Source organism: Felis catus, chromosome B1, assembly GCF_018350175.1.
Source record: "Felis catus isolate Fca126 chromosome B1, F.catus_Fca126_mat1.0, whole genome shotgun sequence".
NCBI lineage: Eukaryota > Metazoa > Chordata > Mammalia > Carnivora > Felidae > Felis > Felis catus.
Window position 1 is genome coordinate 117,865,255 of NC_058371.1, and position 72,089 is coordinate 117,937,343.

Here is a 72,089-nt window from a genome sequence, read left to right on the forward strand (position 1 = left end):
TCATAAATTCTTCCTGTTAGTCATTAGAAAGACAAGGCCAGAGAGTGTAGATAGCTTAAGACAAATTTATTATTGCTGGAAAACAGCTCAAAGCACATGACCTACTGTTGGCAGGTTAAGAGTACCAGCTTTGAATATGAAGGTCAGCATTGTGATAATGATGTATCGATATTTAATTAAAAGTGAAAGAAAATAACAGGTGTGCAGAATATTGATTTTTAAGAACTAATTTGATCAAATTCCACTTCTTGAGTCACCAAGAAAATCTCTAAAAATTTTCTAAAATATGTTCACTTAAGGGATTTAAAAATATTATTTCATTATAATAGAATAATTTGCCACAAGCAAAAAAGTCTCTTTTATATAAATAGCAGTACTTCCTCTTAGTTTATGATTCTGTAAGTAAAGGGTTTTGTTGTTGTTGTTGTTGTTGTTTTCGTCTTTGTTTTTTTATAAGGTCATGGTAAAGTGAGGAATGTTGTCTGGAAGAAACGGATGTGCTGGGGTAGAGAGTTCTTGTAAGGTATAATAAGAGATGAGATTCAAAAGATGGGGCCAATCAGAGAAGAGCTTTGAATGCCATCTTATGAATTTTGCATTTTTATCCTACAGGCAACGGAGAGCTTATTTCCATGTTTTGTGTGTGCTACTTTCCTTCAACGTGCATGGCACAGAAGGTTAGGATCTTACCATGTGCCAAGCTTCTATGAGCTGGGACACAAAACTGAGTAAGACACAATTCCTGATACCAAGGATCTCAAATTTGGTAAAGAAGACAGAGAAATAAAAATCCCAGGTAGCTCCAAAGAAGAGTTAAAAAAAAATTATTCCCTATCCATTTTATAGGTATATTCCTTCTGTGAAGGGTACAGTTATTATTATTCACAGTGTGGATTACGATGGAAAGAGGCAGTTCTCAGGGACTGTAAACACAAATTGGGAAGGTGGCTTCTACAATGTTAGGTGAGAGAGCTCTGCTCACCTTTCCTAACCTGGATGGTGGCTAGTTTTAGCGATTAATAGGGAGCACCTTACTGGTTGGAGGGTTAAATGGTACCTCTGGGTTTTGAAAACACCAGTGAGTAAGCTGTTAATGACTACAATTTATCTTTAAGTTTATTTTATGTTTGTGGTATTTCCTCCGCTTCGGTTACTTATGCTTTCTTTGTTCTTTAGTAAATTCTTGTTTGAATATTCTAACCATAGTTTGGATGTCCTACACGTATTTAAGAAACATAATTTGTTCCTGGTTGCCAAACTTTCCCCCAAAGTCATTGAGATTGCTCTTAATGGTAATCTCTCAGGGTGATAATCAGCAAAAATGCTCTTAGGGAAGGAGGAATCTTAAGGTCACTTCTGGGCTGTGTGGACTATTTAACCCCTCCAGCCGGTTATTCTCCTTTTAGTGTTACTCTGTGTGGGAAACTGCCAGCTGTCCACCAAAATCGTTTCTCTACTCCACAGGAATAGAGTTACATCTAGGAAGTGACTGTGCAGCAAACTTTGCAGCTAGTCGTGGCACGCTCTACTCCACAGGAATAGAGTTACATCTAGGAAGTGACTGTGCAGCAAACTTTGCAGCTAGTCGTGGCACGTCACAATTCTTGACAATTGCATGTGAGCTGCAGCACTGTGGATCACTTCAAGACCAAGGTCTTTAAGAAGGGATGGTGCCTTCTCCATGCCCTTCTGCTTGCTCCTTGTAGTTGGTGAGCAGTCCTTTGGGGACAGCAAAGTGCCAAGATAGAAGGAAACTGGAACCATGAATCACTCATAGAGGAGAATGGTTCTCTGGTCTGAAATTCCCACCCTGGGCTGTTTCAGAAGCAAAAAATATACTCCTATGGTTTTTGTGCTGATACATTTTGGAGTCTTTTTGTTAGGACAGATATGCTACCTTTTTAGATTCCGGGATAATGATGATACCGATCATGATGAAAGGCAGCAATGCTTTAATGATATTTCATAGCACATTACAAAATGTTTTCAGAGGAGAAGATACTTTTTCAGGTGATACTCAAGTTGTAATTTTGCATTTTCCCATGAAGATATCAATGAAGCCCCTGTACTCCTGCTTCAGATCACAAAACACATAAAGCAGGTAATCAGGTAATCAGAAGCTGTAGCAGGCGTTTTGCAGAGGGAACAAACCTTAACTTTTCGTACTTGTAGAACTGTGGATTCCTAAGAAGAGTTAACAGAGGACTAAGTGTTCTCAGCAATTGTTACAAAACACTGACACATCACAACATAGGACAAGGACTGGTATGAACCATGACAGATATGCAAGTGGCAAAACTAGTATAACAAATAATAAAGGATAAGAGGTAGACCAGAAAAGAGATATTTCTCTTTATCCCATTTGGCCAAGGATGTAATCAATTCCCTAATCGAAAGACGATGATGTAATATCAGAGCCATGAGGTATATTTTATCATCTGTTCTATATATTCAATTAATGTCATATTAATTAGAGGCCTATGATCATAATTAAAACTAAGGTTCTAGTATGCAGAGAGGGTTTATTGATTAATTAATTCATTACTGATAGACTAGGATAAAGATTAGAAGCGTAAGGCTGTGGAGACAGGATTGGGTGCAGATTTTGCCTTGTTATACATTAAAATTTAAGACTCAATCTTGGTTATCTAATTTTTATGGGCCTCAATTTACTTATTTGTAAGAATGGAAATAATTACCTCATATGGTTAGTGCATAAATATATATTAAAATAAAGTATCTGCAAACCACTTAGCACAGATCTGATACGGATGGGTCATTAATAGCATGTCTTACCAATTAAGACTAAATGGTCTGGAGTTTTTACTTTATAAGCTAGAAAATAAAATTCTTTGGAATCTGGAGCCTATTTTCTCTCATTTGTTTAGAGTTTCATTTTGGAAGTGAGCTTGGTGTATTCTGAAAATGAAAGCAAATACGGCATGAGAAAGCATAGTGTTTTGATTTTAAAAAACTGTTTATTTACGAACTTCAAAACTTTTATTATTGGACTGATATTATACATATCTTGAAAAGATGGTTAAGAATCTATCAGCTTTGCATTATGTTTTCATTCATTAAAAAGTGCCTATATTGCTGATCAATTTTCTACGATGCTAGGCTCAAAAAAGTAAAAAAAAAAAAAAAAAAAAAGAAAGAAGAAGAAAGAAAGAAAGAAAGAAAAAAAGAAAGAAAATGGCCTTCCTTGCTTTTACAAGGAATTAACCAAAGTATAAAAAATCTTATCAGTGAATTTAAGTAATTATTAACCATCCAGTTTTTTTTGTCTGTAAATGCCAGATAGCCAGTTTGTTTAATTTTATAACCAACTTATTTTATGTTTAAAAAACAGCAAAACATTCACATTAGTCAATGAGTCATGAAAGAATCTTCCCCTCATGTCAGTAGTTACCCACTCTTGGGACATCAACTTCATTTATACACACCACAGTTCTTAACATCTTATCAATAATCAATCCTGTATAGTTGGCAGAATCTTGATATGGTCAAGGTCAATCTTTTGAAAATTCAAATATAAAATGGTTTAAAATATCTTTTCAGTATTTTGTTATTATAAAAGAAACAACTCATTATGATACTTTTCTTCCTTTGCTGAAGATACACTATTGCCTTATTTCAGAATATTGTTTGAATTTTAATACAAAACTTTAGAACACCACGTTAAGCAGTCTATTTTTTTTTCTTTTTTACTTTTGTAGCTTAATGTTAGCCGGTCTTAGGAAATTATTATCAAAAAAGATCCATGTTTTTATATATTATTTCATAACCATTTCCACTAGAGCATACTTCATTTCAATAGTAGGATAGCATGAATCCAGGAATATCTCATTTTGTTGAAGGCAGCAGTGAAAAAGTTAATTCATAGCTGCATTTATGAGTGAGTTTTATTTATACATGACCTGTGGTAAAAGATTTATCTGTCCATTATTAAGCTCTTTCTCTGAGTGTCAAGAAGTCATAGTAGTATAAAATCAATTAATGCAGATATAAAAGTAGTTTTGTTTGAGTAAAGTTTGAAATTAAAAATAGGGCAGTAAGTTAAAAATCTGAGTTAATACTTGGAACCACCAGATGGAACAGAAAAGAAGGGGATTGGAGGAGAGAGGGAGAGTGAGAGGAGGAAAGGGGAGAGGAGAGGCGAGGAGGGGAGGGGAGAAAGAAGAGAGGGAGAGAAGGACTGAGATTGATTTGGAGATCGGTCTGGCGTCACATCACCAATTTTTTTACATTCTGGTATACAAATATTTAAAAGATGTGGACAACAAGAAACCTGATCCGTTTTCCCTTACTTTAAAGCCCCAAGTGATAAGATCTTTGAAAAAGTCTTTCTAGGTACAGCAGGAGAATTATTTAAAAGCCATGCGGCAGGGTGCGAACTAAGAGCATTCTTCAAACAAACGCGACCTTTTCTGTTTCGTGTACTCCTCTCCTCAACCCATCCAGAAAACCCAGACAAGTTTATTTACACACACACACCCGCACACGCCCCCCCCCCACCCCCGCACACACACACACACACACACACGCACACGCCGAGAGAGAGCGGCGGAAACGCCCTCTTTCCATCCCTTCCAAGCAATTATCTCCGAGAGCAAAAGAAAATAATCAACGGCCCTCGGTGCTGGGCGTCTGAGCCGGAGAGCCGGGCGCCGGGAGGGAGGGCGAACGGCAGGCGAGCAGGGAAACGTGGCTCCTCCGCCGAGGAGAGGATTTGTGAAGGGGAGCGCCGGCCCGCGTGCGCCTCTTGTTCCCCGTGTAATTTGCAGCCAATCATCAGTAGGTGTCCACGTCCCTGCGTCCTCCTCACCTCGGCGCCAATCACCCCCCCGCTCCCGCCCCCGCCCCCAGCCTCCACACCTCCTCCCTCGCCTTTCTCTCGCGCTCCCCTCCCCCAGCAACCACACACACGCACACACACAAACAGAGAGGGAAGGGGGGAGGGTGAGAGAGAGGGAGAGAGAGAGAGAGGGGAGAGAGAGAGGCTCCCCGGCTCCCTCCCTCCCTCGCACACAGCGACTGGAGACGGACGGAGAGCAACGCGCTGGGAGAGGAGAGACCACCGAGAACAGCCCCGCGCTCTCACACATACACTCACACTCGGCTCTTTCCTCTCCCCCCACCTCCTCCTCCTTCCACCCCCACCACTAACACCATCTCCTCCTCCTTCTCTCTGCAACAAGAAAAAAAAAAGCCATTTACAGGTATTTTTTTTTTGATCCGCATATTTATTTATCCCCCCCCCCCCAACAGTTTGTTTACAAGTATTAAAGTTGTAATTGGGAGCTGCCAAGACACATCTGGATTTGTGTTTCTTTGTGTTAGGGGGTGATGTGCAACTAATTAAAGGCAGACTAGCAGCGTCTGCAAATTCTAAGGCTCCCCAAATAAAAAGAGACTGGTAAGTGATTGTTCTTTCTCTTTCTCTGGCTTTTTTTCTCTTAAATGTTTGCTGTCCGTTGGGATTGTAAAAGTAGATTATTAATGCTGGAGTCCAGCAATAAAAGGCGTCGCTGTATTAATTTATTAATTAATCTGCACCCGCCCCTCCTCCTGAATGTTAAATATGACCTTTGATCTCTATGTCTCTGGTAGACCAGACATACAATATTAGGCATGGACAGTCACATTGTTTAAAGGCAAAACAGGATCATGAAGTACGGTTGTCTAATTTAGCTTTGGAATAGGACTATAGTTATTTGTGTGTGTTTTATTTTGTTTTTTAAAGAAAATCCAAACAATAGCTGTGGCTTAGGTACCTTTTTCATGCTCCAGAGATGCATTGATTAAACAATAATGACCTGGATACTGGGCACAATCATTTTCTACAGTTTCTGGTGGCATTAAACCTTGAGGGAGGGAGGGGGAGGTGATGGCAATAGGAAAAGCAAGGAAAGCTTGTGTTTGGAAACAGCCCTCTAATACTCTGGAAAAGGGACATTAAATTATTTCTTTATTTGGAACAAGGTCAAAAGACTAAAATACTGAATTTTTTCCCTCCACTCAATGTGATAGCTAATGCATGGTTGGCATAACTAGTTTTTACTGAGTAGCAGTTATTATGGTCTTGCAGTTACAATGTGATTCGCAGAAACTGAAGCTATATGCATCATCTTGCTGTGTCTTCCCCTACCCCCTTTCAAGCATCAAGAATATTTAGCCAGGAGCATTTGGGGGGCACCCTTTGTATTGCCATCAGACCTCTGAAGGGAGCAGTTTTCCCTAATGCGAAACCACAGAGGTGGTTCCTGAGTGATTAGGGGCTTTTGCTGTGATTGAAAGATGCCTGCTAGCTTCTAATCCAGCCTGGGGTGAGGTTCCTTATCTTGATTTACTTTGCCTAATAGGGATTTGTTTACGTAAACCCCTCTTTTTAGGGCACCTCATCAGCAGGTCTTGAAGTTTTTGCACTTGGAGTTTGGGCATAAATGGTTCATTAATCTAATTATAACCATAATTACTATAATTGATATCCATTTTGAACTGAATATTTGAGACTACTGGGCCCCCATTTAGAATTCCCTGAACTCCACATTCCAGGCCAATATGTGGGCTTCAGAAGATGTCACCAAAAGATATTCTGCTCCCCCCCCCAAAATCTGGAAACAAAGAAACTGGGTTTTTTAGGTTAATATACACTTTATGTCTTTGCATTACTTCTTAAAGGGCTGAGATGTACCTCTTCCTCTGTGATAAACAACTAAAATATCTCTTCCTAAAGCATAATAATGGCCTATAAGCAAAGAGATGAATGCAAATACCCAGTTAACATTAAACTTTCCTTTTAAAAAGAGCAAAAGAAAAAAAATCTTTTTAAAGGTTATTTCTTCAGGTAAACACCACCTTAAGAGATCTCCCTTCCTCCCCCCCATCTTTTACTCAATGTAAAAAGCAGTGAGTATGAGAGATTCTTTAAAAAAAAAAAAAAAGTCCCATGCTTTCCTCTTGTCTTGGGAAGAGACAGGAGTCTCCATTTGGAATTATTGGGAATATTCTTACAGAGGCTGCAGGCACTTGGTTTAAAACCTGTGACATTGTTTGTATTATTTTTAAAAATTTGTATCTAGTCCATCTTTCTTTTCTTTCTTTCGTTCTTTCTTTCTTTTAAACAAGTAGAACACCACCCTCTTACCCCCACCAAGCCCCACCACCAAATGGCTTGTACAATTGAGACCTGTCCTTGGTCCATTGAATTAAGACCCTAACAGAGCCAGCTGTGCTGGGATTCAAACTAATGACCGCAGACACAGAAGGACACTGTGGCAGCTGGTAGTTCTTTTTTCCCTGCCTCTTTAGTTCGGATTGTATGTGGGCAGTCTCTCAGCTCTCAGTTGTATTGTGTTTGCTTACAGTTTATACTCGGATGTATTGTAGACTTTCTCAGTACTTCATTTGCTAATTTCCTGTTCATTTTCCTCATAGGGCCATTGCTGTTTTCTACTTTACAGCATTTGCATGCCCAGGCAGCACTTGTTCACACATTTCATAATGTTTAAATGCCCTCTGCTTATAGGTAGTATCGCCCTCCCACCCCTGATTTGCATGTCTTTAGCACTCCAATTGCCCTTTTGCCTCGGCATTTGTCACCCCCCGTCTTTCCTCTTTCCCTGGGTATCCTGGCTATTAATACATTTTCTCTGGAGGGTTATGAGAATAGGGGGGAGGAGCTGCGGTGTGCTGTGGGGTGGGAGGGAGTGGGTTGGGAGCGTGTGGGGGGGGTGGGCGGGAATCGGGGGGTCACGTCTTGATGATTGTCATGCAAACGACCTGACGAAGAATGCGGGAGCTCCCAGTGTCTGCGGTGGGGTGGTGAGGGAGGCTGTTTATTTATTTTTAATCTTTTTCCTCGTGCAGCTCGTTGGAATGACTTTCTTTATTTTAGTTGTAACAGTTGGAGGATAATGCTAAGGAAGACGCTGCCTGGGAATTCACCGTCTGTGGAAATGCGCCCCAGAGAGGAATAAAGCAGTCCTCACCTTGCTCTCCCCATCCGGACCCACTTTCCCCTCCCGCCTCGGCCCCCACCCCGACACCACCATCACCCCCTTCCCTCCCCCCCACCTCCCCCCCTTTCCCACCCAGGTGTCGGACCAGGCGGTCCCCACTTCCACCCTGCACCCCTTCTTCCCCCCCTGCACCATGAACACCAATGTCTGCGTGGAGCCCGGGCCGAGCCCGGAGGCCCCGGGCTTGCCCAAGGAAAGCCACCTGCCCGAGGGGGCCCTGAACAGCCTTGTGGATTACAACTCGGAGATGGAGCGCTACCGCTCCTTTGCCACCTCCTTCTACAAGACCAACGGGGGCGCCTTCCCGCAGGCGGCCAAGATCGCGCGCATCACCACCCCCATCTTCCCCAGCAGCGCCGCCGCCGCCGCGGCCGCCGCGCGCATCGGCATGTCCCCCTGGAACTGCGACAACGCGGCCACCGCCGCCGCCGCCACCGCCATGCTCTGGGGCAGCGGCGGGGGCGGGGGCGGCGGCGGGGGCGGCGGCGGCGGCGGGGGCGGCGGGGGCGGTGGCGGGGGCGGCGGGGGCGGCAGGAAATCCTCCTCCGCCGCCGCCTCCTCCTCCGCCTCCTCCTCGGCAATCCTCCCCGCCGGCGGTGGCGGTGGCGGCGGCGGCGGCGGCGGCGGCGGTGGCGGCGGCGGCGGCAGCAGGACCAGCATGCACCACCGAAACGACTCCCAGAGGCTGGGGAAAGCTGGCTGCCCGCCAGAGCCGTCGTTGCAAATGGCAAATACTAATTTCCTCTCCACCTTATCCCCTGAACACTGCAGACCTTTGGCGGGGGAATGCATGAACAAGCTCAAATGCGGCGCTGCTGAAGCAGAGATAATGAATCTCCCCGAGCGCGTGGGGACTTTTTCCGCTATCCCGGCTTTAGGGGGCATCTCATTACCTCCAGGGGTCATCGTCATGACAGCCCTTCACTCCCCCGCAGCAGCCTCAGCAGCCGTCACAGACAGTGCGTTTCAAATTGCCAATCTGGCAGACTGCCCGCAGAATCATTCCTCCTCCTCCTCGTCCTCCTCAGGGGGAGCTAGCGGAGCCAACCCGGCCAAGAAGAAGAGGAAAAGGTGTGGGGTCTGCGTGCCCTGCAAGAGGCTCATCAACTGTGGCGTCTGCAGCAGTTGCAGGAACCGCAAAACGGGACACCAGATCTGCAAATTTAGAAAATGTGAAGAGCTAAAGAAAAAACCTGGCACTTCACTAGAGGTCAGAGGAGATGATTTCTTGTTTCCCAGTCTCCCCCCTTCCCTCCTCACTCCCCTCTCTTCTCCCCTTCAGGGCTTCTTGTCTGGCTTGAAGATGCAGTACCCCTTTCCTGAAGCTTCCTTCAGGTTGTAAGATACAGTCGCAGGTGGTTGCGAGGGCACGGCCTCTCCACCACCCTCCCCAGCTGCACTTCGCGTGGAACTGGCCTCCAGATGGGGGGGGGGTGCGCCCCTCCTTTTTATCTGTGGTGGTAAACTAATGTAATTGGTTAAAAAAAATCAGAAGTTTCACATTCAGTATGGTCAAAAATGCCCCCCTCCCTCTTAGTATTAGTTTTAAAAGCATCTCTGCCCAAAGGATTGGACACTTCGCGTTTTATATACTTTTATAGGCTAAGGGAGACTTCTTAGTGGCCCAGTTATAAAGTGAGGGCACAGTTTGTGGCACAAAAGCCTATAGTTCCATTAAAACACAATCGGAGTGATCATTGAAGCTGAAATACATGCTTTCAAAAGGGTGTTCTACCCCCTTCTAGAATAGTTTTTTTTTTCCTCTCTACCGTGATAAAAAACGTTTCTATTTTCCATTTTCTGCATATCTGGTGTTTTTTTTTTTTTTTTGAGAAAGCAGAAATAATATGGAAAGCTGAACACCACCTGCAATTTTTAAGAAGGATGTGTCTAAGAATAAAGGGACGAAATTAGTTCAGTTCGGGCAGGTGATGGTAATTCTATTTAAGAATTGTTTCACGTAGTTTCAGAAACAAATGATTCCAAAAAAATTTGGTTACCAAAGTATATTTCCTTTGGGCTCTGCATCTGACAAAGTAACCATTTTTGTGGTCACAAAATTGTTCTATACACCAAGCACAGTTTCGACTGATACCCAAGATGGTCAATAATAGTTTCTTTTTCCTATATGACCTTACAACAGGCATGTACTGATTACCACTAAAGTAATTGTTAAATTAGGCTTTTAATTATGTTAAATACAAGGAGTGATGTGTCTGGTGGAAATTTCATATGGTAACTTGATCAAAACAAAAAGGGAAAAAATGTACAATCATAGGTAAATGGTTTTAGTGGAATGTTTAACAAAGAAATATGGAAAAGTAATCGTATTTAGTCCCTTGATAAAATTTGCAGAGTAGATGGCAGGATGTTCATATATACTTGAGAATGTAGATAGTGGGTTTAGCATTTGGGAATGTTCTATGGGTCAGATTATAGAGTGAGACTGGCTCTCACAAGTTATTATCAGAGGGCACTTGCACATTCTTTTCAAAAATTGCGAGCACTGCTTCAAGGAGTTTTCTCCATGAAGGAGAACCTCTTTAAAAGGTTAAAAGAGGAAAGTTAAAGAATTCTGTTGCAGGTTTGAACACAAATAAGATACAGATTTTTTTTTTAAGTTTTATTAATATACAAAGCAAATGGCACTTTGGGATTCCAAAAAAAACCACAGTGTTGTATTGCTGTCATTATTGATTGTGATCAGGTCCATCAAAACATTGCACTTATCCCTCCTTATAAGAGAATCCATCTCTTTGTCAAGAGTTTGACTTTACTTCAGAGTGGTTTACTACATTGCCTTTGGCAACGCTGCTTAAACAAAGATAATAGCAATTATAAAAATGCAGGTCTATCTATTTTCTTAGGTGGCAAAAACTAGTTTTTAGTTTTTGAATTGTGTTTTTCTGGATTAATTTATTGCAACTAACCTCTAGTCTCTAAGGCCTATGGGAATTAAAATTCAGTTCATGATAAAATTTCCTGTTAATGCCCAGTTGATAAGGACTAGATGGCTTTATTTTTCCTCTTTAGCTATACAGTATGTAGCATAATAGATTTCATGTTGCAAGTAGGCTACACCTTCAGCTAGACCCATGGCCCAGCCTGCATCCCAATTTAGAGTATGCAGTGGGTAGGGCCACTGAATAATTCTGATTTACTTAGTAAATAACCTCTCTGAAGGAGCTTAATGTGGCTATCAATAGGTTTTCTGCACAAGTTTCTATGCTGATTTATCAGTCTAGACAAATTTCATAAATGTCCATTTTTTTCTCATTTGGGTAGTTTTCCCACAGACTTGTTGTGATGTTTAAATTCCTTAGACAGTTTGATCACAGATGATCCCATAGTACTACCTTTTCTTTTAAATCCACGTGCACAAAAGTTCTGTTGATCTTCAGAAAATGGGGTGTGGGTGAGAAGGGAAACAAATTTCAGTCTTCATAGAGCTCTCTGAAGATGTTTTCCTAACTACATACTCCTTCCTACAAGAAGGTCATGGTTCAAGGCTAAGATTGTTAGTGGAATGCTATTTGGAAGAAAGAAAAAGTTTGGGGGAGGGGTTTTGTTTTGTTTTTTAATTGGCTAAGACTCTATCTAGCTTATTTTAAAAAGGCAATGGCAGCCTTAAGCACATGTGTAACCACACAGTTATGGTTGTAGGAAACCAGCTGGATGCATGTCAGAGTGACAGGGTTTGCATGACTGAACCAAAGCTGGAGCAGTGTTTGCTGGTGGGTGAAAAGTCCCCTGCTGACCTGCTTCCCTCTCTAATTTGGTTCCTGTAAGTTATCATCATCTGTGGAGATGTTTTAGAGATTGGATAGACTCCCTGGCTGAGGATAATGATTTGGGGTTTCATTATGGGTATTACCTGTGGACTTCAGGTTTAAGTTCAGCAGCTAATATTTGTTGGCTTTAAATTATGGACACCAATTAATAATTGCATCATAATCATTAGTTTTATTCTTATTTATCATTTCAAACCTCATGAGTCCTTCTTTCCATTGACTTATTCTCCTCCCAAAGACTGGAGGCTTAATCAGATTTTCAGGGTGAGTAAACTGAAATTAAGACAGATTCACATGGATGTTTTGGGATTCTTGCCCACATTTTTTAAAGCCTCTTCTCTGGCATTCCTTTTAGAACAACCTAACTTATTTTCACATTTTCCTGCTTCATCTCATGTTAAGAGCATCTTAATGCCTTGGAAATATGTTTATAAAATCACCCTCTTGATAATATTCCATAAGATAACAATGCACATAAAACAAATTTAGTTTTTCTATGATACTGTGTATTTGCATAGAACACTGTTCATTTGTCAATTACTGTATTAAAAACTTGTCACTAATTATTCAAAGCAGTTATTACAAATACTATATGCCCTTTTTGCAACAAAACTTACCTTAAAAACTTGCATCCTAAATGATCAATATTAAATTGAGAGATTTTAATAAACATGTGATTATGCATTATGATAATAAGTTACATAATAGCACTTTGTCTCATGGAAAGGTAATCAATCCTTCAGTTTTCAGATTCACAGTAGTTACATTTCTGATATGAAGATCTAACTTTTTAAAATATCTCAGCCTCATCTGACTCAAGGGATAGAATCATCCCTTGGGCAACCCCAGCCTCTTAGTCCCTGAACATTGTTCAGGTGACATGATTGATCTCTGTGGGACAGCATTAGAGACCACACAGATCTGGTTTCTCTCCCATTAGCTGATTTATGGAATTACATTAGTAAGCAGCACCTCAGGAGATTTCCCTGCCCCCACCCTTGGCTCTCAGCTCTAAGTTACACACTGGCATCACAAACTGGAGAAGGGACTTGAAAAGGGTACCTTCGAGGGAAGAGACTGAGAAACTAGAAACTCAAGAAAAAGAACAATTTCAATCACTTTCTTCTCTTTTCTATGATTAAAAAAATTATCTGCTGAATATACAGGCCAACAGTTTTGGTTGTGCTTCTCAGGAGTTTGGTGGAAAACATCCAAATATTGCCCCAAACTTGATAACTTGATTGTTTTGAGGAGTGTTTTAGGGGAGGAGGGACACGTTTCTTTGTATATGCTATTAAGTTCTGAGAGCCCCAGCCACCCAAATGACAATTGTAGAATTCTGGACAAAGCATTGTCTGCAAGGGAGATGGTTCCTGTTTCCCAAAGAAATTCATTTGTAGACCATGTATAAAATAGGGTGTCCTTCACACTCAGCATCTGTCTAGTTAAATAATTGACCATCTTAATAAGTTTTTGAAGTTTGGTGACTTTTACATAAAAAATTTATAGGTAAATACGGATGTTTCCTATCTTAAAGTGAAACATCCACCAGTTTGTCATTTTATATCATAATTTAAAAATGAGTTATCAATTTTTAGTTTCAAAAATCAAAAACATGCCAGTTTATAAAAGCGTAAATTTTTGTTTTACTCTCAAAATGCGAATATATAACTATCAAGGGAAAGAGGAAAGTTTTCAATCAACTTAAACAAAATGATAGGATATTAACAGGTGGGTAATATAGAAATAATGTAGGAAAACAATCCTGAATAAGTGATAAGAAAAAAGTTCAGAAAAGTTTAACTTTGACTAAAGTCAACTAGATTTGTGGTCAAGGCATCATACTGTAATACAAGTCCAGTGCGATTTTCCTTCTATCACTAGATTTAGTGCAAGGTGGTCCAAAGTTGTTTTTAAAAGGACCATACATTTTCAATAATTCCTAAATGAAAATAATACCCCCACCCATCCAAATATCATGAAACTTCTAAGCAATCTTTGGCATAGCAATTAGGAATAGTAAAATAAAAATAATTAAAATTCATATTTAAGGTATCCTGTAGGAATGTTTGGGTGAAATTCAACTGTCCTCAAACAAAATACAAACCAATAAGCAACCAGAAAGCCAATTAGAACAAATCAGTAAAAACGACAAGAAATTTTAGACTAACCAGATAAAAATATTGGACATTTTAAATAAGAATGAAGAGTGTATCTATTGATTAGGAAAATGAACAAAAGTTACTTGATTCCTAAACTTTTTGATGAGCTGATTACAGAAACAGTGCTGTATATTTTGGTTAGCCTTAGTCAGGTGTTTTCCTGGGTGAATAGTTAGGAGTTTTGTATAGCCAGACTTACAGAATGATATTAACAGAGTAAATTAAAAAAAAAATCGTCTGTCCACTAAAAATGGAAATGAGGGCAAACAGGTGGGCATTCCATCCATATTTGCTCTAGTTTGCCAGGTTGGAGACTGATGATCTATATGGGAGTGACCCTGGAAACCCTGTAGGATGTTCCTTCTGGATTCACAAGTAATATAAACTACTTGCGTAGGCCGAAATGTGTTTTTAAAAACTCTTTTGAAATAGTTGGTACTTAGAACTGTTCAAACTCTTCAGACTCAGTTGGTTAGATTGTCTGAATGCATAGTTCGTTTTTACCCGAAAACAATTCACCTTTTAATCTTGCTTTGAGAAAGCATAACAAAATGTCCTACTGTCCAGTAAATTTCACAAGAGTGTAAATGCTTCCATTTTTTACATGTTTTCTTACATTATGCAAAACATTAAACTATTACATTCATTATGTAAAAATATCTAATCAAATTAGTAGGTTAAATTCAAGATTTAGTGAATGGCCCAAGTATATATCTACATTGGATAAAGGGCTCACATCTCTTTTAGTTTTCCTTTATTTTTAGATTAGTCATTAAAAGGCAAAAATGCACCCAAAATAATGGTAAACTCTTCCATTTTTATGTGGGATTTTCAGTCACTGATTAGAATGTAGATGATCTTGGTTGGGAACGTGGAACACTTGAGAAAATACCATCTTTTACAAACATTTGTTTTCAAGAATACTTTTTATTGTAATCAGTGTAAATTTTAAAGATTTTGCGTATGTGTAATTTTATTCCTTCACTTGCTTTGTGGTGCTTCTGTTCATTCTTGACATAGTTTTTCATCTGGCATTATGCTCTTGTCCTTATGAGTTTCAAAATATTTGGGGGAGCGGCACAAGGGTGGTCTATCTTTCAGTCGTATCTCGTTCTGTCACATACAAACACCTGTCCTAAAATTGAATTATTCTGCACGTTAATCGACAAGCCTCCCTCCATTCAGCATCATATGTTTTCTGTTGTTTATTGAGTTATGTTGCACCATACTTCAGATGCGACAGCCATTTAATAATGTTGAAGACTTAGCTCTGCAGGGGCTAAAAGGATCCCAGCAGGCTTGTTAACTTCTACTCTAAAACATTATGAGAATTTTTTTTTCCTCTGTGAAACTTCGGAGCTTTCCCTTAATTTGTTTTAACAGCCTAAGAATCTGAAGCCAGGTATGAGAGCGAGCCTGTTAAATTTGTCCTGTTTTTCCTTTTCTTAATATTTGATCCATTTATTTCACATTACATTACTTACTCTAAAGCAAATGGCAAAGCAAAAATTACTTTTTTAAGGAAGTAATATTCAAGATGTATTTCTTTGATATAAAACCAAATATAGATTATATTAGGAAAGTATACTACTAGTTTCTTGGCTTTTCATTTCTTTTATAATTGAAAATTATATTCGGGCCATGTGGCCACATTTAGATGATGCGTTATGGGAAGAGCCCATAGTATTGGGTAACTTACAGTTGAAATGTCAGGTACATCAGCATAACTTATCTGAACTCTATTTCCTCATCTATAGAATGGGGATAATAATACCCACTAACTTACAACTTTTTGATATTATATGTAGGTTTGTATACTCTGCATACTGAAAGATGCTATGCAATTTCTCATTCCTATTTTAAAGTCGTCAATGAAAAGTAGAGAATAAGACAATTATGTTTACAGATAATTCGGTACACAGGCAGGCTACTTAGGGTTTTCAGAAATTAAAGCCCAGATAAACTCTGTTGTAGCTTGTGTTTTCTGGATTTTTGCTTTAATCATCCAGTTCTCCAAATAACTGGCTTGATTTCACTTGGAAAGAGATAAACCTGATAAACAAGTTTTCCTTGTTCTTGTATTGTCAAATGCCCAGGAAAACTGCACAACTCACCCAGTCAAGTCAGTCAATGTGATGAGCCAAATTAAACACATTAGTGTGCTTCCTCCTTCCTCACCAAAGGCACACCATTGCCATTAATTTCTCTAACTTTTAATGGGGGCGGAGGGTGGGGGAGAGTGTATGTGTGTTTCCCTTTAACTCAATACCTTCGTTTGGTTACTCTTTTCTTTATTTGGCAGACATGGGGAGTTATTCTAAATGTGAATTAGTTTAAGAAAATCATTGTGAAAAGAAATGGTTAAATGCTTGTGAATTCTAGTTGGAGAACATATTTAATAAATATTGGAAAATTTTACTTACTTTTGTTTTGAAAGATAGGTGTGTGTGGGGGGGAGCGTAAAACAGATATACATTCTGAGATAAAAAGTAAAGTAACTATGAAGAACTTTCCTTTTTCTTCTTAATAAGGAGAGACTATTTGTGAGGTAAAGAAAGTTAGTGAGCGGTAATAGAGAAGGCTGATGGTTTTCTGGGGGAAAATAGTGATAAACCCTAAGACAGGTGTGATACTAACCCAGAAAGCACTAAAAACCAAGTAGAAAGGAATATTCAAGTCAGGATGCAATGCAGTATCTAGAAGGAACTTTGTCAAGGCAGGATATGGATGTCTGCTTTGCTTCAGCAGTTACAGAAGTTTTGCAAAGAATGGAAGCTATAAAATGAGGGAATATAATATTTTTATGACTTCACTCAATACATTTGGTTTGGGAGTCAGAGCTAAAGCTCAAGATCAGTGGAGTGGCAGCTGAATCAGAGACAAGGAAAACAGATTGTGTTATAGCTGATGTTATTATTTTTACTTATGTCTTTGAAACATTTGGTAGAATAATTCCAAAGTGTAGCTAAAAGAGAATGCTTCCAAGATGGGTGGAAAATGGTGTCCCATTTGGATCTCCTCTGCATCTAAATTCATACTTTAGAGGACATTCTTGAGAACGTGAAGAAGTGTCAAATTGGTGAAAACTCTGCTGAAAATGCAGTTTCCTGGTCAGAAATTAAACACACACGCACACACACACACACACCTGGATGACTGATAGAATCAAAAGGATAATGATCTAAGAGGATGAGAGGGGAAAAGGGTATATGTTTATACATCACCAAGACTTATGGCATTTCTGTATATTTCAGCAATTCTGGCAAATTCCAGAGAAGGTATATTTTCTTCAAAACCTTACAGAGTGAAAAAAAGTGGAATACATTTTAAAAGAAAGATAGACTGTGTACATTTAATTCATTTAATTGTGCAGAAAGGATGATTGCGAGTGTTGGTGAATTGGTGGTAGAAAAATAACTGTGCTGGTGAAAGATTTGTCTATGGGAAATGTTCTTGTGTGTAGGTAAGATGAGACCAGTGATGGTTTTGGTGGAGTCAAGAATAAGGGAAAGAGCTAAAATTCTCAGTTGTATATAGATGGATGAAAATTGAAAAGATGTGGAATCTTCTAGTAAGCATTAAATATTTCGTGTGTTCTAATTTTCATCCATGAAAAACAAAATAGAGAACACTGGCCTTTTCCGTCCCCAAAGAAATATAGATCTTTTGTGTAAGTCTGCTGTAGAGAATTAAATTCTTTATGAAGTGGAGTGGTTTTTGGATTTTCCTCATGTGATTCTCTTCACATGAATATGTTATTTGTGTGGCGTAGAGCTGTGTTTTTCAAACTGCAGGTGACAGAACATTAGTGGTCCATGTGTTGGCTTACCACAAGGATTTTTAGAAAGTAGAACAGAACAGAGTGGAACATAAAATATATGAGTGCAGCACATATAGTAAGAGTACATATTGTTAAACTTCTGTTTCAGTTTGTATGTATACATAAATGTATGTGTATGCATGTACTAGGCTGCTATGTAAAATGTATCTCTAAGTGTTGGTTGCAGTCAAAAAAATTTGAAAAACACTAGTTTAGTGGCAGCAACAACACTATTGAACAAGTCTGTAGTGAGGAAAGAAATTATATTTGTAAATGGAACAATGTTAACAAGATAAAGAGTAAAATTTAAATGTCCTTCTTAAATAGTGTGTCTTTACTTCTCCTAGGCAGGTCTGTACCTATGCTGTATAATCCTGAATACATGGTATGTTACTGAGCACATAGAAAACCCCTGATAAATTCAATTCAATTTAACAAATCTTCAAGTAGGAACTCTTATTTTCTAAGGTTTGTGGTAAGTGCTGTGGATATATACATACATATATGTCCATACACACACACACACACACACACACACACACACACACACACACACAGTTGCTTAAGGACCTTGAATTTTCTTTATTTCTACCTTTTACAATACCCATCGAAATCCCTAACTCTACATCTTAGTCAGCCCTCCATCTAAGATACTTAATTTCCTACTTCATTCTCAACTCTCAATCCAAGAAATGGACACATTTAAAATGATATAATTGAATTAAAATGATATAATCGCTCTGGAAGCAATCTCGTATCTATGTATAAGCCTTGGGATTCCTTGATTCATCCTTGGTTTAGTTCTTCCCCAGATTTAAATAAGAAATACAAATTGCTGTTTATGATCTCTGCTTGGTTACCTCACGTGATTATGTGATGAAGTATTAAGTTTTCTTTAGTGTTCTAGAATTTGTCAAGGAATAAGAAAACAAAAAGAATACTTGCCTTGAACATTTGAACATACTGAGAATCTACAGTATGACTTGTTATTTCAAGTGTATTTTGCAGAGTACTGGAAACTCTTGTACGACCTGAATAAAAAAGAAGTAAAGGAAGAAAAGGAGGGAGGGAGGGAGGGAGGGAGGAAGGGCAGGGAGAGTGTAGTGTTACAGATTAAAGGGAAATCAGAAAGAAGCATATTGGTAGAAAGGATTGTCATGCTCAAGGTCATCTTCTTGAGTCTGGTTTAAAGAAGAGATTGGTAGAAATAGTTAATGTCTCAAAATTTCTGGAAAGATGCCGTAAGTCTGAGCTTAGACCCTCTAGAACCCCTCAGCATTGTTTCTTTTCATTTACCATAATGAAAAAAATAGTTTCACAGAAACTAGGTTTTGTTTAGTGTTGTGTTTTTTTTTCCTTTTAATTTCTCTTGAAGATTAATTAACTCAGGTCTACAGTTAGAAATGTAGCAAAGCCAAGGTGAGAAAACTAATGCTCAAAATGAAAAATAGTGTTCCGGGAGACAGAGGCCATCCTCTATCTATAAACAACTCATTTTTCAAAAATAACTGTAGTTTTTTGTGGCTATACAGAGAACTTCCTGGAAAATACAGAATGTACATGCAAAAAAGACTCCAGAAAAGTGGCAGAAAGAATATTAATCACTACATCTTATAAATTCTATGCTTGAAAAAAAAGTTAGGCTTATTAATATACTCTGCTGGTTAGTTAGCTTTGTGAAGGTGGCTATGTTTGCACAAAGATGGGGCAAAAGATATTCATAGAAAAAGAAGTAATATATGGAAACTCTCTGAGGAGAAATTTCAATCTAAACATTTGACGACTTGCTCTAGCACAAGATTTGCTGATATTATGGTAGTGTAGAATGCTTAAGAGTATATATTCTCTTAATGGGGGACATTAACCAAAATATATTTCTAAAGAGCTAGATAAACACGTAATAACTTGATAAAGTTAAATTATAATAGTTACTGACTATATGGCATTTAATTTTGTTATTTAAAAAGAAAAAAGGAGAGAGACCAAAAACTGCATGTTATTCTCAGAAATATGGTTTTAACCAAGTACATTATTTTGATGATAACATCTTTATGACCAAAACATTTGGAACTGACTCTAAATTCCTCTAAGTAATTCATGGACCTAAAACATTCTCTGTTTTTGGGCTGGGTCTATAGAAGTGGTTGGAATTTTGTCATAGAGGATTCCAAACCAGATGCAGTCCAGTGACCACATCCAAGATGCTAAGGAACTTAGCCTAGCGAGAAAAAATTTTATTAAAGTTATTTTCACTTTTTATATAATACAGAAAAAAATATTTCTCAAATTCTCAGATGTATAATAATTCAAAGATAAGCACTGTAATTATAGAGGTTTGGTGTAACTATTGTGTTTCATTTGAATACATGTTAGAGACTATCCAAATCATAGCTTTGATAGTTTTAAAAAGTCACCTCTTCATATTTTTTAATGTGGCTTCCTATTTCCTCCCATTTTACAAGAATATTTCCACAGTTCACTGTCTACTTTAAAATCAATCAACATCTTCAAAATGGTCCAACAACTTGATCAAGAAAAGAATGATGGTCGTTTTTCAATAGCTGATCAGCAATGATCTTACCTAAAGGTATCACTGCATGAAACAGGATTAGTAGAGTGACTCTGAGGGGACATAGAATTATCTAACTTTTGTCTCTGTCAGATAGGTAGGTAGGTAGGTAGATAGATTAAGATTCATTTATCATATAACCACATGTATTTGTATATATATTCATAAGTGAAATCTAAGCATATGGAACATATAAGTAGAATAATTTCTAATCATTTTTATAGTATTGATGTTATTAATCTAATTTTTGCTTTTTAATCTGTTTTACATTTAATTTCCTTTCACACTCCCTCTAAGAACTTTTAACATAGGGTTAAAAATACTGTATATAATTGTTTTTCAGAAACACCTTTTTAATTTGTGGACTATTGAAATTTTTTCTTCTTTCTGCGTACCATCCCCTTACAGTTTATTTTTATATGTCCAAGAACATTTTCATCACTAAACAACTCATTTATAACACAATAAACTTACTTATTTATTAGAAAGATATGACTTGAAGTGTTTTTACCAAAATCAGTTGAAATATAATCCTCCATAGCATTATCAAGAGACTTAAGTAGTTGCATTAAATACTAGGACCAAAAGCGGGCGCCTTTTTTGTCACTTTGGGACCCATGTCCAAGTCATGGCGTTCAGCTGCTACTTTCCTTCCTACCAACCCACTCCTATTCTTTAGACACACATTCTCCTTTAGGCAGTTATTTTCCTAACGGGCTCTACCACCACATTGATGTGACTTTAGCATCTGTATTACATACTATAACAACTAAGCTTTCCATCTACAAAGGTTAGCTAGGTTTGTCTTGTAAAACGTCATGCTGTCATAGTCTAAAACCATCACAGTGGTGATGGTGAGGGTGGTGGTGTTCGTGTAGGAGGAGGCGGAAGAGGAAGAACTGTCAATATTGACAAAGCAGGAGGAGTGGTAGGAGCAATGGCCCGCAGAGAATGGATACTAATGAAAAAACCATTGCGAGTTCTCCACCATTAATCAGAGAAATCCTGGCCATAAACGTCAATTTGAAAACCAAAAAAGTTGAGTTCTCCTTATAATCATATTTTAGGCCTCCAAAAAAGTGGGTCATAAAACATATCCAGTTAGTCATTTGGTTCTTTCTTTCATTTAGAAAGGGGCCTAATATTCCAGTTAGTGGTAATACTGATAAGTATTTTTAGTTAACATCTGGATAATGGCCAAAACAAAATGTGAGTATACAAAAATGTGAGTATAATATATATATTATACAGTTATATGATAAATGAATCTGAATTATGAGGAAAGTTAGTCTGATGCATATCACATATGTGATATATATAGCTATCATGCATATATCACAAATAGATATCATACATATATCATATCACACATATGATATATATCACATAGTATATAAGGCATATATATTACAATAGAACAGAAAAAGAAAGGTGTAATCTAAAAAGTAGAAGCTATACTTATATTAATTTATATATTTTAATTGAGGTATTGTTAACAAATAAAGTTGTTTATGATTGTAATAACAGTTGTTAGACTGTGAGATTATCATATATCACAAAATAATTGTTCTCTCAGATTTACTGACCTATGCTATACTTGTGCTTGCTAAAAGTTCTAGCAAAGTTAGTGGGTTACTGGTCTATGATTTCTACAATATATTAATTATAAATAGGATGTAGAAAAATATTTCTGCTAAAAAATTTTTGGTATGTCTCTAACATTTTCTAGGTATCATTTTAGGTCATAATTATTAATTTTATCGATGTACTGTGTGTATTCCCATCCACAATATTGTATATAGAATACAATTTTCCCTTCTCCAAGTAGGTTTTGAAATTTTGTCAGTAAAAGAAATTGAGAACCTATATAACTTGATGTTTTAGCATTCTTTGTGAACCAAATCAGAAAAAAAAATGTAGTTTTCTTCACCATCAGGAATCCTTTTCCTTTTCTTAACGCAAAATACTCTAAAGTTTTGAAGTTTCATATGAAGCCGAAACAAAATATAATCAAATATTTAAAGGCAAACATTGGTACCTACTATTATCTTTTGTCATACTTGCATACTTTCTATTGCAAAATTTCAGTGATTCATTAAGGTGTCAAGTTCTTATGTGACAAGGTGAGCCAAATGCTGTGAAGTGTTCCCAGTTTCAAGGTCTTAGACGCTTGGAGTCTAAGAAACTTATAGGGGATTCCTCACAGGAAAACTATTTCAGCAGAGTTTAAAAGAGGCTGTATTGGCTAACTGCAGTTCTAAATTGCTTTGCTTTTGGTTGGAAAAAGTATACTTCACATCATTATATGAGAATCGAAAAATGATCGGATGATTTCCATTTCTTTAATTAATAATAAATGGGAAAACTAGAAATAATTTTCTGATCAGTAGAGGAATAACAGTCGCCCCAAACACTCCAGGTTGGAAATCATTGTATTAGAACCATCCTGTTGTTTCACAGAATTCCGAAGACCCAGGTGAATCACTGAGATTTTTGGATTCAAAAGTATATGAATAAATATTAGAAAGATATATTTAACTTTAGTTACAGAATTTTCAAATGTCGTAATTATTATCTCAATTTATAGCCTTATGCATTCTGAAGTAAATTTCAACATCAAGTTGCCTTTAATTTGCCCTTTGAAAGTTCATGTCTAGCTTTATTAAAATGATGAGTATTGTTTAGTGCTGTACTTTATATATTGTAAAAAAGGTATAGATATCCCATTTTCAGCTTTCAGGAGGTGAATTTTTTTAGACTTGCCATATTTTATTTTATTTTTTCATTTTAAACTTTTAGAGAGAGAGAGAGGGAGAGCAAATGGAGAGGGGCAGAGAGAGAGAGAGAGAGAGAGAGAGAGAGAGAGAGAGAGAATCTTAAGCAGGCTCTGTGCTCAGAGGGGGGCCTGCAGTGGGGCTCAATCCCATGACCCTGGAATCACAGCCCTTGGATCATAACTTGAGCTGAAATCAAGTCATATGCTCAACCGACTGAGCCACCCAGCCACCTCTGGACTTGCCATATTTTAAACAAAAGTGTGTAGATGCAGGCTCAACCTGAAGATGTCACAGTTCACGTGACTGCTCAACAGGTACAAAAAAAGAAAAAAATACTCAAATTCTAAGGTGGCAGCTTTTGGTAGTTTTGTGTATTTTAGGTTGTTTAATTTATATCTTCATTGCTGATTTAACAGAACTTAAATAATACCATTGCCTGAGACAGATTGATAATTTTTTGTATTCATTTTTTAATGTCAGTGTAAACTGTACTTGGGTTTGGGTTCTATCATTCTTTTATTCAAGAAAGTATCATTGCTTTTTAAAATTATTTAGGAGGGAAACAGAAGCCAGCCCTTTAAGCTCATTAGTTTAAGTTCTTCGGTATGTGGCTCTGGCTTTCATAGGGATGAATTCTCTGGAACACCATGCTTTACAGCAATACCGGAAGGAGAACTGAGGGCTGCAGGTTTCTCCACAGTCCTCCTGGGAGCAGGCTGTTTTTTGTCAGTGTTTGCACCTGCAGGAGCAGCGAAGGCTGTCTTAAACAATGCTGATCAACTCAATTCTATTCTTTACCTCTCCACCCCCTTCTCTTCCTGGGGAATCTGGCTTTCCTGTCACTCAGGATAATGATTTCCTGCAAGCATCACTGAGATCCAGAAAGTCACTGTAATCTCATCAAGAGTGTGATTCCCCAGCTGGGACTCTTGAATTTATATAACCCCGAAGGTAGCTAGGCAGGGTGCTTAGTCCCTCATTGGTGTGTTGAACCCACACAACATTTGAAATAAAAGTCCTCTTACAAAGATGACCTCTTTCATTGACAGGATTAGAGAAGACATGTCCCCAAATTAGTATAGACTTAATCAAAAATATATAATTTAAACACTATTTTATGTATGAAAACAAACAGTGTTGCCTTACCCATCTTGGCAGAAAAGAACTCAGTCCAGATATAAAGTAAATTTCCACTGAACCAATACAAATCAGGCAGGAGATTGGGCATGCATTTTCTGCTTCGTGTGACCTATGGGGGACACTAAGGAGTTTTATTACTTTTTTAATCCTGAAATAACATTTAGAGGAACCTCACTTCAAGCTTCTGGTGAATGCCTTGATAATTTGTTCTAATTAACGCACCATTGGTTTTCCTGTTTTCTCACACATTTTAGGTGATTTCCCAACAAATCATTTTTAGGCTTCATGACCTCATAAATCTTCATATAAGGGAGAAATCGTTTTTAAAAGATGCCTCCCTGCTAATCTTCACCTTTACCCTACAGCGGTGGATGGTCTGTACCTTGGGTGTGGAGATACGTACTGGTCTCAATGTATGCATAATAATACACACACATCCCAGTGCTTTTATTTTGTGACAAGATGCATTAGTAAAGAAAACCAGCTCTCTGTTTTTCTCATATTTGCATTATCTAATTAATTTTTAGTGGTAAAAAGCATTGAGAAATGATTATCTTTCTCCTCACAATAATGACCTTTGATCTCAGGTGGCATTTTATAAAGCTTGCTTTTTCTAAATATTGCAAATAAAACTGAGTAATGGAAAAGGGCACAGGAAGAGCAAAGAGCTGGAAAAGAGATTTCAAAATATATCTAAGACATAAGGAGTTCACCTCATTTAAAAAATGTACTCCATACATTTTTCTGTTTATCTTCATAAACATATATGTTTATCAAGATACAAGATTATCTAAGTATATACTTACAGTCTTGTTTCCAGTTGGCATCTGAGAGTAAATTGGCATCTCTATGTCATATTCTATACATGTAAATGTGAATATATATGAATATATATGCACATGTTTATTTTTCATATGTGAATCTGTAATTGCATGGATATGTTTGGATCTAACTTATCTTGTTAAAAATGACTACATTTATATAAGTATGCATACTTATATAAAATTTATTCTTAGTTGGCATCAGGCAGCAAGCTTAGCATCTGGTATAAACGTCTAAGTTTTCATTTACTGCGTGTGTGTGTGTGTGTGTGTGTGTGTGTGTGTGTGTGTAAAGCATGAATATTAGAATGAATATGTTGTTTTTTATGAGTTCATATAGTTCCTTTAATAGTGATTAAATAAATGTAATGAGCATATATAATTATATTTGTCATTCAAAAGTTAATTTTGGAAAGTAGGAAAGGAGTTTTTCTTATCAACCAAATCAAATGATGGAGATTCCGGTATGCATAGTGAGCTGGAGAGAAGAAAACATTACACCATGAGGCGTAAGGATTAAAATATTAATAAGTACTAGTTATGTGGGAATAATAGACTTCCTTATTTGCATTTTTAAACAATACTTCACAAGTTAAATACTTTTGTATATACATGGGTACAAATTTGCATTAGAATCAGTTTGGGGCACCTGTCTGGTAGAGCATGGGACTCTTAATCTCAGGGTCCTGAGTTTGAGCCTCACATTGAGAGTAGAGTTTATTTTAAAAAATAATCAGGGCGCCTGGATGGCTTAGTTGGTTAAGCCTCCAACTCTTGATTTTGACTTAGGGCATGATCTCTTGGTTCGTGAGATCGAGCCCCACTTTGGACTCTGTGTTGACAACGCGTAGCCTGCACGGGATTTTCTGTCTCCCTCTCTCTCTGCTCCTCCCCTGCTCACTCTCTCTCTCTTTCTCTTTCAAAATAAATAAACATTTAAAAAATAAAAATAATAACTAAAGAATCATTAGTTTGTTCTTACATATTCATCTTCAAATTTATTGTGTTGACTGCAGGGACAAGTTTTTAAAAACTCTTTCTAGTACAAATAGTGAAAAGTGGCTTTTCTTTCCAAAATGGTTATTCTTTTCATTTACATTTCAGTGGACATCTTAATTAATACACTCTTATTTTTAGATGACATTAACACAATAGGACTGTGTCAACCAAATAAGTCAAATGTGAGACAGTAAATCAAAGCTAGTTTCAATTATTAAGGAGTACAGTAGAATTTTTCATGTATATTCTGAAATATGAAGTTCAAGTGCTATTAACACTGTCTTAAGATGTGTTTACAAGAAGTGCATGTGTGTGTGTGTGTGTGTGTGTGTGTGTGTGTTCGCATTCTGTACCTACTCAATAATTTGGTAAGATTCAACATGTCAATTTATATACTTAATGATCCTAGCAGCCATCTTATATTCTACACAGGCTTGTTGGACTGGTGTAAGGAATAGTACCAGCTCTCTTTCATTAGCCCCTATAGGAAAATTTACTCTTAGCTTATTGTTTCTTATGTACTTTCAATATGTTCTCATGTGATTCTGTTTTTTAAAGATGAGTATAGTATAATGAATTACTGTAATGTTAATATGTAGAAGAAAATTCAATCCTATACCGTTTTTCTGACAAAAAAAAAGTCCCACAGTGACTTTAACATTTTTGTTAAAAGAATTGCTCATACTTTTGTTGCTAACTTATTACTCCTTTGAAAAACGATAGTATTTTTATGGTATAAAAGCTATGCTCCATTGAATATCATTGGCTAGTGTAAGTTTGTTTCATACATATGACCTTAATTTGTTGAAAATGCAGACTTTAAAATAGTGGTACATAGTTGTGAAATGATAGAAGTAACATCGATGTAATATTTGTTGTTGTCCTTTTATAAAAGAAATTCCCCAGAATAAAGAAACTACTTCACTGAATTCTCTAAGCAGCCACCTTACATAGAGGTGCATAGGTACACAGCAGATACAGACTTTCTGGCTGGACTTCCTACTACTGATTAATAGGTTCAACCTTCCCATTTATTCTGATGGTTATCCATGTTCTAGGCTGTGTTTCTGGTATTTTTTAGACTAATGTGTTTTAATCATTATATTCAGTAAATTATCATTAATTTCAACATTCTAATTTTTGTAATGTTCTAAGATTGAGCATGTCTTTTTTATTAAATGTTGAAATATCCAAGTCATTATGTTGTGTATTGCTGACTAAAAATATTGCTGAAGTGTAAAGGAGAAAAATCTAATTTTATATTGGCATAGAAAAAAAGCTTAACTTGTTTTCTTGCTCTTTTTTTATAGAGAACACCTGTTCCCAGCGCTGAAGCATTCCGATGGTTCTTTTAAAGCAGTAGTATATCTTATTTTCAAGGCATTTGGAAGTGAAGGGCAAACTAATGTCTTGTTTTAAGAAACTGCTTAGTCCACCACTGAAGAAAATATCCAGATATTATTTTCATTTTATGTATAGGGGTTTCTTCAAAACAAAACAAAACAAAACAAAGGAAAAGAAAAAAAGACATATAAAAATAATCTGGGAGTTTGGGGAATTGGCCAGTCTATTTACTTTCAATACACTGATTCTTTCTTTGATGTAATTTAGCTATACTAGTGAAGTTGTTGTCTATTTTGGAAGTGGCTGTAAAAAAATAAGTTTGGGTAAACCCCTGCTGTAAAATCATGTATCTTTGCAAAGTACATATCTATACTTCATTTTCAAATATATGTGTTTCAGTACTGTAAACTGTACAGATAGCAGCTTGTATTTTGTGTGTTTAGACACAAGGAGACAATCATGTCTGAGCATCTATGGAGATTAACAGTTTGTACACAACAGTATGGTTCTGCGAGTTAAATCTGGAGCAATAAATTTTAGCTTTAACTATTTTTTGCCAGTTGTTTCTAGAAGCAGCAACAGCAGTGGCATGTTTTGCCATGCATCTTTCCGTAGAGACTTGATGCCAAGTTTTACAAGACTAAAAGATGATGATGCATCCAGCAATTACCTTCAGTTGTATTGTTATAAGAGGGGGAAGATGTTATGAAAGTTTCAATTAATCTTTTGAGCACTATATTAGAGTAGTGGTTATGCACTTGCATTGCTTACAAACGAGCTGTACAGAAGGGTATACCTCCCAAATACTTAGTGTAGTTGACTTGTCTTGGGTTGCACTGTAAGGCGGAGTACTCACAGTAGTTGGAACATGCAGCATCAGTTGTATAACTTTTTTTTTTAAATCAGTGTTTTCTAGGATACAGAGAAAAGTATCATATCTTAGGGGAGAAATTCATGATTGATTTTTTTTTTCTCAGCCCAGCATGGGGTATATGTATTTTTTGTTTGTTTAAATTTTGCGCTCTCTCTCTCTCTCTCTCTCTCTCTCTCTCTCTTTTGGTAGGAAAAAGAAACTTTTGATAAAATGTATCCAAATGTTTTAATTCCCTGTATGAAATGAAATGGGTAGTTTGTTTTAAAACTTGACTACGTAAAGACCTCCTGCATTGAGACATGGCTAGGTATATTTTTAAGTTAAAAAAATTAAACACATTTATAGAAGTGAGGCTTTTAAATCTCTTTTTATCTCCTTTTCTCATAGCCTCCCAGTTGGACCACTGGCCTTCCCCTAGGCCCTCAGTGGAATGTTCCATTGCTCCTATTCCCATTTTTGTCACTTGATGCTTTCATTCCTGAGAAGGCAGGGCCACATTCTGTGGAGTTCCATAAATGCAAACAGCCCCAAACACAAAGAAGCTAATGTTTCATAGGATCTGTGCTACCTTTTCACGTAAGATTTGGATTTCTTAAGGCAGTCAAGGTTCCTAAGTCTGTCCCAGGAGGACAGATACGTTACTTGTGATGACATGATACCTAGGGAGTTTATTTCATTTCTGTTTCTTGCCAGATGATAAAGTCTATTCTCATCTTCAGGAATAAAATAGAGTTTAGTGAAAATACATAGAGGATCGAAGTTGCCATGTTACTGTAACTTTTGTTCTTTATCCACTAGCCAGCTACTTCAGCCTATAACATCCACTAGCCTGCTGAAAAATGTTAGCAAGATGGATCACACAGAGGAAAATAACCTGAGAAGAGAAAGGGTGATGAAAAGGACTGTAAAGTTTTAGAAAGACTAGCAGATTAATAATTTTAAGAGGCTAGTTGTAGTTGTGAATGGGAAATAATATCACAGGAGATTTTAAAAAACACAGAAGGAGCACTTCCTCATCAGAGCATGGGTGGGAGGGGTGGAGAAGGCACCTGCAAATGCCAATGTGAAAAACAAGTGACTAAACCTGCCTAGAATATGAACGCAAGGTCTCCACTTATGGTTGAATGGCCTTTTTAAGGAAATTTTATTATATATTACACCTATCCATGTTTAAAGAAGAAAACTAAATAATCACGAGCTAAAATGTGTTTAAAATGTATGTTAATTTTGAGATAGCTTTCTGCTTGATGTATATTCCTTTGAGGGTTTCTAGTTAGAATTTCTGTTTCTGCTGTGGGACCAATGAGAACTATAGGAGTTCTTTCTTGTCCACTTTTATTTGATTTTACTTACTTTTAAACCAATTTGCTAATTAATTACAAGTAAGTGAAAACTTCCACACTTGAATGGTAAGTTTGCCTCGCTATTTGGAAAACGACGATTATCACTATAGGATTGAAGCAAACGTCCATTCGGGCTGTATCAGGCATACAATAACGGATAAAGATCGCACAGCAATGTACTGAGAGTCTAAAATACATGCTAGTATTGCATGTCTCGATGTGTTTTTGTTTGTTTTCTTAACTAATGAATCTGTATATTGTAAAATGTGGTGTTTTACATGTCAATTCAATTTTTTAATGAAAAAATGTTGATTATGGAAATGGAAAAGTGCAGCTTTTCTTTAATTCTCTTACATGTTTTTGTTCTCGATATTGTTCTTTTACGTCACCCATTTTTTTAATGATTTTGGTAAAACTCTATTTATATAACGTAGGGTGCATATAAAGTTCTCGTTGGTGATGTCGAAGAAAGATGTTACTCTTCCAGCCTCCCTCTGGTTCTCTTCCCTGTAAGTCCATATACTGAGAACTTGTAAAGGGTGTCATTATAACCCTAAGGGAATTATTTAAAGGTTTACATTTTTCATGATTCTAAAACACCCAATGACATGTAACTTTTGAAAATTCCTTGCTGTATGTTTTATATTCAGTACCAAGAAAATTCAGAACATGGCAATCAGAATATAGATCATGGCGGACTATACAACTTAAAAATTACGTATCGGATAAGTCCAATTAAAAAGTTTGTAAGAGAGATCTACATACACAGATGTCTTACCTTCCCAACGAAGTAAGGAGATAAGAAGACGCACATACCGTAAGCATTTGGGGAGAGCTGGAAAATACGTAGGATGTTGGTACATAGTACAGTGAAGTGTTTTCCTTGTCAGCTGTCACTCGGCACCCTAAACATCCCAAGAGCATCATCATGCAAACTTCCCTCTTTCCAGGCCTTCAGACCAAAGTGGCTTTCTGATGGATTTTGCCTGTCTGTTCCCAAGTGGAGGCATATTTACAAATCAGAAATGTGTCCATCTTTAGGAGAGAAAACAGTGATAGTCTTCCTCCAGTGTAAGAGTATTTAAGAGCGTCTCGTGGTTGCTTAATCCCCAGTAGCCAACTTCCTCCTATACACATTCACAGGGAACAAGACATGGTGGGCTTCCTATGAATTCCTATTAAGCAATCACTACAGAAAGGAATATCCCCTTCCTTTCATTTAGAACCCCTGGCATGTAAGTTGTACAATTAATACTAAAGCTTACAAAGTCTTTAGGCCGATAGTATCTGTAATCAAATAATGAACAAGGGAAAGCAGTTAAATGAACACACTATTCAGGGTCAAATATGTTCAGCAAAAAGCCGTGGTGGGTCTTTGATCATGGTTAGATTCACAGTGATATCAAACAGTTGGTTCTCATGTAACAGCTAAATGTTTCACATTTTGTTTTTATTAAATTTGGCAGTTTCACACTGAGATCTGTATTCCTAGTGAATAAAAGACAGCTACTATGTTCGGAGGGATTCCATTTTCACAATGGCAAGGAAGTCTGAGATTTCAGGAACGTGGGCCACAAAATGTACTCCTTTCAGTGTTCCCCTCTTCTGAACTGTGCAGTCATCTATTAAATTTTCTAATAGATATTTGTGTAAGGTGTATGTATGCTTGTGCAATTATAAAAAAAAGCAGTTTTGGAAAACAGTGTATTTATTAAAGAAAATTACTTATGGGGCATGTACAAAACTGTAAAAAAAAAAAAAAAGCTACAAAAAAAAAAACACATTCGATTTGCCCAGTAAAGTTGTTTTTGTGAAATTTCTGTGTTGTTGAATAAAGGACTTTAGTATTCAAAATATCTCTATTTTTCCATGAACAAATTTTTATTTGTGGGAATTTAAATAATGGACATGTGATCCTGATAATCTGATTTTGTTTATGATAAAACAAAAGTGTATAATTCTACACTTGCCCTTATGTCAGCAGAATGAATACTGTATATAAATCTTTCATAAAATACGGCAGTTTTGTTCATTTTGTTTTTCCTCATAGATTTTTGTCTTTCTCAGAGAGTTAAAGAAAAGGAAAAAGAAGAACATGGTTCTTTTCACATTTCTAGAGGATGTTTTTTGTTATTGTTGAAAGCTTTAAAAGGTCACCTAAATAGAGGAAGAAATGAATGTATCCAAACTTTTCTCCTTCCTTCTCCATCCTAAGTGTTCCAGGAGAAAGCGTCCCATGAATCAATCCCTTGGGCCATGAATGGAAAGTCCTGGTGATAATACTTGAAAGCATTAAAGTTCACGAAGAACTGTGCAACACTGGAATTCTATCTTCAGCCATTCCCAGCAATACTCTGAGATTAAGTTTTTATTGTCGTACTTTTTAAAAAATTTTTTTATGGAATATGATGGTCTGCCCACGCTGCTTATTGTTTTGGTGGTGAATGTGCTTAACCCCTACTTACCTCACTGTTTCTCAGAACAAAGCTCTAAGTTTTTCGATGCCTCATAAACTACGAGAAACGTAGAACACCATTTTATACCTTGGAAATCCTTAATGTGATGGCAAACACCGAACTTCAAACAATTTAAAGAGTCCATGTCCACAGAAAATAATACCACATTAGAAGATGTTTGTCGATTTTATAAATTTTAGGGTGTGTTCTTTTAGTATAATACCGCAAATGTAAAATTCCTTGGCCCTGGCAACAGAATTAGATCGCATAGTGTGCGAAGGAAGAATTAGGTAACTTGAATTACGAGAGTTTCTGGATACTCAGCAATATTTTCAGGTGAGTTGTTGTGCTTGTTTATTACATTTTGGAGTAAGCAACAATAGGGCAAAAATATAAAACTGGGTTTTCATAGAAAATACTTTCCTTACTTGAAATCTTCAAGTAAGGTTTATTTGTAGTGATAAGAGAATAATGCTTCAAAATAGTTTGAATTAACCATGAAGGGAGAGGGGAGGAGTTCTATACCTTATTTAGACGTTGAGCCAGATAACAGTTTCATATGGTTTCTGCAAAATCATGTATTTTTTTAAGAGTGTTTATTGGTAAAAGTTATCTTTATTTGCATGTTTTATGCAGAAGCTATTCTCCATTTTATTTCTACTCTTGTCTTTATTCTGTCTCTTTTTAATGGTGAAAATTGTTATTTGAGGTAAACGGGCTGAACACAAATTTGTTTTATCTGCATGCCCTACATAAGTAGAGTAGTTATGAAAAAAGATTATTCTTATTTGGCAATTTTATTTCTAATCTTCTAGTATCTTGGCTTAAGATCTGTCTCTGTGTCCTTTGCAATTCACATATTTTGGCCAATTTTTTAAAGCAATATTTCTTATTTTTAATGTACTTATATAAAATTAAATGTCAACCAAATTATCTTTAGTCTAAGTCGCTTTGTTTATCATATGTTACTTAAGACAAAAATCATTCTGGTACCAGGTGTTATAATTTCACAAGTTGGAAGCAGTGTAGAGATCTCTTTCCAAGAACAGTACTTTTAAAAGCTACTCTTATCCTGTATAAATCCTGCATGTAAAGCATTTTTAATACAGGACTGAATTACATGACTTGTCCAGTATTTAGATGGTGGGAGAATCTGACTGCCTGGTTTGAATTATGACCTTCTGCTTATGACTTTTCTGAAAAGTGATCTTCTATCTAAATTTTATGGCTTCAGGAAACCTGCACAATTTGGAAGGGAAGTTAGAAAAAACACAGTTAAATGATACGTTTTTTACTTTTGGTACCATCATAAGACAGGTAGCTGAAAATTCATATTCATTGTATCCTTCAAGAACTTTTCTCATGTTTGCATGAATGGCCTTATGATTTTATTTATAACTTTTATTGGTAAATGTTTATAATTTGTAATTTTATGTATTAATGTTGAATTAATATGTGTGTGTGGCTGGATATAGAAAGATCAATCTGTGTGTGCATATGTGTGTGTGGTTTTTTCAGGCGGCAGAGTTGAAGTAGTTAAGGATCAGTGTAGGTCTCATTAAACATGTTTTATGGCTAAGAGTGTCAGTGTTGTGCCATTGCAATTGAATTTGATGACTCAGCATCTTACAATACTTAATCTGTTCTCTGGGAATCAGAAAATTTGGGGAACCTACATGGAATCTTTTGGTCTTCTTAAGTGCTTTTACTTCAGTTCACTATGTCCTACTTTCAGTTATTTAAGGGACCGTACTCAAAATTATGTATACAATTTGTTCCCCAAATACATTACTTCCCTTTATATAATTTTTACATTTTAGGTATATTTATATACTATCCGGTTATTTATCCGTATGTATATTTGAGTGTCAAGTGCACATCCAACCACTAATAGATGACTTAATCCATAGCTTATATATTTTGACCATATGGAAAAAGCCTGTATTCCCCCCCAAATTCATGATATCTACAGAGCAGCAGTAAGAAGAATGTTGTGAATATTGTGTGTGTGTGTGTGTGTGTGTGTGTTGGCAAACCAGCAATTGATTTAATTCCTCATTATTCAACAAGTTTTATTGTGTATCTTCAATGTGCCAGCTACTGGGAATATCAAGATGAATAAAACATGATTCCTGACACATTTACCATCACCATGGAACTCAATCAAATGGTTGAAATAAATACACAAATAAATAAAAACAGTGGAAAGTGTTGTGAATGGAGCAGGCATCATGTGAAGGAGTGGCAAGAAGAGATAGAGTGAAGCTCTTGAATTTCACATTCTTCACGGTTGAAAGAAGAGGGCAAGGCTTGAGCACTCCTGGGATATCAAACCTGAGAGTAAAGTAGTGAGCCAAAGAGATGGGAATTGCAGGAAAGAAAAAGACAAAGTTCAAAAGACCTGAGAGATACTACCTTCCTAGTCTAAGTTGCAATAATTTCTCATGGGGATTGCAGGAATACCTTGAAGATATTGTGGGTTTAGTTCCAGACCACCATAAAGCAAATATTGCAATAAAGCGAGCCAAACTAATTTGGTGTCTCAGTGCATTTAAAAGATGTTTATACTGTACTGTGGTCTATTAAATGTGTGACAGCATTCCTTCTTTAAAAAAAAAAACAATGTTCATTCCTTAATTAAAAAATACTTTATTGCTAAAATATGCTAATCATCATCTGAGATTTCAGAGAGTTGTAATCTTTTTGCTGGCTGGAGGGTCTTGCCTTGATGTTGGTGCCTGCTAACTGATCAGGGTGGTGATTGCCAAGGGTTGGGGTGGCTGTGGCAATTTCTTAAATTAAGACAACAAAGAAGTTTGCCAAGTGATTGATTCTCCTTTTATGAATGATTTCTCGTAGCAAACAATGATGTTTGAAACATCGTAACTACAGTAGACCTCTTTCAAAATTGGAAACAGTTCTTTCAAACCCACTTGCTGCTTTATCAGCTAAGTTTATGTAATATTCTAAATCCTTTGTTGTCATTTCAACAATCTTCACAGCATTTTCACCAGGAATAGATTTTATCTCAAGAAACCACTTTCTTTGCTCATCCATAAAAAGCAACTCTTCATCCATTTGTATTGTGAGATTGCAGCAGTTCAGTCCCATCTTCAGACTCTACCTCTAATATCAATTCTCTTGCTATTTCTATCATATCTGCAGTTATTTCCTCTGCTGAAGTTTTGAACCCCTCAAAGTCTTCTATGGGGGTTAGAATCAACTTCTTCCAAACTCCCATTCATATTAATATCTAACTTCTTCCCATAAATCCCAGATTTTCTTAATGGCATGCAGAATGGCATTCCAGAGATTTTCAATTTCCTTTGCCCAGTTCCACCAAAGGAATCATTACCTGTGGCAGCTATGCCCTTATAAACTGTATTTCTTCAATAAAAAGACTTGAAAGTTGAAATTACTCCTTGATAGTTTGTCTGTGGAGTGAATGTTGTGTTAACAGGCATGAAAACAACATGAATCTCATTGTACATCTCTGTCGGAGTCCTTGGGTGACCAGGTGCATTGTCAAGAAGCAGTACTATTTTGAAAGGAAACTTTTTTTTCCCCCTGACTAACCGTAGGCTTAAAATACCTTATGTTGTAAACAGATATACTGTCATCCAGGCTTTGTTGTTTCATTTATAGAGCACAGATGGAGTATATTTAGCATAATTTTTAAGGGGCCAAGGATTTGGGAGATGGTAAATGAGCACTGGCTTTAATGGGTAGTCACCAGCTGCATTAGCCCTTAATAGGAGAGTTAGTCTGTCCTTTGAAGCTTTGAAGCCAGGTATTGACTTCTCTCTAGCTACTGAAGTCCTAGATGGTATCTTCTTCCAGTAAAAGACTGTTTCATCTACCTTGAAAATCTGTTGTGTAGCGTAACCACCTTCATTCACAATGTTCTCTACATCTTCTGGAGAACTTGCTGCGGCTTCGACATCAGCACTTGCTGCTTCACCTTGCATTTTGATGTTACGGAGATGGCTTCTTTCCTTGGATCTCATGAACCAATCTCTGCTAGCTTCTGACTTCTCTTCTGCAGCTACCTCACTTCTCTCAGCCTTTGTAGAATTGAAGAGAGCGAGACCTTTGCTCTGGGTTAGGTTTTGGCTTAAGAGAATGCTGTAGCTAGTTTGATCTTCTATCCAGACCACTCAGACTTTTTTCCATATCAACAATAAGCCTGATTCACTTTCTTATCATTCATGTGTTCACTGTAATAGCATCTTTAATTTTCTTCAAGAACATTTCCTTTTCCTTCACTAATTTATTTGGCTCTTTGGTGCAAGAGTCCTAGCTTTCAGCCTACCTCAGCTTTAGGGCAGGCCTTTCTCACTAAGCTTAATCATCTTTAGTTTTTGTATTTAAAGTGAGAGATGTGTGACTCTTCCTTTCAGTTGAACACTCAGAGGCCATAGTAGGGTTATTGATTGGTGTAATTTTAATATTGTTGTGTCCCAGGGAATAGGGGAGCCCAAGGAGAGGTAGAGAGATGGGTAAATGGAGCAGTCAAAACACACTCAACATGCATCTGTTTAGTTCACTGTCTTATATGGGTGTGGCTTGTGGTACCCAAAACAATTACAATAGTAACATCAAAGATCACTGATCGTCATAACAAATTAATAATAATGAATTTGAAATATCCTGAGAATCACCAAAATATGACACAGAAACATGAAGTGGGCAAATGCTTTTGGAAAAATGGCACCAAGAGTCTCGCTTTGATGCAGTGTTGCCATAAAACTTCAATTTGTAAAACAACAGTAGCTCCCCTCAAAAAAAAAATTGGTCAAGCGCAGTAAATCAAGTGCAATAAAATGAGGTATGCCTGTACTTCAGTAGCTACCACAACATTCTCCTTCAATTCATTCTTGTCTGTCTTCAGTACATTTTCTATGCAGTAGCCTGAGTATGCACACACACACACACGGAGTTCGTGTGATTCCATGGTTATTGTCAGTGGTTTCCCATTGCTCGTAGAATAAACACCTAAATGTCATCTGTGAGGATCTTGTGATCTGGCTCTGCAATCTCATCACGTATCATGTCGTCCTTTTTTCTCTTTCTGTTCCAGCTGCTTCAACTTTTTTCTAATCCTTACACTTACGGGGATTACACTTACACTTTTCTTCCCACCTCAGGACATTTTGTTAACATTGTTTTTAATGTTTTCAATCTTCCTTCCCACTTTCTTCCTCTGGATAATGGCTCTTCATTCTTCAGAACTTCACGAAAGCTTTACTCTTTTTTTCTTTAAATTTTTATTTATTTTTTTTTAATGTTTATTCATCTTTGAGAGAGACAGACAGCATGAGTGGGGCAGGAGCAGAGAGAGAGAGGGAGACACAGAATCCGAAGCAGGCTCCAGGCTCTGAGCTGTCAGTACAGAGCCCGACGCGGGCTTGAACCCATGAATCGTGAGATCATGACCTGAGCCGAAGTCGGAAGCTCAACCGACTGAGCCACCCAGGCGCCCCAAAAGTTTTACTTTTTAAAAGGAAGTTCTCTGTAACTTTTGTGACTCTGTCAAATTCACCTGTTATAGGCCCTTAAAGTACCCTGTATCTCTTCACAGGAATTATTTATGAATTAATTCATCTAATAAATAGATATTATACATTTACTATGTGCCCTTCACTCATTCAAGCAACTACAGTATATGCATAAGCAAATAAGACAAAAAAAACCCTCTCCTCTATACAACTTACTTATATTCTACCGCAAAGAAAGAGGTCAAAACAAAGAAGTAAACACATATCAATGCCACAAGGTAATATGTACCATGGGTACAAATAAGGAGTGGGAATGAGAGTAGGAATGTGTGAGAGGACGAGTTGGAATTTTTTTTTTAATCTTTTTGTCAACGTTTATTTATTTTTGGGACAGAGAGAGACAGAGCATGAACATGGGAGGGGCAGAGAGAGAGGGAGACACAGAATCGGAAACAGGCTCCAGGCTCTGAGCCATCAGCCCAGAGCCTGACACGGGGCTCGAACTCACGGGCTGCGAGATCGTGACCTGGCTGAAGTCGGACGCTTAACCGACTGCGCCACCCAGGCGCCCCAGAGTTGGAATTTTAAATGGATAGTCACAGAAAGTCTAACTGAAAAGGCAACATTTGAGGTAAGACTTGAAGGAGACAAGTAAATAAATACCCCATATGGATATCTTAGAAACAGCAAACCCAGCAAAGAGAATGGGAAGTACAAAGACCTTGTAACAAGAGTGGGACTGGAGTTTTCAAGGGCCAGCAAGAAACCTATTGTGTCTTGAGTTCAATGGGTAAGAGTGAGAATAGTAGGAACTATGGTTCGAGAAGTAAGAGTGACGAGATTGTATGGAATCATGTTAAGAACTTTGGCTTTTACTCAGAAGCAGAAAGGAAATCTTTGGAGTGTTTGATGGGAGGGATACATGATCCAACGTATATTATAACAGGACAGCTTTGGCTACTGTGTTGAGAGTAGACCATAGGCCATAAACGGAGGAAGGGAGACCAGTTTGTGGTGCAGACATTTCCATGACCTAAGTGAAAGAAGATGGTGAAACTAGAATGTTAGCAGTGGAGGTTGTAAAAAGAGGTTGAACTCAGCATATAGTTTGAAATATAGGAAATAGCATTTGTAGACAAGGCAGGGCTTTACATATGTAAGACAAAAATTAATAGTGCCAGGGTTTATTTTAATTTTTTTAATGTTTATTTATTTTTGAGACAGAGAGAGACAGAGCATGAATGGAGAAGGGGCAGAGAGAGAGGGAGACACAGAATCTGAAGCAGGCACCAGGCTGTGAACTGTCAGCACAGAGCCCGACGCGGGGCTCGAACTCACAGACCGTGAGATCATGACCTGAGCCGAATTCGGAGGCTCAACCAACTGATCCACCCAGGAGCCCCAATGCCCATGGTTTTGATGTGAATAACATCAAAATAACATTGAAACATCAAAAATAATGGTATTTAAAAATAATGAGCCTGGATGAGCTTATCAAAGGAGTGAGTGTGGATAGACAAGGGAGAGGAAGGACAAGGACTGAGATCTTGGACTCACCTACCACAGTTATACTTCCATTTTCATTGTAATCATTATTGGATCAGTGCCTGTCTTCCACACTGACCATGATAGAGAAGATATAGAAACCCAAGGAAAATTCTGCAGGTGTACTCTCCCATTTCCCCCATCCCAGTAACCTGTACTCTTTTAACCTTTATTTGTTTTAGAGGTTATTTTTCAAAAAATGTATTTGAGAGAGAGAGAGTGCACAGGGGAGGGGCAGAGGAAGACAGAGGGAGAGAATCTTAAGCAGTCTCCATCCTGTGCATGGAGCTCACTCCCAGGACCACAGGATCATGAACTGGGCTGAAATCAAGAGTCAGACGCTCAACCAACTGAACTGCGCAGGCACCACTCTTTGAACCTTTAGTTAGCCCAATCCTTACCCTCCATTCACAGGTGACCATCCCCCTCAATTTATCCTGTTTCCATTGCACACAAAAGCTTGCACTTACTATGTATGTTTATCCACATATTCTAATGCATTGATTGCACATGACTTTTTCTCTTAACACAAATAGAAATACATCAAGTTCAGAGTTTGATGAAGACCAGGATTAGTACCATTAAAAATAAGCGTAATTTTACTGTACTTGATATCACATAATTTATCTTTCTGTTCTTAAATTTTTGTTAGCAATTCCATTAAAGGAGATGAAATTATTATCTCTTATTTAACATCTCAGGGACCAAAATGTTTGAACAGAAAGTGGATAGATGTTAAAACTACAAATCGAGAATTGGAATTAAGTTGCTTGACTCCTAGTCAAGAGATAGGAATAAGATTTTAATTTGCCTAAACTTTCCTTCACGAGGGAAGAAGCTGGCTCATTAGTATAACAATATTAGAGTTGAAATTTCAAATACTTATTGTTTTTGTTATTTACCATTGATACTTCACAGAATTAGTCATGCATATTTTCATTAACAACCTAAATGAATTACAGAGAGTGTGGTTAAGAGAGAAGTGTTTCTTTATATTTTGTATGCAAGAGAAAGCATTTTGTACTAGAATCTTAGACCAGAGTTTCCGTTTCAAACCTACCATTTGACAGAAATTTCTACATATGAGAAATTCACCACTGTATCCTTACCACATTCTGAGGACTAAACAGTGAGTAGATCCAAATCCGAAAGAACCGAATGCTAATTATTTCAGTCCATTAAAGTCCTGACGAACCTCAATATATACAGAACAAGAAAGGAAACCAGCAATGACTGCAACGAAATCTGAAGAGCCTGATTTCACAGTTTGGTGGAGAATGTGGAGGATCTTATGAAGTGTCAAGAATAAAAAAAAAAAAGTGAGTTGAAAATAATTTAGCGATACAACTGTAATCTACACTTGCTTCAGGAACTCGGGCAACATTGTCACCATGGATGTAGAACTTCTGAGGTTTATCAACCAATTTCATCAATGAGAAAAACATCCCATAAAAATCCACAGCACCCTAGCTGTTGTATCAAGTAAGGGTTAATCTGCACGCTGAATTATTAAATGCATTCCCACACTATAACAAAACTGTGGACCTGAGAAAATGTAGTACTTTCTAGTTTGTAAAGTCTGTCAGAGATCGGGTTCTTCAATGGCCAATTTGAGGGAAGCTGGCACACAATTTAAAGATGTAATTTGAGTCATGGCTGATGATATACTTTTACTTGTTTAGCCTTTTATGCAGCTTGTTTGCATTACTTGAACAGATTTGCTGTTTCTATTCTAACTGCATTGTGTATGGCATGAGGAATGCTGATTAATTCTTGTCGGTAATCATCACACATGCTGCCAATGTTGTACATTTATATCCTCCGTTACATAATCTATGTATTCATCCCTTATGTTATTAGTGGAAGTGGCGTGTAATAGGTAAATAAACCTGCTCCTGATTTAGATTTAAAGTGACTGTCGATCCTTTTCTGTTTTTAAAAGTTAGAAACTGCATCAGATGGAGGAATCTGGTATAGGATTCATCCGCTTCAACTAACTTTAATTAGAATTCTTTAATTGTCCCTACAGCTGCCACCAATAGTAAACTCTAGAATATCAATTGTAATTGCAAGATAAATTTGCATTTTATTCATGACATGAAGTTAATATGTCTTACTTTGTGAACTTTAAGGCAGCGAAGCTATTCAGTGCCATTGGAGTATCACTGAATAGCCTTTTTTTTTTTTTTATCATTTTGACACTTACATAGTAGATGACTGTCTTATCTACTTTTAAAAAGAAATGTAGGTAAAAAGTGATTTCTAAACTACTTACTGGTTTACTCAGAGACTGGTGAGTAATAATGAGTTAATATGTTTTTAAATTATGGGTTATAGTTTGAAAAGACATTTCACCAGAAGTCCTAAAGCATTAAGAGGAAGTAAACTGTGTCAGTCCTTGCTTTATGCTCACAGTCAAGTTACAATTTAGCATAGGAAAAGTATAGAAAAATAAATAACAGCTAATATAACAAAACTAATGTATTCATGTCTTCATAACCTTATTCTCAACTTTCTCATCCTTTCTTGAGATGCCAAGTTTGAAACACCATGTCAGAGGATTAGAGTCAATATAATTAGTCTTCGCATTTTTTAGAAGAGTAAATGAAGTCCCAGTTTCTGAGAATGGCACTGTTCATAATCTTTTATTTCATAGTTACTTACTCCTTAAAGAAAGTAGAAAGTGTAACTACTTGCAATGGCTTAAATAAGAAAAAAGGGAATACATTAGCTGAGAAAAATTGAAAGATCCTGAACAGACTAAAGCCAGGATCATACTATTTTATCTTATTCTCTCTGTCTCCATAGTATTCCTAGTCAGCTGTATTCTGAGGCCTCATCTGTTTAAGTTGCCCCCTAGCACCTCTAAACATATATTTCCATTGCTAAGAATTCTTGTACAGGGAAAAATTTTCTTTTCAGACAAATCCAGCAAAAATCCCAGAAATAATTCTTGGTAGGTCCAGTTGGCCTAAGTTAGATCATGTGCTCCATGCTTAGCCAGTCACTGTTAACAGAGAAGTTTTGGTTAATCTTATGCAAACGCAATATGAAAGTTTTGTTTAACCTATGCTTAGGAAGAGATAAGCCTCTTCCAACCACATTTACGGGGAACAAAAGAATAGTATGTCTCCAGGGAAAATCAGAGTATGACTATATAAACAAAAAGGAAAATTGACATTGGACAAGGGAAAAAAAATATGCAGGATGCCTGGGTGGCTCAGTCAGTTGCATATCCAATTTCGGCTCAGGTACATGAGTTCAAGCCCCACGTTGGGCTCTGTGCTGACAGCTTGGAGCCTGGAGCCTGCTTCAGAGTCTGTGTCTCCCTCTCTCTCTGCTCCTCCCCCACTCATGCTCTCTCTCTCAAAAATAAACGAACACTAAATAAATAAATACAAATAAAAAATAACTGCAAGAAGAGTAGCAAGGAAGGACTGAAGAAGGGGAAAGAGAAGAAAGAGAAAGCGAGAAGAAAGGAGAGAAAAGAGGAAATGATGATAAGGGTCTACTACATTATGTTTTATTGAAGGGTTAATGGGCAAGGAAGCAGCAGGAGGGAGGAGGCAGAGAGACTGAGATCTTCACTGGAATCCTAAAAGGATAATTAATTTCTCTATAATTGTGTGATAACTCTATTTGGTTAACTTGAAAGATCCGTTTTTATTAATCAGTCATGTATATGCATAAACACACACATACAACACACAGGCACACACAACACCGTTATGTTTGTGGGTCCACATGAGTTACCCCATTGCTTTACAGAAATGTGTACAAATATTGATTGTGCAGAAGTTAGCTATAGGTTTATATATGCGATGATTTGTTTCAGAGAAGACAAGATCACAAAATCTCAGAATACAAGCCAGATTTTAGCCACCAACTCTGACATGCATTTCACACAGATTTTTTAATTGTATTTTCTGCAAACCTATATATCTCACCAGATTTGGTCCAATGAGTATGATTGAAGACAAAGGTTGACTAGTTTCAGCACACTTAATGTTTTTCATCTCGGACTCAATTACTTTATGCTCATGAGAAAATTCATATTTGTTTTTCCTAGGAAAAGCAAAGTCATATTTCCCATTGTATGCTATTATTTTATCGAATAACAAAACTATATGTAATAAACACTTAAATGATTATAACAACTTTGCTATGAAAACAAAGATGGCACATTTAGAGAAGCTGTACCATGGGTGGCAGTGACAGCTTAATGTGTTTGTTCTTTGTTGAAAAGTGTAAATCCTGCATAAAGGACTTCTGGTTCCCACTTAGGTAAATAGAGATCTAGGAAATGTATCACTTTAAACTTTACTGAAAGAGGAGGATCAGTGTCAGAGGAAAAGTGGAGTCAAAACCACAAGATGGGGGAGTGAATGCAGGACAGGCAAATGCAATAACTACTACATGGAGAAATAGAAACTCTCATCATTGCCTGCACTTAAATCTCGTAGCTAGAGAAGGAAGAAGTACACAGTAAGTGGGCCTGTAATCTTGCTAGAGTAACAGGCAGTATTCCCAAGTGTTCAAATCCATACTCTCTTTGTTGTCAACATGTGAGAGAGGCTCCTCTGCTCTCTGCCCCAGTGGTTCAGGTAGACTGATTTCACACTGCTAGCTTTGACGGTGAGGGAGGGATTACATGAGCCCATCTTGATTAGTAAGTATATGGACCGGTGATTCAGCGATAGGTACAACATACATGTCTAGCGAAACCAGGATATTCTCCCTCTTCCTCTCTCTCTCTCCAAACCCTATTCAGAAACCACTGCAAAAGGTGACACGTTTTTTTCTGCTAAGCTTGCCAAATTCAATACGGTATGACTGGAGCTCCTGGTTACCATGTTGCTCATTCCCAGGAGTGGGAATCTCCCTGAAAATAAAGCTAAACAGATTCAAGCCTAGACGTAAGACAGAGAGAAAAACATCTAACAAGACCTCCTAAACACACAGATTCGGCTGTGCCTATTGCTGGGTTTTAGTTATACAAGTCAGGCAGTTCTCATTATTCATTAACATGGAAGGAAACATGAACATCCAACATGAACAAAAATCTTCCATTAAGTAAATACATTTGCTTTATACAGCTCATATTTAGTTCTTGTACGTATATAAGTGTTTTTCTTCTTGCACTCCAACTTGGAATAGAAGAAAAGGATTGCAAACTTTAGATAATTTGGACTTTTATGTTGATATAAACATGTACAGGGGTTAAAATATACATGTATGAATATAAAACATCTAAAATAGGTAATGTTAAGAAAGAATAATTTGTAAAATCCTGAATTAGGGTTCTCTCTATATTTGAATAGTAAGAGACAATTTTTTGGACTGAAACATTGATATTTATTTTGAAAAAAAAAAAAGATCTTTATTACAGATACCAACATGAAAAGTTTGCTCCAGGAATACTGCTGTAAAATCTAAGAAATATTACATTTAAATATGCTTGTAGGAAATTTAATTATGCTTTCTTTGATTTATGACAATGAATGCTTTCAATCGAATTGGAGCACCTTATTTAAAATAAATGGTTAGGCTTAATAATGAGTCTATATCCATATTTATGAATTTTAAAAATTATTTATTATTCTTGAGTCATTAGTAGAATACATACTCATATATAAACACTGATTTAAAAAAAGTGATGGCATTCATCCTAAAAGCAAGACACTTATGTTTACAACATTGATAGAATTAATAAATTCACGTATTTCAAAGTCTAACTGATTAGTTGACAGAAAGGATTCTTATGTCATTTGATAGTGGATAGTTCAAATGTAACTACCGCTATTTTTATTGTCGTATAATATTTATCATATGTTCATGTTCAGTTGCTTGTTTGCATGTCTCTTCTTTAGGGTGAGAAAGTCAACTGAGTGGATCCTGTGCTCAATTCATTCCTAGAAAGGCAACTCCTTAGCGTGAATGTCACCAATAGCTCACAAACGTATGTAATTACATGAAATATTACATTTCTCAGAAGCTCCCAGCTGACAAAAAGTATACAACTAAAGTAGACTCCAAACAAACATACATTTTAGTAAGTCTTATGTATATTAGATGCTGGCATTATCAGCACGACATTTATTTTAGTTCATTTTGCTTTTTTAAAAGGAATAGTTGATATCCTTATAACTTACTTTTTATTTTTGAAGCAAGAAAATGTTTCAAAAAGTGGAAAGTACTCAACACAAAAGAAAACTAAACAATCTTTAGCAACTTTGACAGAAGCCTACTCTGTTGAGGTCTCCTCCCCTCCCCCACCTGTAACCCTGGAAGCACTCTTTCATCTGGTGGCAAACCCTGATTAATTATAACTTAATTTTTTTTGTCAGATGTCAACGTGTGTGGTGATTCATTTGCAAATGAAATACATTAATCTGTAAATGTAGTTACCTTTCATATTTAATAAGGTAACACTTTCTTAAATGGACCCTTGTCCATCTCTTAGTCTCTATTTTACCAGAGGTCTGCTAATGGTATACCACAGGGCCTCCTAACCAGGGCTTTGGGTTTCTAGGATGACTCCAAGGCATTGTGAAAAGGGGAACTACTGATCTACTATTTGCCATTTCTTAATTAAGCATTTTAATATAATTACCTCACCCATTCACACAAAGCTTACAAACATTATTACCTCAAATTAAAAAAAAAAAAAGAAAAATTAAATGATTTTCAAATGTTTGATTTCTAATCAAACATTTTCTTTGATTTTTCCCCCAAATTTTTCTTTTCTCACCCTAACTCCCAAATTATTATACTCATACTGACATTTGTTTATGTTAAATGCTTACTGTAAATCTTCATCAGTTTTCTCACTATGACACTTCACTGGGGAATTAAGACGTAATTTCTCAGCCTGGCTTTTGAGGTGCATGATCAGATCCAGATTTCAGTTTCAACCTTATTTTCTGTTTGTTCTATAAAATCTATGGGCGCGTTTCCTTTTTGTATTAGCATAGATCTATCCAGGAGCAGACAATACAACAGGATTAGAGAGGTACAAGATATTTATCAAGAGGAGGAGCAGGAGAAGGCGGGACAACCTTCAGAACACATAGGGGTGTGAGGTTTGTGTGAGACAGTATAAGACTGAAAATTGGGTGGAATGTGTTGGCCTGCAACACAGTTCCAGGAAAGATCTGCTTAGGCTGAACCACACAAGCAACAGATTTGCCCATGCCCTAAGGGACCTTGTTGGAATGCTAAATCTGGAGAAAGTTAAGTATGAAGAAAGCCTCCCTTCCCCCAAGTCAACGAATTCTTCCTTATCCAGTCTTACATTCTCACCTTCTTGATTAAACACTTTCTAAATGCACCCCCAGGGCTGCTTTCCAGGCTCTCCCTGGTACATGCCAGCTAATTCTTACAAGTACATTTGAATGTGGTCTTTTTCCTCCCTTATCAAGCCCAGGAGGACTCCGGTGGGCAATTCTGGGATTTAACTTTAGTCATGGTCCCAAAAGCCAGGAGAGGTGGTGATGACAAGTCTTTAGGAGACACCTGCTAATCTTGCAGAATAGTGGCCTCTGCATCATCTTCTAACATGGGGAGAAAGCTATAGGCAAACTCTGCAAGGGGTCAGTGCAAAGCCAATATTCTCAAGAATATCCATCTGTGTGCTCTCACCCCGTATTTCAAAATCCCTGGTTTTCCCAACTAGGACCCTGAATTTGGCATAACAGATCTGCTTTTTCTGAGCATTCTATGGTCTCTGGAACTCTGTGACTCCATCAGATCTTGATCTGCTGCTTAGCTGATCTGTTCTTCCATTCCAGGAGACAAGAGCTTTTTGTAGGTTACCAAGAGTCCCTCTGGCTTTCACATTTATTAACTACTTATTAATTGTCCTTAATGCGTCACCACTTGTAGGGTGTCAATGTCAATACAGTTTAGCAGTAACCAAACAACTGTACCATCTTTCGAATTTCTGAACCATTATACCTGAAAGACAAATCATCACCCACTGAAATTTTTAGCAATTGGGCCTTGTACAAGGAACTGTTTGTTACCCACCTTCCAATCAGACTGAGGGGTTAAGATGAACCATTAAGTAAACCCTCATCTTACCACTTGTTTCATCAGACCACTCTTAGCACCCCTTGCATTAGTTGGAATCTGCAGAGAAGCAGGTGCCAAAAGAGGGTTAAAGATGCAAGAGGTTTATTGGGGAAAGGAGCAGCAGCAGGTGAGGGCGAGCTTCAGATCATGATATAGGTTTAACAGCTGTGGTAGAAGAGAGGCAGGAAGGGGAATTAAGTAGAAAGAATCTCAGCCCATAGCACAGTTCTAATAAAGATTTGCTTAGGCCGATGGTAGTCCTTGAGCCAAAGTCCACATTGGAGGGTCCCACGTGTTGCATTGCCATGCTCAGTAATTGGGTGAGAACAAGTAGCAGATGTAACATTAAGTAGACCTAGAGGGACATAGTTGGGGCCATCAGTCAACTATGTACCCTATAGCAGGAGATGTAAACAGTGCATGTTCATGGACATCACAGTAGCCACGTCCTGAATAAATGGAGTCAGATAGCCTGAGTTCAAACTCTGCTGGGCCACCTACTTACCATGGTAAGGTGGCCAAATTAAAATATATAATCTTCCACTTGTTCGTCTTTAACTTGGTAATAATGCTTGCACTCAATGAGCCACGGGAGGGATTACAAGAGATCGTTCACATAAAAGTTGCCATTATTATGACGATTATGTTCACAGTTCAGTCATTCCAAAAAAAATGCAACTTTCTTTCTTTTTCTATAACTGAACTTGTTGTTTTCATGTCCATCCCTAATCCTAGCTGGTGTTAGACACTAAATTTTGGGTAATTCTGTGTCTTCCTAGACAGCACGATGATTATAAGCACTATTTAGAATTATTCTCCTGAGATTCAAATACCAACTCTGCCATTTCTAATTAGGTGACCTTGGATAAAAAACGTAAACTCTTTATGACCTAGGTGTGCCATCTATAAAATGGTGATACTATAATGGCATATCTCTTTTAATCTTATTGCGATTCAAAATTTGGTAAGAGTAATGCCTGGCCTTCTTAAGTGCTTGATCAAGGCTGGCTGTTACTGTTCCTATACTTGGATTTGATTACGGCCAATCTTGTTTTTGGTATCCAAGTCCTAAGTGTTTAATTTTACCTTCCAAAGTTGTGGGGGGTGGGGAGTGGCCGAGTACAGGGCCCTTTCCAGGAAGGTAACAAAATCTGAGCTCTACTTTCCTCTTGGGTTATCTTCCATTTTCCTCACTCTGTGGAATCTTCATGTAGTCTGAGGCAGGAGGCCTGGTTCTTTATTCCTTGTTTATGGCATAAACTTTATGCCTTAAAATGTTCAGGGCTTAGTTTCTTTCACTGCAAAAAGCCTTGCCTTTTGAGACGTAAAAGTTTTGTTTTTGTTGGTTTTTTTTTTTTTTTTTAAATCAGAAGGTATTTCTTTTTTTTTATTTTTTTTTTTTTATTTTTTTTTTAAAAATTTTTTTTTTCAACGTTTATTTATTTTTGGGGGGGACAGAGAGAGACAGAGCATGAATGGGGGAGGGGCAGAGAGAGAGGGAGACACAGAATCGGAAACAGGCTCCAGGCTCTGAGCCATCAGCCCAGAGCCCGACGCGGGGCTCGAACTCCCGGACCGCGAGATCGTGACCTGGCTGAAGTCGGATGCTTAACCGACTGCGCCACCCAGGCGCCCCGGTATTTCTTTGTATATTGTGATATCCTATCTCTCCTCTAATGCCAGAGGGATCAAAGAGTAAAAGGAAATACATTACAAGAGGCAAATCTTAGTTAATATCTCACAATATTATTCTCTACAATGTTTCTGGTTAGGCTCTTCTTACTACTAATTGGAATTCTATATATTCAAGTTGCACTTTGAATGCCTTCTCTTGTTGGAAACACTCTATCATTCCACTCCAAAGTGCTTTCTTCTTCCAAGTTTTTTAAAGCAGTCATTACCACATTCATTTCAAATGGCCTAGTACATACTCCATTCTCTTCCACTAACCACATGCTTCTTGTGAACGAACTGGCAAGAAACCTTACTCATTTTTGGTATGTATATTCTCTTCGGTCCCTAACATAGGGCTTGACACATAGAAGTACTTAAAAATGTCGAACATATTGAGGCGCCTGGGTGGCGCAGTCGGTTAAGCGTCCGACTTCAGCCAGGTCACGATCTCGCGGTCCGTGAGTTCGAGCCCCGCATCAGGCTCTGGGCTGATGGCTCGGAGCCTGGAGCCTGTTTCCGATTCTGTGTCTCCCTCTCTCTCTGCCCCTCCCCCGTTCATGCTCTGTCTCTCTCTGTCCCAAAAATAAATAAACGTTGAAAAAAAATTTTTTTTTTTAAATGTTGAACATATTAATTGAACAAACTACAGGAAGCTGGTTATGGCGAAGCTTTACCATTTTGTTTGAATCTCTCCTTATAATTTCTTGGTCTTCAATAGGCCTTATCTGTTGTTATGGATCATTGATATTGATGTAACTAACTACAGCGTATTAATCATGATTTTGGTTAAAAAAATATATTGGGGCATCTGGGTGGCTCAGTCAGTTAAGCGTCCCACTTCGGCTCAGGTCATGATCTTGTACTTGGTGAGTTTGAGCCCTGTGTCGGGCTTTGTGCTGACAGTTCAGAGCCTAGAGCCTGCTTCAGATTCTGTGTCTCCCTCTCTCTCTGCCCCTCTCCTGCTCACATTCTCTCTCTCTCTCTATCAAATAAAGATTTAAAAACATTTTTAAATAAAAAATAAATAATAAAAAAATATTAAGCACTCTTTGTGCCATCCATTTCACCAGACTCGTGAGATGTAAAACTGAATGAGGCTTGCCATCAAAGATATTCTTAAAACAAGCAATTTCAATGAAACGCATACCCAGAACAGAGCCTGACACAAGGCAGTCATGAGAACTGTTAGAGATGCAATGAATAAGGAATTCTGATAACGTTATGCTTGGTTTACTTGAGAGCACAGAGCAGAGGCCTTTGGTTTGTCCCAAGGAAGTCTTAAAGGAGGCTGTGACCAAGCTGAGTCTCAGAGGATGAACAGCAGTCAAAGAAAGAAAAGGGAGGGGCAGACTTGCAGCATAAGCAAGAACATGGTGATGTAAAGTAACAGAATTATGTACTTTAGGTTTAAAAAAATAAAACTTCATAAAATTTAATACAAGAAAATACAGTTTAATAAAAAATATCTATATTTTAGCTGGAATACGTTTTCTGTGCAACATAGGATTATGATTTAGAGTGTGAAATCTGGAGCCAGACAGCTCAGGTGTAAATCTCGGGTGTATCACTTATTAACTTGCATTATGATCCTGGTCAAGGTTTTCATCCTTTTTGTGCCTAGGCACTTCACCCTATAAGGTTAGAAATGTCTATGAGCTTCAAATAAAGCCATACATGTAAAGCATTCAAAAATATCTAACACAGTAAGTGCTCAGCAAATTTTAGGTAACGAAGATTAAATGCCATTTTCTCTTTTTACAACTTTTCATAAGAACTAGTTCTCACTGAACATCACTGAGATCCTTGCTTCCATCCAGAGATTGATGATAGGGAGACAATAAGAAGAAGGTCCACTGTCCTAGGACACTCAGCACAATCATTCGGAGGATCTTTTAAAATCACATATCCAGGGGCACCTAGGTGGCTCAGTTAAGCGTCAAACTCTTGATTTTGGCTCAGGTTATGATCTCACGGTGGTTCACAAGTTGGAGCCTCTCTCTGCTGCCAGCACAGAGCCTGCTTGGTATTCTCTCTCCCCCCTCTTTGCCCCTTCCCCACTCATTCTCTCTCTCTCTCTCTCTCAATAAATAAACACTAAAAAAAATAAAATCACACGTCCATTTGGCTTCCCTCCTTCCCCCCAATTTCAGAAGTATTGTTACTGCTTTAGTGAATCACCATCAGTGGCGGAAAGTGTAGTGTGACATTTTATTCAGGGATGTTGGGACAGAAAAAAAAAAAGACTTTGAATTTAACCTTAGAGATGTTCTGGATACAGAATGGGTAGTTTAGTTCTAGATTAAAATAGCTGATATACCTGACCTCAGGTTTCTTGTTTTACCAGTTTGTCGTGTTGCAAGGACTCAGAAAAGCCCAAGGGGGTACACTTGTTCTGGGTACGCTATGGTCTCGATGACTTCCGGTAAAGACACCATAATCAATCCCTTCCTCTGGGATTTTTACAACGAAAAAGACTATATTTTCTTAACGTTTTCCTACAATGGATCAAGAGAAAATAGAAATGAATGGAAAAATCCAATGTTTTAACCCCAAAATCGTAATTTTTCAGTTATGGCAAAGAAATTCCACAGTGATAAATATTACTTGCAAGAACGGGCTTTGGCTTCCCTGCGATTTTCATTTGCTGGAGGAAGTAGCTGGGAAGGGTGGTGTGGGAATAAGGAGTGTGCTACAATGTTTTCCTTGGGTCAAACTCATTAATTAAAACCTGTTCAGTTTTTAGCTGGATACATTGGTTATATTTATAAAGACTTTCACTTAGCTAAAAGTGATTAAACATTAAGATTTTATTTCATGTGTTTGACTCCTGACTTATACCAAAATTTTGATCAAAACAAGGCTCACCTATTTAATCAGAAAATTTCAATGTGAAACACCCACTATGTGTTAACACACATATTTGCTTTATTTGTAAAGTAGAATAACTCTTTAAAAAATTTTTTTTATGTTTATTTATTTTTGAGAGAGAGACAGAGACAGAGACAGAGAGACAGGCAGAGAGACAGCGAGTGGGGTCGGGGCAGAGAGAGATGGAGACAGAGAGATTCTGAAGCAGGCTCTGCACTGTCAGTGCAAAGTCCAGTGTAGGGCCAGGACCCAGGAGTAGTAAGATCATGACCTGAGCTGAAGTCAGACACCCAACCGACAGAGCCACCCAGGCACCCCCGTAAAGTGGAATAACTCTTGAAACTAAGACTTAGATGACACAAATATGGTATGCTTCTCTACTTTATTTGTTAAAACCCTGAGAATCAAGGAAAATATGATTTAAAAAATTGGACACTTTACGACATTGTGATGATTAACATATAGTTAATTCATAAAATAACATTTTGTGTTAATCTATCATTATAACCATAATGCTATATTATGATCTAACAATGCAATATGGGTGTGGCATTTTGATGTACTACGAATTGCTACTTTCAAAATCTATTTTAGAGCAGTTTCCCTAGACCATAAACAATCAAATGTAATAATGATGGCATCTTAAACTTGTGTAATATTTTACAGTCTTCGCAATGTAATAATTTTCACAAGTTTCCTTTCAACCTCATATGTTCCAGGCATTACTTCACCGTGCATCAACTATGTATAGTTCAAAATGCCTTAATTATTCTAATCTTCATAAGAAACCTGTAAGGGAGCATCTATTACTATCCTCATTGTACAGAAGAAGAAACTAAGACTGAAGAAACCAAGTTAACGTAACTGTTTGTTGGTAGAGGAAGAACTGACATCAAGATCTGCCCTCTGTGAAGCCCACATTTATAAGCATTGCGTCACATGCCTCATAGAATGCATCAAGTCATTTATTTCTTTCATAGACAATACCTGGTTAGGAAATTTTGACATCATATGATTAGAACCTTAATCAACTGTTTGATTTGTTTGAAACCAGTTCCGTATACACAGAATGTCAAAATGATAGCCAGTTAAACAAAGAATTGATTTGTACACATACAATCAATGAAAACTAGCTGTAACTCATTCTTGAAAATGCGTCAGTTTATATTTGGATGGCCTGGGTCCAGGTCTTTTCTCCTTTTGGTCTTATTTCCTTGTCTTCCTTGAGAGCCTACATTGTCCTTGCAGATCCTGCTGGCTGAGCAGGCTGTCATTTCTTGGACAATCTTTCCAAGCTGGCAGACATGCTATTCCAAGACTCTCACAGTTGTTATGAGTTTTGTGGGAGATTTACAGATTCCTTCGGCAGATACCTCATTTTCCTGCTGATACCACTGCCTGCTTTCCTTGCCGTAAATCCTTATTATCTCACTTTATTTCTCCATTTTCTCCTTTCTTTCTAGTCACCCGGCTGCTGCTGCTTTTCACCTATCACCAAAACTCACTTCTCTTTATCCCTGTGCTGTTGGCATTCTCATTTAGACATCACTCTTGTTATGTCTGCTCGCTTATTTGTGGTTATATGCAGGCCTTCCTAATTTTTTGCATCTATCCTCCGTAAACATCACCATTTTGTCAGAAAGGACCACCTTCTGGGTAACACCACCAGGAATACATTTCTCCCCCAGGAAATATGACAAAACCTTTCTCTCCAGTGCTTCCTGTTCTTTCCTTTTAAAGCATGTCTCTGCTGAAGCAGCTAAGTGGCTGCACAACATAATCCTGTATAAAGCTGGCAGAAATGCTATTTCAGAGCATTCGTGTTTAACTCTTTACTGTCCGTTTTGTACCAGCTGTACAAAGGTACATGAATTTGCACTCAACATACACTTTTTAAGCAATTAGGACTCGTCAACCTCTTTAAATCCTGCACTGCATATTATTCTTTATTGTTCTAGTGTGCTCCGAGCCCCTGCAAAAGCTAACTATATGGACTACATCAATGGGCTGCAATTCCCCCTGGCTTCTGAATCAGGTTCAGAATATGGGAGACACTAGCAGGTAGGAAGGACACTGAAGAGGATGTATTTATTATCTTAGCTCTCTCCGTATGGAGTTTACTTCCGGCTGGTGGGATCCCTGAAGAAAAGGCCACAGCTCTTGGGCCACAGGAAAACCTCTCCACCCAATCTGGGTACCCCCCCACCTCATCCTTCGATATGGATTTCCTCTATGTTAGCTTCCAAGTTCTGAGGTATCCATTATTGGTCCCCCCAAGTTCCTGCCACAGTCCTTAAAATAAGGCTCATTATTGGGCATTCCTCAAATTACACACTTTGAGTGTAGCATCTGTCTTCTGAACTGACATGGACTTCGAGTACAGTATAAGGAATTAGATTTAATCGTTGCCTTTAAGGACCTTGAACTGTAGCAATGGAGCCAGCCGTGCAAACCTATGAATTGCGAATTATAGGACATGTGACAGATAGAAGCCAATATAAGATACAGACGAGAAAGTGATTGGTACTGTCTGGGAAGAGGGTATCAGAAAGGGCTTTTTGGAGTAATGCTTGAGTGGTACCTGGAAAGATGAGCTGGTTATCAATGGGTTGATGAAAGGGCTGGGCTGCAGCAGGGGTGGAAAGGCCATTCTCGGATGAGGGAACAGACCTAGTGAAGCAGGAAAGCCTGGAACATTATCGTGTGCAGACAACTGCAAATTCCTCATCACCAGAGCTCACAGGAGAGAAGGAGCATGAGAGTCTGGAAGAGTCTGAGGGTCTTAGAGGGGCCAATATATCACACTAAGGAATCTGGACCCCATTCTGTATGTCACGGAGAGCCACGAAAGTTTGTATGCTAAAAAGTGGAAAAATGAATTTTGTCTTTAGATAGAGCTCTTCGATGACAGTGAAACTCATCTGAAGGAGAACACAACTGGAGACACGGAGAGGAAAAGAAACAGGGAAGAAGACAGAGACTAATTCAAGCACTAATAACACAAAGAAATGTTAGAGAGGTAGAGCTACTAAAAGTGGCCCATGGATTGGAAATGGAGGTGAAAGAAAAAGAGAGCCGTAGGATGGTCCCGGGCTTCTGGCTTGATGTTGATATCACCGTTTCATGAGACTTGCAGTGCAAGGGAAGGGTATGTTTTGGGATAAAATACTAAGGAAAGAGTTAGCTTTGGGGTTGTTTTTTGTGGGACACTCACATGTAGCAACTGCAGTGTGCAGAGGAGACCTCTGGACCAATGACAGAGATTTAAGCGTCAACACGAAATAAAGGGAGCTGCTGCTATAGACATGATTAGGATTGTTCAGGAAGGGTGTTTCACTTAATAACAGAACCAGCAACGCTTATGTAATGATTTAAAAAATAAAGGTATTTAGCATTCAGAGTATGCCAAGCATATCCGTAGTCAATTTCTTACACAACTTACTAGATGTGTGCCATATAGCTAGGTTATAGACATCTTATTTTCCTAATTTCACAAATGAAGAAACTCTGCTTTAGAGAGTTAAGCTAAGGTCACAACACCATAAACCAGGGCACAGGCGGCTAGAATTCAGATCTTTTACCTCTTTTCGAATATGTCATACCGCCTTCTTATGGATTTATTTTAGCAATGTTTATAAACATAAGGCAAGGAATTTAAAAAAAAAACAGGAAAAAATAGACAAAGAGCTCTTGGGAGCCATCAAAAATGGCTCTAGTGATAGAAATGTCTGTCTGGACTTTATAAAGTACCCTTACTTAAAACATTTTATTTTGAAGAATGCAACCTTATTTATTTTACATGTTTGAAACTGTTTCCAATTTCATTTAACCTTTTTATGCTTTTATTTTCTTAACCTCAACTTACTTTATATTTTCTCTGTTCACCCTGACTGCCACTGCAGCCTTGACTCACCATCCTTTGATTGTCTCACATACACAGCATGTTGTGGCTGAGTTAAAAGAGCCGGGGTTCTAAAGACTGGCATATTCTTTCAGAACTGCCACAGCTTCCACTTATACTTCAGCATTACAGATCTTGAAACTAATTTGGAAACAGAGAGGGCATTTGTGCCAGGTTCCTGCTTCACATTTCTGTAGTAGTTTCCTGACTCACAATCTAAGGCAATGAATTGGAAATGCTTTGTGAAGGAAAAAGGCAAAGATAAGAGTCCTTAGATTAATGTTAATGCTATGCATTATGCAACATGACCCATAAACTAGAATATTCGTATTAGACAGATGATACCATGATATAGTAATTTATTGCTGACTTTCACAGAAACCACTGGATAGATTCATGATTTACTAAAGGAAGAGATTGAATCAGAAAAACCCTTACACTAATGCCATATCCCAATGCTAATCTCTGAGTATTTTGCTGAAGACTCAAAGTTACCTTTAGGAAAACAGGTTGAATAAAAGCAGACCCATCATGTGGGCCTGCTTCACTCTGTAGATGAGAAAAAAAAATGAATCCAATAGAATGCTTCGATCATCAAATTGGATGCAGATTTGGAGGGAAGAGGGTAAGGAAGCCCTTTTCCAACTGCTTCTATTTTCTTAGTATAGGGAACAAAGTCATAACTGAAATTCAAGGAGTGAGAAGGTGTTGATGATTGGAAGAGAAAGGAAGGGAAAATGCAGATGAGTAGAGGTTTAGGGGAAGAAGAATGTAAATTGACTGCCTGAATGTGGCAAGTTTATCAGGCCAGGCGAAGGCTCTCTTGAAGTCTGTGGTTATTGTTAGAAGGAAAACCTGTCAAGGTGGCTGTGACTTTTCCACCATCCATGTTCACCAGAGGTGTGTAATCTGATGTAAATAGATTTAGCAAGAAAGAGCTGTGAAGAGATAGAAGAAGCAAGGGAGTTTATGTAATATAGTGATTTTATTTTATTTTTTTAAGTTTATTTATTTATTTTGAGAGAGAGAGAGAGAGAGAGAGAGAGAGAGCTCGTGAGCACAGGAGGAGCAGAGAAAGAAGTAGAAAGAGAGAATCCCAAGCAGGCTTTGCCTGTCAGCATGGAGCAAGAAACTCGAAAACTGTGAGATCATGGCCTGAGCCAAAATCAGGGGCGCCTGGGTGGCTCAGTCAGTTAAGCGTCCGACTTCAACCAGATCACGATCTCGCGGTCCGTGAATTTGAGCCCCGCGTCAGGCTCTGGGCTGATGGCTCAGAGCCTGGAGCCTGTTTCCGATTCTGTGTCTCCCTCTCTCTCTGCCCCTCCCCCATTCATGCTTTGTCTCTCTCTGTCTCAAAAATAAATAAAACGTTAAAAAAAAAAAAAGTCAGACACTTAACCAACTGAGCTACCCAGGCATTCCTGTGATATAATGATTTTAATTATGTAACAGAGTCTAAGCTCATTGCGGGGAAAGGGAACATGAATAGATTATGGGTAGTCAAAATTGAGTAGATCAAACTGGTGATGGATTCAAAAAATTGTTGGAATGGGACTACCCTAGGGAATTAGATAGATTAGAAAGATAATTGTCTTAAAATTTTAAATCACTGAATGAGAAATTGAAAGAAAAACAACTAAAAGAACAGCAAATATTCTAGATGTTAAAAGTTTGTCTGAGAATATTGCAGTAAAAAGGTGTGAGGGTAGACATAAGGGACATTTTCTCCTTTTGCTACACATCTGGTAACCTAGCTAAAAGTACATATTTGAACAGTATTCTCTTGATTATCTGCTAAACAAAGTGAGTTTGTTTCATGCATATAAATGCGTGAACATCTCACAGTTAGATTCTAATTGATTTGTACATAGTAAACCTATCACATAAAGTGAGACTAAGGCATGCTAAGTGTCTGTTTAAAAGGCTCTCATTTTCAAAGGGTGCTAGCCAAGAAATTATTTTAGCTATATAATCCCATATATCATAATTTCTTTGCAAGATTGCCCTATGTTTTATTTTATAAAGGAAGAGTTCTGGAATACCAATTGTATGAGCTTTCTGGAGAGGTAAATTTACAAAGTCAAAATTATGAAAAAGTGAAGGCTCTGATAAATTTTACAAAAATGGTTTCAGTGTGTACTAAACTCCTAACGGTTAATGTCTCTGTTTAATACATCTTTTTCTCAATATTGGGTTTTATTATTTTATTCTTCACTAATTTTATGATAAAACAGTATCTTATAGATACTTTAATTGGCATGTGTTTGGTTATTAGTATGATTAAAATCTTTCCCTAATTTTAGCCTCTTAAATTTAGTTTGTTATCAAGTCCTTTCTTACGGTTTTCTAGTGAGCATTCAGTCTATTTCTTAACAGCTTATAAAATTTAAATATAATATTAAGTCTTTAATTTTTTGGCAAATACTTGTCCAACTTTTGTTTGTTTTTAACCTGATTATTTAAGCTTTTTGGCATGTGTTTTAATTTATATGTAGTCATTCAAATGCCATAAGAATTTGTGCACTATAAATATTATTACTCCCGTTCTGTGTATGAGAAAATAGAGATTCAGGTAGGTTGAATAATCTGCCGTAGGCCCCATGAAGTAAGTTTTTTTTTTAATTTATTTACTTATTCTTGAGAGACAGAGAGACAGAGAGAGAGAGAGAGAGAGAGTTCAGACATGCATGTGTGCATGAGCAAGGAAGGGGAAGAGTGAGAGTGAAAGAGAGAATCCCAAGCTGACACCATACTGTCAGCACAGAGCCTAATGTGGGGCTTGAACCCATGAACTGTGAGATCATGACCTAAACCAAAATCAAGAGTCAGAGGCTTAACCCATTGAGCCACCTGGCAAATTTTTTGTTACAAGACACTCTGGCCCCAGAACTCATTCATTTTCCTGTTACACTGCAACTGGATACATAAAGTCTGGTGATGAGAGGATTTTAATATGAAACATGTAATAAGGGGATAAAGTAGAGCAGAGTGAAGAACCATATTTGGGAAGTATAAGTACAATTACAGCAAGGGCTGAAGAAAATGGATCTATAGAACAAAGGACGGTGATGAGTTGACAATTACTCCAAGATTTCCTGCGTGGCTGGCTGCTGATATAGTGGCATTACCCAGTGTGACAAAGAAACCAGGCACAGAGCTCTGTCACTGCAAGATGATAAGCTGAATTGTCTTCTCCACATTTCATTTCTGTTAGTGACAGTACATACAGTTTGAAATGCCTTGTACAGAAAACTCTCACCAAGTTGGGTGGAGAGGCCAAGTTCACAGTTAAACAAGTCGATTTGGACAGGTTTTCTGTACACAGATGGAACCAGATGACAAGCCCAGTGTTTGGTGCATGGCAAGAAGAGTAGAGCACCTATTAATTTCCAGAGGAAGCTCCATAGAGACAGTTTAAGGAAAAAGGGAAGGTTGGGAAAGGAAGTAGAAGGATTTCTGCTATCACACAAAATATAGGTCTCTGAAAAACCTTGTGCTTCGTAACATTTACAGAAGAATAGCAGGGTTTACAGGAGGATAGGTTTGGGGTAGACCACTTGAAACTTTTGTAGTTTCATGAAACTAAGAAACTTTGAATGTCCATAATCAACACACTAACAAAACCCAGTAACAAGCCTAAAAAAAATATTAACACAGTTTGAAAGATGTGTTTAAGTTCCTTGCACAAGAAGAACTACTGGAGTAAATACAGGAAATTTATGCCTAAAAACGTAAGTGGAGGTAGGCTTATGGAAGGATTTTAACAAAAGATTGAGGTTGCTGAGTTATGGAGAGAATGAGAAAATGCACATCTACGAGGGAGACCCTGTGCTACCATTTCCAGGACAGAACATGTGGCCTGACTGAGCTAAGAGTAAGAGCATAGGGTGAATGGGCATCATGTCCTGTTTGATATTCCTGTGCACTCCTGCTGGGTTCAACTGTGCAAGAACCTGGAGGAACAAAGTATCAGCACACTAGGGAAAAAACTGTACGTGAACCAACGCAATTTCCCTGTTCTACTGACATTATTATTCTCTTACTTACCAACCATGATTGAGGTAATTTGCCCACAGAATTAAAGCAAACTGTAGTTTAGAATTCAAGGCCATGGAAGGCCTGCTTTATAATCCAAATTACTCCTCCCACCCCTGACACTCTTATTTGCTATATAATTTTCCTACTTGGCATTTGTTACAATTTGTATCTTCTGCCCACTATCCATTAAGCTCTATGAGGGCAGGGCCTTTAATTATCTTGTTTACCACTGTATTCTCTTTGTCTGGTACAGAGCCTAGTATTTAAAGTATCAGTGAATATTTGTGAATTGAATGAATACAAACAGTATAGTCATTTATTGTTTGAAAGGTAAATGCTTACTATTTCAGTCCCTGTGTAATCTGCTAAACACCCCACAGTGAACAAGTCACAGACATACTTTTTGAGAAGGCACCTAGCTAGAACCAGTGGGATAGAGACATAAATAGGCAATTACAATACCGTGTGCTTGATGAGTGCTTAAGTAAGTTAGGCACAAGATGTTATGAAATCATGCTTGAGTACAAATTTGGCCTTTGGGAAAAGTAGTTTTTTAGAAAAAGTGGAGTTTGATCTGAAATCTTACAGATGATCAGGAGTGAGAGAAATGCAAGGAACAGGGAAGACAGACAATTCTAGACACTCAATAGCGTGTGCCAAACCTGGAACACCTGAAACATTGCCAGGAAAAGTAGGAACCTGGGGTCAGGCTGTACAGTTATGTAGAAACTGAGAGGATGCTTACTGCCATTAAAGATAAACCACAAATTCTAATCCACTTCCAGTGTTCCTTGTTGGGCAGTTTCCAATGTAAAAATTCAGTGGTCCATGCTTCCCTTGTCTTATATGTCTACCTTTTTCTAGTCTTTACTTAGCAGACAGATGGAAAAAGACACCATGGGAAAAATATACCCATGTCTTAACTACTCTGATGCAGAAGAGACACATCATTCCTACTCACATTACATTGGTCAGACTTTGGTCATGTGGGCACCACTAATGGCAATGGATGTTGGGACATGTAGTTTATCTCTGCAAACAGTGGAAAACTGGAAACATATTGCCATATATATATACATATATATATGTATATATATATGTATATATATATATAATTTTTTTCTGATACTATATTTCTGAGTATTTATGAATCTGTCAGAAAGATTTCCTGGTATTGAGTTTAACTAATGAAGCAGAGACTATATCAAGTATATAGATTAATTACAAATGAAAATGTGCCTCAAAAGTTTAGATTCACCAACAGACGTCATCCCAAGGACTGAGCAGTTACCTGGTAAATTCATGTAGATAAATAGCCAGTTTGGATAATATTTACTTGTTGTTACTTACCTCACTTTATTTGGTAGAAAGCTAGCCCAGAGTGGCTAGATAATTCAAATTATTTTTGCTGGAATTATCCTGCTTGATGGTATATTATAATTCCTAGATAAAGGTCATTCCTAGAGAATTCAGGTAAAGATAATTCCTAGAGAATTAGTCCACTTTCTGTTTAATTTTGACTGTTTACAATACATTTATATGAGAAACTATGGAGTCATTAACAGAGGTAGCACAAAAAAGAGCATTCAAAACTCTTGGTTTATGAACTCAATTGCATGGCTTAACACTTGGTAACCTGTTCCCAGGTCTTGTGTTGGTTTACTTCCCTTCTCCCCAGCTCACACAACTCTTTGTGAAGTTAATGAGGTAGTATGTATAAAGCTCTTTGAACTGAAATGGGAAAGGGATTATCTAGCTACAAGGAGATATGATAGAGAAAACAGTCATGATAAATGAGAGTGTGCTGGAAGGATACTGGCTGGATTCATCTTGATACTTTACTATCAAACTCATTATTTTTCTGAAGGAAATGAAAGAATATAGAAGAAACAGGCTGTCCTATACTTTGTAAGTCAACCCCTTTCCTCCAGGTTTTGTTTTGTTTTGTTTTTTGTTTTGTTTTTGTTTTCATTTTTTCTTTTTTTGTTTGTTTTGTTTTTGTTTTTGTTTTTTAGAAGCAGACTGGAAACATGATTAAAAAGGATTGGATGTTTTTTTTTTTTTTTTTTTTTTTTTGTAAGACAGCTATGCCATTTTCAGTGCACATGGGAAGAGAGTTCCTCAGCCCTAGTGCAGCTGCTATTGTCTTGTGGCTCCTGCAAAATTGGCTAAGACCTAGCTGCAAAGCTAAATGGTAGTGTTTGTTTGTTTGTACCAGTCACACCCAATCCTACATCTGACTATGTGAGTAAAAGGTGGTAAAACTTTGTATCACTCTCCCCTGCCTCCCTGTTTATATTAATATGTAGCTATAGCTTCATTTGAGGAAGGCTTATCTTTATAAGCTTGATTTTTTCTAAGGCTGATCGCATCACCCATTACAAGAGCAGGCAACATGTGTGTGACTTTCACACAAAAAGAATGCTGTAGCTGGTTTTCCCTGCTATGTTTTAAGCACATGGAAAGAAATCACAAACTGTAGAATAACTCAGAGGTAAAGGAGGAGGAGCAGCAGGAGGGCTTATGACCATTGCAAATGGGCTTATATTTGACTGTGATCCTCAGGAGATTTGTGTCAGGAACTTCAACTGACCATGCTCTATAGAAGCCACACATTCAGTAATGGGACATTTTGCCATAATGTTCAGCCTCTCCTGAGCACATTCATTGGTGGGTGACATTGTAGAAATGAATCCTAATACCTTGGAGATTCTCACAAATTTTAAACAAATATTTATTTACCAGTATGTGTAGAGCCCTGAATAGGCTGCGGAGACATATCTTGTCCCTCTCTTCACAGAAATTATATTCCAGTTGGTGGGCAAAACGTTAAACTGCCATTAAATGTCAAGTGAAAACACTGTCATATTTTAAAGACCAATTGAGTGCCGATAGATAGCAAATAATTATTTCCTATCCCATTCTGATTATGAATAATGGTGGCTTGGAGCCACTGTGTTGAGAAGGTTTTATGAAAGTAATCCTGAATTCAGTAAAAAAAAAAAAGTGTCAATTCGTTTTTTTTTTTTTAAGTTTATTTATTTATTGAGAGAGAGAGGAGAGCACACAAGTGGGGGGGGGCAGACAGAGTGAGAGAGAGAGAGCATCTCAAGGAGTCTCTGCACTGTTAGTGCAGAGCCTAAAGCAGGGCTCGAACCCACATTGAGATCATGACCTGAGCCAAAATCAAGTCAGAAGCTTAACCGACTGAGCCACCTAGGCACCTTTGATTAGTTTTTGATCTCTGTCCACGGTGAGGGAGAGAGACATAAAGGCCTATCCACATACAGTTATTACAAGTTATTAAGTTTGAGAATGTTTGGAACTTAGGACAAAATGGTTGACTTTATGAATTCAAATACTAAGTAGTAAACTATGTAATAGGTGCTTCTAAGTCAAATATACACCATGATTGCCTTCATGGCTTCATGGCTTTGTCATCCCGTGTGTGTGCAGGTGCTCGTGTTTTAAAGTTGACTTGAATTTGAATTTTGGTAAAGAGTGCTCTCAAATCAATTCACATTTTTAGAAATACACGTGCACACGTGCACATGAACACACACACGCACATGTTAGATGAGATATTCCAGGGAAGGCCACAGCAGTATAGTTAGGTGTAGATATTTGGGGGTGTTCTGGGTAAAGAAGGAGGGAACACTTTGATAAAAAGAATGAGTTGAAGAAGAAAAGGGAAAAATGTGAATAATATGCAGGGATCAATTTGGAGGAGAGGATTCATTCACGTAAATAAATCTTGAAAGACAGGATTGGAAGATGACTTCATCTGAGACATTAGAAGTCCTTGAATTCTAGGCCAGCTGGACATTTGTTGCTTTGTCTCGTGAGCTGTGAAAAAGTATTAGAATTATTTGAGCAGAGGAGTAATGTGGGCAAAGCCAGATTCTGTATCTTATTGGGTCCTATAAAGGGACATGGAGTAACCTAAATGTTGTAGATAAATATGATTTATTGACTCTCTATTGTGGGACTTTTTATTTCAAAGCTTTTACGGCATGCAGTCATTAATTTTAATAAACTAAATATCACCTGGGCATAAATACATCTCTACTATGATGAATTATATTAAAATTAAGATTTGCTATAGTGAAATATTGTTAGTGCTATGGGCTTTTTGATAATTTATGATTTGGAAATAGCTATCAAATATACGGTTTTGATTAAAATAGAGATTTGTAAACGTTCTTTGAAACTCGAGGTTTCTGCATAGGTGCTTCAGGAAATCTTCTAAGATTCATTTGGAACGTTTTGGATCCTGACTTCATGTGTCATCTAGAATCCCTAGAACGAAAAGTTTTCGTTGATCAAAACTGCTTTAGCTGTTCTCAACAACTTCTTAGTAGCTTTTAACTTGTATTACAATGTACAGGAACTTCTAATTTACTTGCTGGCTCCCACACTTCATGTATATTAGTGCTTCTTATTAAAATTTCACTTGAAAAAAAAATAATGGTTTTGCTACCAAAAACATTTGGAAATTGCTGGAGTTAAACAGGATTTTAGGCTGAGCTACCAGTCCTTTCCCTGTCAGGTTTGCACATTTTATATACCTCTATTGTGCATTCACCAAAAGTTATTTGCGAAGCTACTGTGCCAATTATTCGCCTGTTGCCTCTCAGCTTTATTTCTACCCCTTCCTTGTTCTCCTTTGTATCTCAGCAGGCTAAAAGCCTACAAACTACTCTTCTGGACTCCCTTGTCAGCCCGCTTCTCCTTGGGTTCTGCCAATGGGAGACTTTGTAGGAGTTTGGAAAACAAAAGAAAAAAAAGAAGCTTGCCCCTCTCCATTCCCAGCCGCGGGAGCCACCTCCCACAGTGGCGCACAGCAGGGGAGCCGAGCTCCTGCTCAGACAATGCCTTCTAACGGCGGAAGCAGCAGCACCTCCAGAGGAATGAGCGCAAGTGTTTGCTCCTGGGGCTCCTGCACATGTGCTGCGGGGCCAACAGTGTCAGCGCTTGGAGCGGGCGCTGGCTCCTGGCTTCAGCCCTGGGGGCGATGGCAGCTCCCTGGTTTCTGGGTATGCTTTCACCAGCCCCAACTTTCTTCTTTCGCCTCTTAGAGCTCTTCTAACTCCCTTCAGTGAGTTCCTGACATTAAATTCCTCCCTCCTGGAAAGACCTTCTTTTTTTCTGAATGGACATTGACCGATTGACTATATGTTCGAGCAAGACTGTGCACTGGGGCCATTGGTGAGAAAAACAGGCTGAAAGGCGGACTTCATAGGATGACAGGAAAAGTTGAACTTTCCTTTTGATATTTTGTTTTATGATTTCTTTTTAAGATTTTATTTTTAGGTAAACTCTACACCCAACCTAGGGCTTGAATTTATAACCCCTAGATCAAGAGTCCAGGCTCTACCGACTGAGCCAGCCAGGCACCACCCTCCGCCCCATGTAACATTTTAAATATTGTTTGCAGGTCACTGTCCTCTGTTAGAATATAAGCTCTGTATGGGCAATGAACCCTACTAGTCCTTTTATTTGTAGAGCCTGTCACACTGACGGAGACTTAAAGATGCCCAAAGACAGCTTTCTAGTTGGATCCGTGGAAGCGTAAAGGAAGACGCTGGGCTCAATGTCCTCAAGGAGTTCATAATTTCATAAGAAGCAACCTATTTACCTTTTACTTCTCTTTCTTCTATTCTTCCTTCTTCCTTGTGTTTGTGATTTAGTCACCTACTCTATTCTTATGGGCCAAAATATTGAGAAAAATCAGAAAGAAATAAACAGAGGAGAGCCATCGCAGACCAAAATAAGTAACATTGCATTTTAAATCTCTGTGTGGGATATTTCTATCTCATTGGAAGAAAGGGCACAGAACTTGTGGAACAAAGCCCCTTTTTTCCTAGATTTGATAAAACGTCAAGATACGAAGCTTCCCTTTTTATGACGTGAACTCAAACTTTTCTTCTATATTGGTTTGACGGTATGTTTTGAATTATCTCTAATCCCAGGTGGAGCAGGAATGGTTGAATGTATATTATTCTTATGTGGCTGGGTGGTGAAATTTCCATCAGTGATTTTGACTGTAAAGATCTGGTTATTTTAACTACTATGTTTGAGAATCTATGAAAGGAAAAGTCTTTATTTTCTTGACTAGATGGACAGATCCACGAAAGATTCCAATAGTTATTTTACATTGTGTTCCAGCTGTTTTAGAAGTAATTGATATTTAATGAAGATAAGGATGTTATACAGCATAATTCTTCAGGTATTCCATGTTAGGTAAAATTGTGGTGACATATCAAAGAAAGATGATGCAAATCCATGAACAGGGTGTTTTGTCCAACTTTGGGGCAAGAGTATGAAACAAAAAATATTATCATTTGTTCTTCTGGTCAAGAACATTCTTTATGCCTATGATCATATTGTTGGTATTGCTGTTGTTTTATTTTACTATGTGCTTTGCTTGACTTAGGCTTAGAAGCCAATATATTGATTAAGAAGTTATCTTCAAAAATGATTCTCCTTTACCTTGACTTCACCTTTAGTGAAATTTATTAAGAATAGTTACTCTTTGTCAGCCAGTTTAGAAACAGACAATTCAGGGCCACCTGGGTGGCTCAGTCGGTTAAGCGTCAGACTTTGGCTCAGGTCATGATCTTGTGGTTCCAGAATTCAAGCCCCCCTGTCAGGCTCTGTGTTGACAGCTCAGAGCCTGGAGCCTGCTTTGGATTCTGTGTCTCCCTCTCTCTCTGCCCTTCCCCTGCTCATGCTGTCTGTCTCTCTCTCTCTCAAGAACAAATAAACATTAAAAAAAAAAAAAAACCCAGACAGTTCAACACTACTGCCTTGGCAGTTGTTTCTTTCCTCCTCCTCCACTTTTTAAAACCATTGTTTAAAGTCCTCATTTATAAAACTCCATCATAATTCCCCTTACTCTTGCCAATGCTTATAGCCACTGCTTCACAACATTATACCTCCCCGGGAGATGCGGAAAACACATAGATTGTTTGTTTTCACAATCTCTAATTGAAGGGTTGAGAGGGAGGGATTCGGAGGGGGAGGGACTTTGAGACAGATTAAACTGCTGGGGATTTCTCATGTTAGATCACAACTGTTTGTGTTACATACCCAGTTGAAATGTGAGCTTGTTGCCTTGTTTACTCCATACTGGATGGTGGAGAAAAAAGAAATGGCTCTAATGGTACACCGCTTTATAGACATTTACCTTTTATTTATGGGCTTTGGTGGTATTTTAAGTAACGTTAGTACATGGAATCCTCTTTCCTCAATAAAGAAGTTATAGAGTAGTCTGGTTTCTTGTGTTTTGACTTTTTTTCTCCTAATAATTCAGAAGTGTGATTATAGGTCACGTAACAACATACCTGTAGGTTGGCATCTCTCAAACACAATAAACAGGCAAGAGAAACCGCCTCAAAGAGAGTTTTCTTATACATTGTCTCAGAAATTTGCACCGAGGAGTAGATTCACAGTTGGATAAGTTCAATTCCTACTAACTTTGTTTCAATTCACTAAATGAGTAGAAAAATTAGTATTTTTTTTAAGAAGAGCGGGTCATGTCTCCCACCCCCGACTTCCCACATACACACTTTTTTTTTTTCCAAACAATTGCACCAATATTACTATAAATAAAGGCTAACTAGATTGGGATATTTTAAAAACACAGCTTCCTAATCACCTGAGGGTTACCAACCTTCCCCTTCCTTTTTGATGTTTCCAGTGTGGAGCCAACATATCCCTGATTGTATGCTGCGGCCTCACACACAATCTGGAGAAGGCCCGACAAGCAGTCAGGGAGGTTTTGGAGGCTTGTCAGGTGGACTGTGCTGTGTTAAGTGAACTGTGCAGGAAAAGAAGAAAAGAAAAAAAAAAGAGTTATATGCCAGTTCCTCACCCTTTGGTAGGCTGACAACATCACAAGGCAAGAGAGCTAAAGGAGGCCAACAATGACGCCCTTGGGTGAGGCCTCTCTTGGTGGCACACACCTCACGGGGATTTGAACCCATTTTTGCTGTGTGAACTGCCAGATGAGTGTAAATGTGGGTTACAGACCACCTCCCCTTTCCTCATTCCTGCTAATAATGGTAATGCTACTACTACTAATGATGAAGCACCTTAGCTCATTGTTTCTGCATGTTGTACCTCGGTGCATTGAGCTGGAACAGCTTCCTCTGAGCACTAGCCTGAAAACAAAGAGAAAAACAACCAGAATCAAGAGACTGGCGCCTTGTTCCCTGTACACAGCTCCGACCTAAGCCTCTTTGCTCTGTGCTCAGGCTGCTGGGCCTGAAGAAGGGAGGGTATTCATCGATGAGGGTGGGTAACATTGACCTTTAGTGAACCAGTTTCTTGCCCACTTTTATGTCCAAATACTTATACAGATATAAATAATGGCACGATATTATTGCATGATGGTGATACAATTAATTTGTGCAGTTGTCCAAAATAAGTAAAGAAAAAAAATCACTCATGCAATAATTTTAGTGTGAATAAAGTAGATGCAAAAGGACTATATATGAGTGTGTTCTTATCCAATATGGGAAAAGTGACTGGGCTTTCCATATATTATGACTCTTTTTTTTCTTTTACGTATAGTAAGTAAACACGACTGGGTTATAGAACTCCGAGCTTTCTAAATTGCATTTCTAACCTGATACCCTTCCCCAAATAATACATCATTAGCCTTTTTTAAATAGTTAGCCTTCCTCCCAACTCTAAATAGAAGTTAAAAATAACATTTCACTTCCTTAAAGCTTTAAATTCCATCTTGTTTCTCATCAGCCCTCTGGAGTGACTATCCAAGGTTACACAGACCTGACTGATTTACGAATATAATTTTTGTTTTAATTGAAACAGCAACATTTAGGTTCCACCTTAACAGTGCACCTTAAAAGATTATCTCGGTTATTTCACAGGCACCGAGCCGGCACTAATAGTCCAAGGCAGATATTGAAAAGCAGCACAGGGCCAGGCAGATCTATTAGAAATTCCCATCCACGCGCCTCATACATATTGATTTCTGACACCAAGCAGCAGTGAAAGCCCCCGTGGGAATAATATATTTAGCAGGGTTCGCTGCGAGGAGGTCACAGAGTGCATACAGATTAGCTTCAGAGGACCAAGGCACTAGTGTTGGAGCCAAATGCTAGATTTTATATCATTTTAATCTGAACTTTTATAATCCTTTTAGTTCTTCTTTCTCTGGATGGCAGAGAGAAGGCTCCTTCACATGTATCATGCATCTTTTTCTTTATTCCTCCTATAAATGTGCAAATGCCGTTGTAATGGGGAGGAATGTTCCCTTAGCATAAGCAGCAGAGCCCCAACCAGATTTGCTTTTATAAACGGTGGTCAATTCAGATGAAGACATCTTTATTTAAAGATTTCTTTCCGGGGGGGGGGGGGGAGGGAAAATCACAAATCTGTATCTCCAGTTTTAAGATAGAAGCATAGAACCCGGTCTTATTAAAAGAACCATTCTTCCCCTCCCCCATCTCTGACACTGGGGCTTAATTGAGCAGAAGTTGCATTTATACTGTTACGTCTATGAAAACAAAAATCTAAACATTTTTTTAATTACCTTTCTGATGGGTAGGGAATGCCTGCTCATTATGCAAAGAAGTGTTGTGACTGTATCAGATGAAGGTGTCAGAGGAGAGTCAAACGGGCATTTTGGAGACTGGAGGGATGCCAGCAGTGGGAAAGGAAAGGTTAGAGGGGACACACTTTGACAGAAGGGTGAAATACATCAGACAACAAAGGGAAATAGGAGGTTTCACTCAACAGACACAAAGGCGTATTGTCTTCCTCTAGACTGCATTTAAATTGTAGGTGTTTTATAAAAAGTTCCCATGATTACTAATAATCGGAAAAAAAAAATAACTACATCTGTGAAGTGCCTTTTGAATCTGACTTATTTTCTCTGGCATCCCAAACAAGCATAAAAGATTGGGGGAAAAAAAGCTAAAGGAAATGTGAGGATAAGCAATCAGGACCTATCCTTGAAAATATAACAATAATTATAAGGAAAAGGTAAATTTTGACTTTTGTTTTTATTAATCAAGAAATTTTTTACCAATAAGGAACAATTAAAATATCCAATTGAGATCCGGAATTTTGCCTGTCGGATTATCTAACTAAAATATGTCAAACATTCAGATTCATTTTGCAGGACTGTCTCTTAATGACATGTGTTAATTTTTATTTTATTTTCTGATATGTTCAAGCTGAGCACAGACCGTAAAAGACAGCAATTAAGTTTGGAAAGGGAGAAAAAAAAGGGAAGTAAGATCTCAAACACAATTTTAAAAACTCTGGAAGTTGTATGAAGATCTGCTTTGGGCAAATGCCCCCTGTCAGAAATGCTTGGCTATATTACTGCCTCAAAACAAGACTTAAATCTACACTGAGCTAGCTGAAAACATTTTACTTTCTACTTCGTCTTCTTTGTGGAATTACACGTATATTGAAAGTTAGGACAAACAATGCTTCCCCTTAGCTACTAGGGAAATTAAAAGATTAAGAAGTACCTGGGTGCTGAAAACTCCAAGAGCCTCTCACTCAAACCACTGTGGTCTGAAGAGATAGTACCCAAACTTTCAGACTAAAGGAAGCAGGTGCAGAAATTCCAGAGGGAGCTGAATGAGCTAGCTAGTTGACAAAACCAAAGGAATGGTACTCTGTAGAAGTTAGAAATTCCTTCCATTAGAAAACAAGTGTGTGTGTGTGTGTGTGTGTGTGTGTGTGTGTGTGTGTATTCACTCCATGAAGTTGGTTTAATTTTAAACTGCTCTATCACAGAACAGCATGTTTGGTAGGATTAAGTCATTTTTTCAGGTGCTGATGACAGGGCACATGATGAGCAATTAAAAAAAAATAATAAAATCCAAGGTAGACTTTGACCAAAGATTAAATCATGTATTTGGTCAAGTGTCCCTCTTCCTTGGTGGAAGTGGCCACTATCTCATTTGGGAACTCTCACACTCTACCAATTTCTATAATGAATGCATGCTTTGGGACTGAGGGAGAGTCTCCTGGTTAGGAAAAGAGAAGTGGGCAATCTTGAACCTCAGAGACTGAAAGAAGCCTGCAATAAGCAAGAACACACTCAGGACTGGGTGCTAATCTAGCAAGAAAGCCAGAGAACTGTGTGCGAGTGAACACCTTTATCACAGCACAGGTAAAATCCCGGTGCACGGATGGCAAAGAGACCTTGAATATAGTATCACACACCTTTCCCGGTTGTCAGCACATTTCTTAATTTCCTTGTACACAGATGTTAGTCAACAAATATTAGGTGACTTGAATAAATTATATTAGATAGAAATTATACTTGGGGTACAGAGACCAGAACATAACTGGCAAAAAAAAAAGCAAAAACGGAGCAAAAATAACAAGTCATTCATCCAACAGTTCTGTCTCTGAGATGCCCGCCCCTCTGCCTTACCACTTGGTTCTGAACTGCCCCTGCGTCTGTGTTAGGTAGGCAGTGGGAGACTGATGAAGCTGTTCATTTTTGCCTGGAGGGGGAGGGGCACATTTTCCCTCAGAAACAAGCTGACATTAGTACAGGGCAAGAAAAGCACAAGTATCCATGGTTGATCTCCTGCATTTGACTGGAGTTCTACTGCCCAGGTGTCACTTAACAATTTACATCCCATTTTTCACCCTGAGTCCACACTACATATCTCTCTGTCATATAATCCCATCTGGCACCCAGCCCTGCTAGCTATCTGTCCTGATGAAAGTTTGAAAATTGAACATTTCTTCTACTTGCAGCTCTGAGCTTGTTTTGGTAGATGAATTGCTTATGGGGGCTGTTACCTGTTAAATTTCTGGTAACAACAACAACAACAACGGAAGAATCACCTAAAAGGACTAAAACTACAAAGCTTTAGGCAACCTCTCTCCACCAGATGAGTGAAACTTCCTCCTATTTTAAAGCCATCACTGGGCTGCATTTATGTTTATTATAAATGTTGATGAGACTCTGCCAGCAGGGGCCAAGGACACTAGCGGGGTTTGTGAGCTGGTTTCGTTTCCTACCAGCATTTTAACCCCTTGTCAGACCAGAGGCTTCATTCTGCTGGCCATCATTTGTAGTGTCTGCTTGGTGACTCAGAAACTGTCCTTGGGCTTAGCAACAGCAGAAGGCAGGTGTTTGGAAAGCATTTTCCCATGGGGAGAAAAGTCAGAGTTTTTATTCACCTAATATGCTACATAATCTTGGAAATCCTCAAGGAACTGGCACCCTAATTTTCATTATGTAGTAGAAATCTTCACCTAAGTCAGAGAAGCTGGGCAGTGGAATTGTTTTGAATGATTTTTTTTTTGAAAATGTAATATTTGATCCCACCATAGTTAAGAGTATAAAAACAAAAGAGAAATTAA

At 37.9% G+C, this 72,089-nt stretch overlaps 1 protein-coding gene across 4 annotated transcripts; it reads left to right on the plus strand.

Moving 5' to 3' along the window:
- The first annotated feature begins 4,905 nt into the window (after positions 1–4,905).
- Positions 4,906–34,653, plus strand: CXXC4 (CXXC finger protein 4). Of its 4 annotated transcripts, XR_006596900.1 has the most exons (5): positions 4,906–5,222; positions 5,344–5,419; positions 7,901–9,234; positions 27,414–32,456; positions 34,218–34,653. XR_006596900.1 is itself a non-coding variant. In XM_045056039.1 (4 exons), the coding sequence occupies exons 3-4, from the start codon at positions 8,158–8,160 to the stop codon at positions 27,456–27,458; spliced, it is 1,122 nt and encodes a 373-aa protein (XP_044911974.1). In that variant the 5' UTR covers positions 4,906–5,222; positions 5,344–5,419; positions 7,901–8,157; the 3' UTR covers positions 27,459–34,653. The 4 variants fall into 4 exon arrangements, 3 of the variants coding, with proteins under 3 accessions (XP_044911974.1, XP_044911976.1, XP_044911975.1); XM_045056039.1 differs by having other exon boundaries at positions 27,414–34,653; XM_045056041.1 differs by lacking the exon at positions 5,344–5,419 and having other exon boundaries at positions 27,414–34,653.
- Positions 34,654–72,089: the final 37,436 nt, after the last annotated feature.

What these genes read in the sequence shown, in the direction of transcription:
- CXXC4 (XM_045056039.1), top strand. Translation starts at nt 8,158, where the DNA reads ATGAACACCAATGTCTGCGTGGAGCCCGGGCCGAGCCCGGAGGCCCCG. An exon ending in AACCTGGCACTTCACTAGAG is followed by an intron (nt 9,235 to 27,413) that starts GTCAGAGGAGAT and finishes CTTTTTTTATAG; the next exon opens with AGAACACCTGTTCCCAGCGC.